The sequence below is a fragment of the Phaseolus vulgaris genome, chromosome 10 (genome assembly GCF_051622355.1).
Source record: "Phaseolus vulgaris cultivar YP4 chromosome 10, ASM5162235v1, whole genome shotgun sequence".
NCBI lineage: Eukaryota > Viridiplantae > Streptophyta > Magnoliopsida > Fabales > Fabaceae > Phaseolus > Phaseolus vulgaris.
Window position 1 is genome coordinate 33485247 of NC_143507.1, and position 60948 is coordinate 33546194.

Genomic DNA, 60948 nt, shown 5'->3' on the forward strand with positions numbered 1-60948 from the left:
CACACTTGATTCAACCATCTCCCCCTATTTGATGAAGACAAATCCTTGGTTGCTTGTGTTGGATTTGAATGAATCTGAAGCAGTTCCTGCAAGACAAAATTTAAGCAAAGCACAATACTTCTGAAAAAGAAACAGTATATCAGAGCAGTATATCAGAGTAGGTTTAAGACCAGCAGAAATATAAGGCTTACTTAAACAATCATAAACCACATAGAGTTTTGCAAAAATTAAAAGATAATAAAAGCAGCAACACACAGCATAAATCTCCCCCTATTTGTCTTCACAAATAGGCAAAAAGAAGAGATAAAGAGATAATTGTTCCAGATCATACAAAAATTTAAAGCAAAAGTAATAAAACTGTTACAAGACCAAAAACAATCGGTTGTTACGTGAAATCAACCGGTTGTTTTCCCTCTAATCTTCCTTTCCATACTGAAGTTCAAAGATTTGATTCTGGACAGCTTCTATTTGTTCATCCAAGGTCATGAACCGTGTATCCATGTTGTTGAACCTATTATCTATGCTCTGAAAGTTGCTTACACATAAATCATTGAGATTTCTTTGATTCTCGGCAAATCCATCAAGCCTATTGACCATGTATCTTTTAAAAGAAGACATGGATCGCATTTCATCTCCTTGATTCCCTGCACTAGTTCCAGCACCTAGATTGGTCTCAGGTTGCTCTTCTTGATGAAAGTCCATTTCAGTAGCTTAATCTTCTTCATCAAACTCAGCAGCAGCACTTGAAGAGGCACCATGATCACCATCTTTGCTCAACCATTTACCACCTATTTCGGTGAATCCCATCTTGCTAAGAAAGCCATTGTTCATCTCTTGAGTTGACTTAACCAACTCGGATGACTCATCTTCCAGATTCACTTCAAAATACAGCAGAAATTTAGAAATCAAAACAGCATAGGGATAGTGATAAACACTTAACCTCATGGCTTTTTCCATGTGCTCTTTGATGATGTGGATCCAATTGATTCTGATCTTCTTCATTATGCAGCAGATGTACACTAGGTCCTCTTCTGTAAGAACAGAATGATTGCTCCCCCTTGGAGTAAGGATCCAAGTTACAATAAGAGCAAGCAATCTCTCATCTAGCTTTAGGCCTCCCACCGAACAAGTTCTTACTTGGGCATTTTGATTCTTCAAGCAGCTCTTGTAGTATTGGACTTTTTTGAAATCCTCCACTACTCCTAGATTTCCCTTGTTGATTCTTAGGCCAGCATACTTCAGACCAGCAACAGCAGTCCACACATCATAGGTGATCTCCATGTCAACCCCTTTCACATGAGAAACAAGGTTGTTTCCCTCAAACTTGAGGTTGGTGTAGAACACCCTAATCAAATCAGGGTAGATGTTCACCTTCATCTCCAAGAACCTTCTTAGAGATTGATCTTTGAGCAGCTTTCTCACATTATCTAGCTTTTGGCTTTTCAGACAATCAAAAGAAACAACTTTGGGGTTGTTTATCACTTTTGTGCTAGTTTCAAACCTATACCTTTCAATAAGCTCATTGTCTCCAGAAAACCAGCCTTCTAATCTCTCTCCACACCTCACTGCTCTGGTTTTGACCCTCTTTGATGTAGGAGGTGTTGATTCCATGACAACAGAAAAAGGGGCAAAGAGAACTCACACAAGGAGAACAAGAGATGTTGCAAGAGATGACTCAATTGGTTGTTCTTGTGAGAGAGAACAGCTGCAACAGATTTTAAAGAAGAAACAGATCCATACTACATTCAATGACGTGAGAGGGTTACTGATTTTCAGAGAGAAAAGACTTGACCAAGACCTGCACAGAAAACGTCAGAAAAAGCAGAAAACCACATGGTCATCACATGTGCTCTTTGACTAGTCATAAAAGCTCTTTGAACCAGCCCCACTCCCTTGTAGGTTAGAGGACCCATCAACGGAAAGGATCCATTGGAAATCATTCGAATTAGGCTCGAAACCTTTGGGGGAGAGCTCTATCATGAAGTTTGCAAACACTTGGACCTAGATTGGTCCTCACGACTCATAGTGTATGTCACATTCAGATAACTTAACCGCCCACCGCACCATCCTTCCTACAATATCGAGTTTCTATAAGACCTTATGAGTGGGTAGGTCGGTCATTACAACTACGGTGAAACTTTGGAAGTAGTGGCGAAGTTGTCGGGCTGTGAATAACACCACCAAAGTCGCCTTTTCTATAGCTTGGTACCGAACCTCTGCCCCTTGGAACAATTTTTTTACAAAGTAAATCGGTTTTTGTGCCTTCTCCTCCTTCTGCAAGATGACCATTTTTTCGGGGTAGGCTTGCTCAGAACGGGAGGATTAGCCAAGTACTCCTTTAACTTGACAAAAGCCTTTTCACAGTCGTCGATCTAGATAAAACGGTCGTTCTTCTTGAGGCATTGGAAATAAGGATACCCCTTATCGCCACTAATTAATAAGAAACGTGATAGGGCAGCCATGCGCCCAGTTAAACGTTGCACCTCTTAAACGTTGGTTGGGCTTCTCATCTCCATGATCGTTGTGCACTTATCAGAGTTTGCTTCTATCCCTCTTTCGGTTAATAGGAAAGCATGGAACTTCCCTGCCTGGACACCGAGAACACATTTATTGGGGTTAAGTTTTAAGTTCTCCCTTGTTATAGTGGCGAACAACTCCTCCAAGTCGGTGACATGTTAATCCGCCTTTACTGAGGGATAGTTTTTGGCTAAGGCAAAGGCTTGGTATTTAAGTAGTCCTTTGTGACTCACCTCCCTTACCTGGAAAACTACCTTCTTTAACTTTCCTAAACTTTCTCAAAGTAAAACACCTATATACACAAAGCTTTAGCCATGTCTTCTTCTTCTCATTCTACAAAGTCTATTGGAAGTGAATTAAAATCTTTAAAAACTCTATTGAAAGAAGTTTCACAAACTGTGCAATCAATTGCATATAGACAATTGGAGAGTGAGACTAAACTTAATGTTTTGACTAAAGCAAAGGATGAGAAGTCTCACATTCTAAAAAAATTACCTTCTCATGCATATATCTCTAAAGATCATGATTCTTTTGGGGAGGGAAGCATTAGAGTAAATGATTATTATCAAGCACCCCCTAGAAGACATAGAAGAGATAGAAAAGAACAAGAAAACCCAAGAGAGGTTAGGGTAGAACAACCCCATTTCCATGGAAAAGAAAATATAGAAGCTTGCCTAGATTGGGAAATGAGGGTAGAAAAATTGTTTGCTTCCCATAAAGAAAGAAAGGAAAGAAAAATACAAAAGAAGAGAGGGGAAGTCGAAAGTGAAGCTAAAGAAAAAGAAGAAAAAGAAAAGCATGAGAAGACCCTTGAAAAACAAAAGGCGTGGGAGAAGAGTGTTCCTTCCCACAAGGTCATTCAACAAGACCAAAGATTTAAAAATACCTTTGAAAATGTGTGTCTTGCTGAACAACCTCAAAGCCTTACCTTTTGTAAAGGAACACTTGCAAGCCTAAGTGAAAAAGAAGAGTCTTTAAAAGAAGCTTGCATAGATAAAAATGAAATAGATTATTTCTCATATGTGCTAGGATATCACCAAGTGAATGTCAAGTTTTTTATAAGCATCTACAAAAACAAATTTTTATGTGAAGTAGGGCCTAAAGAAACTTGTCATGTCTTATTGAGACAACCATTGCAAAGTGTACAAATCCTTATAAACAATGGTTGTCACAACGAGACTATCCTTACACATAAGAGAAAGAGTCTTCATGAAGGAGAACTCATGGGACAAATTAGAGTTGATAAAACTCTAGAGCTTTTAAAAGGAAAACTTTTGTCCCCCATGAGAAAAGAAGTTCAAAGACATTACCTTAGGTACAATTCTTGTTTTCAAACTACACCCAAGGCAATGTCTCATGAACTTTATACTCCTTCACCTTTTGCAAATGATCCTTGGGAAGATATAAATTTCATATTAAAACTCCCTAGGACAACAAAAGGTTGTGATTCAATCTTCATGGAAGTGGATAAACTCTTCTTAAGAAAAATTACAAGCCTCCATGATTTATTTTCAAAAATAAGGGATAGAGCTCCAAAATTTGAAAACATAGCTCTCCCTTCTATGCTTCACGAAATCATGAGGGACACCCACAATTCTTGGGATAAGAATCCTTTTCCTTTTATGCATGCATACAATGGAGTAGTCCACAAGATTACTCATATCTCTCCATTTGAAGTTGTATGTGAACATAGTCCTCTTGCCTTTTTAAAGTTGTCACCATTTCCTAAAGGGATTATGCCTAAGGAAAAAGTAACTACTTTTGGAAATTTTAGAAAACATAAGAGGATTAGAGGGCACCTACAACCATCAAAAGGGAAGCATTGTGAGAAGTTGACCAAAACAAGAGAAAAACAAAGATGGCAACTTCACACAATTAATTGTTCTCCAAATACTCACTCTAACTCCTTTGCTTTGTTTCAAGATTCTCATAGGTTGATATTTGATCCGGGAGGACACACCTTGACGAAGCAAGAGGCTGCTATCCGAGATCAAGTTAGCAAATCTGAGGATAGATCTTTTCCCGAAGGAGGAGATGATGGATACCATCCAGCCACAACAATCCCCCTCAAAAGCAAAAGCTTTGGATTTGAGGACAAATCCTTTCCAAGAGGGAGGGGATGATGGAGGAGGGCCCAAGCTCACCACACGATGAAAGCCAAGCCTCCAAGACTAGACGGTCTAGCCTATGATGAGGAGCGTCTAGACTAAAAAAGGAGCGTCTAGCCCATGAAGAGGAACGTCTAGGCCATGATGAGGAACGGCTACATAAGGAGCGTCTAGGCCATGATGAGGATTCCTTCTAGACCGTCTAGCTTCACATACACATGGGTCAAAGCTACGGTTTTGGGAAGAGAAGACCTTTGTAATTGTTACATAAAGGCCCATTAGGGGTGCTTAGTAATTAGAGTAGTGTAGAAAGCATATTTGTGTGAACATTCTAGAAAGACCATGGAGGGGGGTGAGCATAAAAACTAGACACACCCCTCCCCATGTGCTCATTTGTGCACCCATGTGCCATGTGCACCCATGTGCTTCACATTTACATTTCATTTGGCTAGCATTAGGGTTGCATTATGGTCCTCCTTAGCCTATAAAAGGAGGAGCCTACACCTTGTATTTTCAAGTTTATTGTGAGTAAAGTTATGCTGCTATTTTGTGTCAAGCTTTGCTTCTCCCTAGAATCCTAGGCTCTAAACTTCAATTCCTTCATCTTTTCCCTTGAGCTGGCCGAACCACTCAATACCCATACTTATCATGCACCTACAAGATCAACACCACTCTTAGGAGGATCTTGCTCACTCTCATTCATTGCTTCCGCCCCATACTCTACATTGATTCAAGAAGAACTTCATGAAAATGTCATCACTAACTCCTTGCAAAGCGAGGCGCCAAGCTTGAACCTTTTGCCATTTATCTCCAAATCTCGAACTTCCCCAGTAGGTTCAAGTCACCTTTCGTTGCAGGGGTCGTCTACGGCCATCCATCCTAGTTCTCCCAATTGGATAGTGATTGTGTAAGTTCTCCTGCGATTTTTCAGGCTACTCTCAGAACATTTTCGTGCCATCTTCTGGTCGATGATCATCATGATTATCTTTCCTTTAGTCGAGGGCAAATTTATCTTCATGTGGATGGTAGAGGCCACCGCGCCCAACCTATTCAAGGAAGGTCACCCCAAAAGCAGGTTGTACACAAAAGGTGTATTAACAACAATGTACTTCACAGTGATCATTTTGGTTGTGCTTTCATCAAAGAAGGTCGTCCTCAACTCCACGTATCCTCACACCTCCACCCGATCGCCTGCGAACTCGACAAGACAACGTCGTAAGGCCTCAACTTGTCGAGGGAGATTTGTAAATTTAAAAATTTCTCTCAAAACATCACATCGGTCGAGCTTCCTTGATCGATGAGAACCCTATGCACCTTTCGTCCTATGATGATAACTGATATTACTACATGATCATTTTCATGGGGAAACACGTCCTTCAAATTGGATCCTGTGAAACATAGGGAGGGTTCGGTGAACTTCTCATATTTCTTTACATCTAGGGACATCACTGCTCTGGCATAGTGTATGCGGCTAGAAGCTGAGTTTTCACCTCCAAAAAATCCTCCCGCAATGTTATTCAAGTCACCTAGGATTGGAGTTTCATGTTTTAGTTCTTGGGGTGCGATCTCCCCCTTCAATTCCTCTTGGCCAACCTCAAGGAACTCTATCAAGAATCCCTCTTTGAGTAGCTTCAAAAGTTGATAACCTAGGGCAATGCATTGTTCGACATTGTGCCCTCACGCCCTGTGAAAATCACACCAGTTATCCTTTCATGACCCTAAAAACCAATCTGACTTTTGTGGAAATTTTAGTCTATTGCCACCCTGGCCATGCTCACGAGTTCCTTGTAGGATACTCGGAACCTTGGCCTGGTTATCATCTCCTCGTCGGCTTGAGTGTTCGATTCGTATTTCGCAATGTATGGGACGTACCTTTGGTCTGTTCTCTTACTATGGATGTTTCATCTTTCCTCGATGAACGATCACAACTACTCTCCTTATACCTGGATTATTTTGACCGTGAGCTATCGTTTTTCCTGAGCACATCTTCCTCTGCCTTGATATGAGTTGTAACTTGTTTTCGTACTTCGAATAACGTTTTCGCCTTGTTTTGGATTAACGAGTCACTGAATGGGCTTGTTGTCATCCCTTTAATGAAAGCGGCGACCATCATTTCCTCATTCAGAGTCTTAAGTCTCTCTGAGACGGCGCATAAATGATTTAAGTACTCTTTGAGCAGCTATCCTTCCCTTTGTTTTTTGTCGAACAAATCATGTAACCACAGGGGGTCAACTTTATTAGCTGAGAATTGCTTAACTTAAAGGTCTAGATTTTCTAGACACCTTTGCTCCGGTTTCTAAACTCACCATTTTACGCCTCTTAGTTGCTATTGCAACATCACAAAATTGGACAATGAAACAACTTGATGTAAATAATGTTTTCTTTCATGGTGATCTTCATGAGGAAGTCTATATAACTCTTCCTCCTTGTCTTTCTCTACCATCTCTACATTGTGTATGTAAACTTCAACGCTCTCTTTATGGCCTTTGTCAAGCTGGTCAACAATGGTATGCAAAACTCTCACATTTTCTTTTAAATAATAGATATACCTTGTTTGATCATTCTTTATTTCTTAAATATAATGGCACCAAACTACCTGCAATACTTGCTTATGTTGATGACTTGGTTCTCACGAGTAATGACACTGAGGAAATTATTGTTATTACTGCTTCTCTAGATCACCACTTCAAAGTCAAAAACTTAAGCAACCTTACTTATTTTTTTTTTTGGGCTTTGTAGTATCCCCTGCATCTCAGTCAACACAAGTATACCCTTGATCTTCTGCAAGAAACTGGAATGTTATACTCAACACTTATGCCCTATCCCATGTCACATTCTTCAAAGCTCTCGTATTCTGAAGGCACAAAACTCAACCTTAACGAAACCTCTACATGCAAAAGACTCATTGGGAGACTGATTTACCACTTGCCCCGACATTATCTCTACTCCCACCACATTCCACTAGCAACCTGTCTCCTGCCTTCTTCGTTACTTGAAAGGCAATCCTAGCAATGGCATCTATCTCCTTAGCACAAGTATAATTCAACTCTAGGGATTTAGTGATTCTGACTATGCCACATGTCTTGAGACACGCAAATCAATCACAGGATACTCTATCTTCCTCAGCGACTCTCTCATCTCTTGAAAGTCTAAGAAACAACATACCATCCCTCGAAGCTCCTTTGAGGTAGAATACAGAGCTCTCGCCACCACAACCTATAAATTACAATGGCTCACTTACCTACTCATTGAACTCTGCATTCCATTCATACAACCAGCAACCTTATACTATGGCAACAAGTCTGCTACCCAGATTGTTTCCAATCAAGTCTTTCACGAACGAACCAAACATATTGAAATAAACTACCACCTTATTCGTGAAAAACTTAACGTTGGTCTCCTCAAACTCCTACGAATCATCTCTGCCAAGCAAATTGCAAATATATTGACAAAGTCACTTGCTCCTACACCTTTCAACAACCTTAAATTCAAGTTGGGATTGTGCAACATATACTCTCAACTTGATGAGGGGGGTTAAGGATATTTTTTAAGCTTTTGAGCCACCGTTAGGCCCATTTTACTTTCTATTTATTTGTCAACGGTTTAGGCACTGCTTTTCTATATATACACCTTTTTGTCTACTGTTTGGTACACTGAAACTTTTTACGTTTTACAGAATACCATTTCTTTCTCTTTCTCGTTTTCTTATTCTCTTTTTTCTCTGTTATCTCACATCGCGAATAGGGTTCACTGCTATGTCTACCTCACGCGCTCATTGTAGCTCTATTGGCATTGATTCTTGATATCTTTTTAAACTATAATAGTTCTTATATTAGATGAAGAACATTATTGATTAGATACAACTAATCACATAAATTATATATGTTAACTAATTAAGATATTCATATAAAGATTCATATATTGTCTTCAATTTAGATTTTATAAAACTAAGCATTTTAAAATAAGTTTGTTCATCAACAATATATAGATAAACATATGTGTTCTTACAAAAAGGGACCAAGAACACTCGAACCGAAACGACAAGATGGCCTTTTACACAAATCTTCTGATTTCGGGCTATACTCTCGGTTTCCTATTGGGCTGGATTACTTCTTGGGCTGGACTCTCAACTGGGCTAGACTCTCGGCTGTTCCTCTCGGCTGCTTCTCTCGGCTATTCATCTCGGCTATTCATCTCGGCTGCTCCTCTCGGCTGTTCATCTCGGCTGCACCTCTCGGCTGCACCTCTCAGCTACTCCTTTCGGTTGGTATTCCTCACAGGTGGGGGGATGTACCTGCAAGTCGCTCCGATGCCAAAGTCAGAAACAATGTAATGGTTTTTCAGATAAAATCACTCTTACCTTTTTCTTGTGCTGACCTCCTATTTATAGGGTTTCGTTGATGGGCCTTCTACAGTACTTTTGGACTTTCTTCTCACACCTTTTTATTACTTTTACACCCCCTTGTGCAAGTTCCTTATTTAAATTGGGCTTTATTATGATTTCTATTATCCTTTCAGGTTTCGGTCCAGACCTTTCAGTTTTAATTTATCACTTTGATTATTGAACATGTAGTTCTCGGCCTATACCTCTCGGTTTTAGGCTACCAGTACACTGGCCCCCGAGACAAAAATAATTTATTTATATTGAAAGTATTTGTGTCTTAATATAATATAATAGTTTTGAGTTTTGATTTGATTTGGTATTTAATGCCTTGGTTTTCGTAATTCACTTTTCTGAAAGTACATGATTTGACATGAAATGTCTATTTTAACCGTTAGATCATATATATTTTAGAAATAATTTTGTGTGATCATAACGTTTCAAATTCTAGGGTTCACGTGGGTTATAAATAGGTTCCTTTTTTAGCCTTTTTATGATTGTGAAACTTATCGCTATTAAACAAGAAGCTCATTTTCCATCTTCAGTTGATTCTGGCAAAGGTAATGTCTCTTTCAAGCTTTTCTGCTAGTGATGATTGTTCGAGCACGGGTGGTGAATCAACTGGGCGAGTGGTTCGGGAAGAGGATCATCCAGACTCAAAGTCTTCATCTGCTACCCCTTCTTGCATGAATGACTCTAATGGAGCCCCTACTATTGATGTTCCTCAAGAAGTCGATTTTATGTTGCCTCGGAAAAACCTTCGTCCAGGTTATCAGTGGGTTAACCCTAGAGTTCGGGAATATTTTTCGAAGTATCGTTCTGCTACTGAACTTCGTAGTTTTCTTTCTCATTCTCAGATTTATTATTCTGATATTGAAAACGATATTATTTCTTTTCGGCGTGTTGGAGATGTTGATAACGTTTGCCATGGCCGAGAAGATGATAGCTATGAGTTTTTCTATTTTTATGCTTGCTTTTTTAGAGACCTTCATATTCGATTGCCTTTGAACAACTTTCAAATAGGCGTTCTTAATTTTCTTAATGTTGCCCCTACTGAGCTTCACCCTAATGGGTGGGCTGCCATGCAAGCTTTTAGTATTTTGTGTAAATTACTGTCGCTTTCTCCTAGTCCTGCTTCGTTCCTGTATTATTATAGTTCTCGGCCTGGTAAACGACCAGGATGGCTTTCTCTTATTAGTAAATCCAACGTTTGCTTCCTTAAACCTTTTACATCATCATATAAGGATTTTAAGGGAGGTTTTTTCAAAATTCTAATAGAGCCGATAGGGAAAGAGTATTTTTTCAATGGAGAGTCTCCAAAATTTCCTCTTTACTGGACAAGAGATCCCGTGAAGTTTAATTCAATATCTTTTCACTCAATGGGGGCGGCCGATCGTCATGTTATTGAAGTTTTCAGTCACCTCTCGTACCAAGTTCCCACTCGCGCCTTGCTACAATTGTATACTTCGTCCCATCCACGAGAAGATCTTACTGGTAGGTGGTTGTTCTTCATTTTCTTGTTTTATAGGATGTGTTTTTTAACTTTGCTAAGTTTTTTATTGATTTTCAGCTTTGATGGCAAGCACAAATCCGAAAGCTCGGTCTTATTTTTCGAAGCTGCTAAACAAAGTAGGTGATGTAACTCCTCGGCGTGAAAATGTGGTGAATCCTGTTGTTGAAACGGAAGAAGCGGAGCGTGTTGCGCCTGTTGAAGTGGTTGAAGTTGCACACAATGTTGATGTTGTCGGGCCTTCGAAAAAATCAAAGAAGCGAGATAGAAGCAGCAAGAGATCGCACTCTTCTTCTCGGCGTCATCGTCGCGTTGAGAATGTGTCGTCTGAACCGCTTTCTGAAACCATTTTTTGTGCATCAACTAAGTATGCAAAGTTTGTCCAAACTTCTTTTAACGAATCGTCTTATAATATGTTGAAAAATATGGATGCTGCTTCATTAGCTGATTCCATTATTGAATTGTCGAGTAGAAGTTTGTTGATTGGAAAAATGATGAAGGAGAAAAATGGAAATTGTGTGTCTTTATCTGAATTTGAAAAATTGAGGACTGACCTTGCTGAATATAAGGAGAAAACGAGCTCTTTGTTCGAGCAACTAGAAGAGATGAAGAAACAAAAAGGTGAACAAGAAGTTGCAAAGGAAGAGTTTAAAAAAGAAATTGTTGAATTGAAGAATGAAAGCTTGAGGTCTAGTGAAGAAAACGCTCAACTCCGTAAAGAGAATCAACTGCTGAATGAGAAGGTGTTAGCGTTATTGTCTACGAATGAAGCCGACAAGAACGCCATCAAACTTATGGATGAAGAGATAAATCAGCTGAGGACCAACGTTTTTGAAGCCGAAAGCTTTATATTTGAACAACATCAACTTGGTTTTGAAAAAGCGCTTCAGCAAGCAAAATATTTTTACAAGATTCCACTTGATGAAGGCAACTTTGATGTTAAAAAGGGTTTTTACAAGGGTGAATTGGTGCCGGCTAACGAGATCCCAGACACTGATGCTGAAGATGTCAATATTGAGAGCTAGAGGGGCGTAGGTTTACCTGCCGAAAGTAGATTTATTTTGAACTAGGAATCCATGTATGGATGCTTTTTGATATGCTAATCCATGTGGGGGGATTCGTTTTGCTAAATGTAATGTCTTTTTGAGAACCTTAATACATATAAAGTTTGTTGGATTATCAACTGTTATATGATTTTGCATTATTGATCGTATACTACGTAATTGTCACCTACTGATTTAATTGTAATATTTTTAATGCGATGACGTTTTGTTCACACGCCGAGTATCTGTCGGTTTTTATCCGAAAGTTGTTTCGAAATAGCGGATTCTTTGCGGATTTTGTAAAATATCATAATGGGTTATTGATTCATAGTTTATTAGTGACTTATCCAATTTATTATCAACATAAGTATGGTGTGCGAGTGAATTTTTTATTGGAAATGGGAGCGTCCGAGATCACTAGTTTTTATGAATGTACGAATTTTTGGGTGGGTTTTCACTTAGAGTGAAATCATCCAAATCCGAAAGTTTTATGTATAGATGTTTTTTCGGGTGGGTTTTCACTTGGAGTGAAATCATCCAAAGCCGAAAGTTTTATGAACACATTTCTTTTCGGGTGGGTTTTCACTTAGAGTGAAATCATCCAAGACCGAAAGTTTTATGAATACATTTCTTTTCGGGTGGGTTTTCACTTAGAGTGAAATCATCCAAGACCGAAAGTTTTATGAATACATTTCTTTTCGGGTGGGTTTTCACTTAGAGTGAAATCATCCAAGACCGAAAGTTTTATGAATACATTTCTTTTCGGGTGGGTTTTCACTTAGAGTGAAATCATCCAAGACCGAAAGTTTGATGAATACATTTCTTTTCGGGTGGGTTTTCACTTAGAGTGAAATCATCCAAGACCGAAAGTTATGTAAATGAACGACACATTGTTAATGGATAATGCTTCTTCATTGATGGATAGATATATATACAGAGTCTTCTTTGTACATCTTCAAATTCAACTAAAATAAAACTTTAAATGACTTGTATTCCATGTTCTTGGTACTATTTTTTCTTCTAAAGTTTCCAATCTGTATGCTCCATTTTGCAAATTTTCGAGTATTCTGAATGGACCTTCCCAGTTAGACGCCAATTTTCCATGTCGCGGATCTTTTCGTGCATCAGTTCGCATTCTCCATACTAAATCCCCCTCCTTAAAATCTCTGAATTTTACTTTCGCATTGAACCTTTTCATTGCTCTTCTTTTTACTGCTGCCTCTTTTATTTTTGCTCGTTCTCTAAGTTCTTCAATGAGATCAAGGTCGGTTCTCAAGCATTCATTGTTAATATTCCAGTCTTCTATCTGCCTTCGTAACGTTGGTTCATTCACTTCTACAGGTAACATTGCATCCATCCCATATGTGAGGTTGAATGGTGTTTCACCAGTTGAAGTTTGTGGTGTGCATCTATATGCCCATAAGATCTCTGGTAACTTCTCTGCCCACAAACCTTTGGCATTTCCTAACCTCTTCTTCAATTGTCCCAAAATAACTTTGTTTGCAGCCTCCGCTTGTCCATTCGTCTGCGGATGTTCAACTGAAGTGCTTGTTGACTTGATTCCCAAATCTGCATAAAATTCCATAAGTTTTTTTGTCAATGAATTGTCGGCCATTGTCAATTATTATGGTGTGTGGGATTCCGAATCGACATATTATATTTTTCCATATAAATGTTTGAACTTGCTGAGCTGTTATCTTAGTCAGTGCTTCTGCTTCTATCCATTTTGTAAAGTAATCTACAGCGACTATCATGAATTTAGTTTGTCCTCGGCCGAGTGGAAATGGACCGAGTATATCAATTCCCCATTTTGCAAATGGCCATGGAGAAGTAATTCCTTGTAACGCCTGTGCTGGTATATGGTTCAAACTTCCAAACTCTTGACACTTCTTGCATGTTTTAACATAAATTTCACAATCTTCTCGGAGTGTTGGCCAATAATATCCAGCTCTGCAAACTTTTGTTGCCATTGTTCGAGCTCCACAATGTAAGCCACATATTCCTTCGTGAAGTTCTTTCACTACATATTGAGCTTGCTCTTTTGAGAGACATTTCAACAAAGATATTGAATATCCGCGTTTGTAGAGTTCATCTCCAATTAACACAAAACTAGCTATTTTTTTTTGTCATTTTTGTATCCAATTGAACACCTTGCTCTTGATTCTTTATAGCTTCCATATATGTTTCTATCCATTCATCTTTTGTTGTGGTGACGTTGCAACATTCCTCGAAACCGATTGTCGGGTAACTGAGGGTTTGTTGTATAACCGAATTGTGTTGGAGTTGCCGCTGTTGACTTGCCAATTTGGATAATGAATCTGCTTTCATGTTTAGTTCTCTCGGAATATATTTTATTTCAGCTTGTTTGAAACATTGCATGACATTTAATACCTTATGATAATATTGCATCAATAATGGATCTTTTACCTGATAATCTCCTCGTACCTGTCCCACTGAGAGCTGAGAATCACTTTTGCAAATGACGTTTTCAACTCCCATGTCTCTCGCCAGTAGTAGTCCTGCAATAAGAGCTTCATATTCGGCCTGGTTGTTGGATGTTCTGAACTCGAATCTCAATGCCATCTCTATTTGGAAGTTGTCTGGTCCTTCAAGTACTATCCCTGCTCCGCTTCCTTTTTTGCTTGACGCGCCATCTACATACAATATCCACTGCTCCTGCTGTGCTGTTGTCGGCATCTAGATGATGAAATCTGCAAGGGATTGAGCTTTGATTGGTCCTCTTGGTTCATACTTGATTCCATATTCGGAAAGCTCCATTGACCATGTCACCATCCTACCTGCAAGTTCTGGTTTTCTCAAAATTTTTGATATTGGATAATCTGTCCTCACAATTATCTGATGATTCTGAAAGTATGGCCGAAGACGTCTTGCAGCGTACACCAAGGTCAAGGCAACTTTTTCTACTTTGGGATATCTGGTTTCAGCATTTTGAAGGGATCTACTTACAAAGTATATTGGTTTCTGGTCCGGATTCTCTTGGATTAACGCTGCTCCTATGGCTTCATTGGAAGTTGCTAAGTAAACTATGATGGGTTGGGTCAACTCAGGTTTGATTAGGATCGGTGGTTCAGCTACCATGCTTTTGATTTGAGAGAAGGCTTGCTCACATTTTTCATTCCACTCAAAGGTTTCAGATTTTTTTAACAAGCTTATTATCGGTTTAGTTTTTTCAGCTAAGATTGGTAAAAACCTTGACAATGAATTTAGTTTTCCCACTAACCTCTGCACCTCTTTCAGGTTTTTCGGGTTCCCCATCTTCATAATTGCTTCACATTTATCAGGATTAGCCTCAATCCCTCTGTTGGTTAACATAAAACCTAGAAATTTTCCACCTTTGACGCCAAACACACATTTTTCTGCGTTGAGACGTATATTGTACTCTCTTATGCGTGAAAACACCTCCTCAAGATCTCCCAAATGTTTCTCCACTTCCTCTGACTTCACAACCATATCGTCCACATATACTTCCATGTTTCTTCCAATTTGATCTTTGAACACTTTATCCATCAATCTCTAATACGTTGCTCCGACATTTTTTAAGCCGAAAGGCATGACTTTGTAACAATAATTTGCCGTATCTGTGGTAAAAGCTGTTTTGGGCACATCTGGCTCATACATCTGTATTTGGTTATACCCTGAATAAGCATCGAGAAAACTCATCATTTCTTGTCCAGACGCCCCATCTACCAATCGGTCAATGTTGGGCAATGGATATGTATCTTTCGGACAAGCCTTATTTAAGTCCGTATAATCTGTACACATTCTCCACTTTCCATTCGGTTTTTTGACAAGCACTACATTGGACAACCATGTCGTATATTGAGCTTCCTTAATGAAACCGGCTTGCATTAACTTCTCAGTTTCTTCCATTGCTGCCTTTCTTCTCTCTTCACCCAACTTTCTTCGTTTCTGAGATATCGGTCTCGCTTCTCGGCATACCGACAACTTATGACAAATTACCTTTGGATCGATTCCAGGTATATCAGACGGTGTCCAAGCGAACAAGTCTTTGTTGTCGCGTAACAATGTGACAAGTTTGTTTAACAATTCTTCGAGCAAACTTCCACTTATATAAGTGCATTGCTTCTCGTCTCGGCCTAATACCACGGCTGTAGTCTCTTCTTTCGGTTCCAACCTTTCATCATTTAATCTTGGGTCCAAATCCGCCATTGCCACCATTCTTTCGGTATCTTTGTGTGTTTTTAAATTCATCTTCAGACCGGCTGCATAACATTCTCGAGCATCTCTTTGATTAACATAGACTGTTGCTATCTCCCCCTTTTCTGTTGGAAATTTCATTGCTAGATGTGGTGTTGAAACTATTGCTCCCAACTTATTCAAAGAAGAACGTCCTAACAACACATTATATGATGTAGAAGCATCCACCACCAAATATCTGATTTTAATCTTTTTAGTCTTACTCCCTCTTCCGAACGTAGTCATCAAATCCACATATCCTTTCGTGCTGACTCTCTCCCCTGAAAAACCAATGATTTGTTCTCGGAAAGGTACAATGTCTTCTTCTTTTAGATGCAATCTTTTGAAAGTATCCCAAAACAGAATATCAACTGAGCTTCCTTGATCAACCAAGGTTTTCATGACGGCATATTCGGCTATTTCTACTGTTATCACCATAGGATCGTCGTGATCGGGATCAATTTCTTGAAAATCTTCATCTGTAAAAAGCATTGGTGGCAAAGTTCTTCTTTTAAAAATGTGGTTAATGGTCCTTATACTTCTCCAATGTTGTTTCCTTGCTGATGATGATTCTTTTCCAGAGAAACCACCTGAAATAGTGTTTATAAACCCCCTGACGGGTCTCCCCAAACTTCGTTCCCTACTTCTCCTTACTGATTGTGTGTTTTGGTAAACCCTGTCATTTCTTCCTTCTGATCTTCCACCTCTTCTATCATCTCTTTTTTCTATTCTTTTTTCTCTTTCAAATCTGTCTGCCCTTCTTCCCCCTGTTTCGATTCCTTTCAATCTTCTCTCCGGACTTGACCTCAGTCTAACATTTCCTCCTTGAACAAAACGCTTCAACTGCCCAGCCTGAATCAATTCTTCTATTCTATCTTTTAACCCGACACACTCCTCTGTATGATGGCCATGATTTTTATGATATTCACAATGTTTGGTGTGGTCGGCCCTTTCCGGTGTTCGCGCTTTTCTAGTTGGTGGTATTATCTCTGCCGCCATGGCTTCTTGTAAGACTCTTGTTCTGTTTGTATTTAAGGGTGTGTATTGCTGGAACTTTCGGCTTCTGAATTCTTCCCTGGCTCTTCTAGCCATAGGTCCACTTTCTTTTTCTATCACCCTTTTTTCACCTCCATCCATCCTTGCCTGATTCCGGAACTCTCTCAGTTCTTCCATTTGCATGAACTTCGACGCTCGTTGTCTTAGCTCATCTAAACTAGTCGCGGGTTTCTTGCAAAGACTATCAGCAAATGGCCCTGGCTTTAGTGCTGTTATCATATGATGCATGATAACCTCTGGGCTGAGGTTTCGAATTCCCAGGGCAACCTTCCCAAAGCGTTCCATGAACATTCTTAACGACTCTCCCTTTTCTTGTCTTATATTCACCAAAGCAATCGAGGTGATGGGGACGACTAGTTGCGAACTGAGCTCCAAACTTTTCCATCAATGTATCAAAACAATCTATGCTCAAGGGCGGAAGGCGTGTGAACCAACTTAACACTGTCCCTTTAACGTTGTAGGGAACACTCTGCACATAATAGCATCGTTCCATGTATATAGACTGATCTGCGTGGTATATACCGCAACATGTTCATCAAGGTCCGTGCTTCCGTCATACTTGTCAATAGTTAAACTTCTCCAATTGTCAGGCAATGGAGTATCAACTATAACATCATAGAAGGGATGTTTTCTTGAAGATGCTCCTGCAAAAACTTCAGAATCTCCAAGGAATCTTCTTTTCGTTTGGGAACATTCATTATGATAAATCCTCTCATTGACTTGTGCTCTTGGCTGAACAGTTTCAAATGATGCATTCAAAACTGTCTCCTCATGTAGTTTTCTCCTCATGCGTGCATTTTCGGCTCTTAACATACTCAGCTCTTCTTCATTACTCTTTTTTAACGTCTCGAACTCTTTCTGCAGCTGCACCAACATTGTCATTGGCATACTGACATTATCTACTTGCTCTCCTTGTCCTTCTCTCTGATCCATCTTGTCTTCTACCTTTCTTTCTAACTAGTTCTCGGCCCCACGGTGGGCGCCAAAATGTTCTTACAAAAAGGGACCAAGAACACTCGAACCGAAACGACAAGATGGCCTTTTACACAAATCTTCTGATTTCGGGCTATACTCTCGGTTTCCTATTGGGCTGGATTACTTCTTGGGCTGGACTCTCAACTGGGCTAGACTCTCGGCTGTTCCTCTCGGCTGCTTCTCTCGGCTATTCATCTCGGCTATTCATCTCGGTTGCTCCTCTCGGCTGTTCATCTCGGCTGCACCTCTCGGCTACTCCTTTCGGTTGGTATTCCTCACAGGTGGGGGGATGTACCTGCAAGTCGCTCTGATGCCAAAGTCAGAAACAATGTAATGGTTTTTCAGATAAAATCACTCTTACCTTTTTCTTGTGGTGACCTCCTATTTATAGGGTTTTGGGCCTTCTACAGTACTTTTGGACTTTCTTCTCACACCTTTTTATTACTTTTACACCCCCTTGTGCAAGTTCCTTATTTAAATTGGGCTTTATTATGATTTCTATTATCCTTTCAGGTTTCGGTCCAGACCTTTCAGTTTTAATTTATCACTTTGATTATTGAACATGTAGTTCTCGGCCTATACCTCTCGGTTTTAGGCTACCAGTACAATATGTAACATAGTGTATTAGATTCGTATAAAAAAATGTTTTCTGTACTTACAACAACATCTTCGGCTAGTGAATTAGAAAAACTGTTTTATAATTTTTTATTAATAATAGAAGTTATTTTAAATATTAATAATTTTTTCTCTAAAATATTAGTTAATATAATATGATAATTAATTTTTTTTATTCCAAATTTGATTTTTATTTAATAATTTTTTTAATAAAATAACTAATTTAAAAACATTGATTACAATATTAATTAAATTAAATACTATTTTATAAATTAAAAAAAATATTAATATTTAAAATAAATTTTATTAATAAAAATTATTAAAAAAATTATAAATTAATATCTAACATAAATATTAATTTTTTCTACTACTTACATGCTTTACAGAATTAATCACAAGACAAATTTAAAATTCGAGTAATTAATAACTAAAATCTTAAAAGTTAATATTTATATTAATAACATAATAATTTTTTAATTTATAAAATAATATTTAACTTCATTAATATAATAATTAATTTTTTATCTTTAAAATTAATTATTATTTAATAAAAAAATTCTAGAATTATTTGATTAAATGAGAAGATTAGTGATCGAAAAGAAAGGAGAATGGAATACCTTTACATTTGTCCTATCATATATAATTTTATAAAGCATTTCCTTAAACATAAAAAAGATAGTTTGTTAATCTCAAGTACTTTTGTAAGCGAATCCATATTGAAATAATATTATTATTGATAAGAAATCCTTATAAAAAATAATTGTTCAATGGTTTACAAGAAACTTTTTTTAGAACATATTAACTCGACCTGAAGTGAATATTTAATCGGAGACCCTAAATCTAAATAAAAATATATTTTCTTAATATAATAAGAAATGAATTTTGTAAATTATAAAAATTGAAGAATAAAAAAAAAATACAAGGTATCCACCTAGTTAAGATTTATATTTTACTTTCTATAAAAATATAAAAAAAACATATAAATTGATTATTCATGTCATTGCATATGATCTTCTCAAAAGTTATATCCCCAAAATGTTTCAACTACTTTCATATAAAACTAGTTTAAAAGTTTATTTAACCTTATTAAAAAGTAATTACAAATAAATTTTCTTAGTAATTTATAGTATTTTTTAAAATATATTTAAAAAAATTATCCTTAAATTACTTGTTAATATTTTTAATTATTTTCTTATGATTCACTTTCTTTTAACATAAGGTAAAACTCTCTTGACTTTAATGTTTTACTAAATAACATATTAACAAGTAAATTTATTTTACTTTTTTATTATGTAATACTTTTATATTATATTATTTACTTTAAACATTATATTAATTACAATATTTTTTATTACTTTAGGATTATAAATCAAGACATTGATATGAATAGATAAGAACTATTTTTTTTTATATTACACTACAAGAAAATGTTTTGATAGTAACCAATTTAGAAACCAAAAAATAATAGTTTCTATAGTAACTAATTTTGATACTATTTTATAAACTAAAAATTATTGGTTACTAAAAAGGTATCTATTATTAATAAATTTTTTAATATAATTAGATACTACAATTTTGGTAACTAATAATAAGAAAAATAAATAAATAAATTTAGAGACATTTTTTCAGTCTCTTGTTAAGATGTAATTAGAAACCAATTTTTTAAGTCATTTTAGAAACTAATTTTTGGTTTATAAAAATAATAAAATTAAAAACTAATTTTTTAGTTTCTAATCATCATTTAATTAGTTACTTAAATTTTTAGTCACTATTATTTTTTAATTTAGATACCAATTTTAAATTTAGATACTAATTTTGAAGTAATTAATTGTATTTATTTCTTTGTCTGTCATTTTTTCCTTACTTTGTTTTTTCTTTCTTAAACCCTAAATTTCCTTTCCCTCCTTCTCTTCTCAGAATCCCTAATCCTAACTCTCCCACCGCACCACCGCATTGCACCATCGTACCGCTCCACCGCACTGCACCATCGTACTGCACCTCATCTCCATCTCTATCTACCGCTACCACTCTGGTGGCGCCATCACAGTTCCCGCAGACTCTGGCTGGGCTCCGGGCGCGGTTGCAGGAGGAATCACTGTCGTTGTTGGACTTCATCTCGCTGAGATCGAAGATCACGTATTCGGTAGAGGTCGAGACGAAGAAGAAGCTGCTTCCGAAGTAAAAATGGATGAAGGAGGTCGTTCCCGACAGTGAGAAGTATGTGCAGATCAAGAAGAAGCTCCGCGAATTGAAGTTTCACACTGTTTGCGAGGAGGCTCGATGCCCTAAATTGGAGGAGTGCTAGTCCGGCGGTGAGACCGACACTACTACAAGAACTATCATGATTCTCGGTGACACTTGTACTCAAGGTTGTAGGTTATAATCCAATTGTTTCACCTTCTTTTCTCTGTTTAATTATATGTTTATTTGGTGATTGGAATATTATAATTATATGTAAAAATAATTTTTATATTTTCGTAGAACTTGATTGGAGTCAAAGGTCGATAAGATCTATAAGGCTGCTGAGAAGATTATGGTAAGATATCATAGCATATGAAATTTAAGTTTTCCAATATACTATTTTAGCTTTTCATAATTTGACCTTTCTTGCTATGCAGAGTTTTGGATATATTATTGGAAGTGACTTGCATTTTAAAGTGTTTACTGTTTTTGGAATTGATTCCATTTCTTAGTATATTATAATTATAATTACATAGAATCGAAGGCCTCTTCTTAGAATAAGGTGACAGGGAGATCCACATTGTGAAGTGAAGTTTATGGTGACGACACAAGGCTATACTTGTGAAGAACACCTGGTATCTACTGTGTTTACATTTGTTTCTGTTTCTGGTCAAAATTCAACAAAATTTAGAGTAATGTTTTAGGTGACAACACAAGATGATTATATTCTTAACTTGCAAGAATTAGAGTGGGAGAATTAAGGGGGCCACCTGCTCTTCTACAACATGGGCTTTACATGGTTACTAAAACTTTCATAAGCAACTATATGTCATCGATTTTGTTGTTGATGTTGGCAATTAATGTGATGTTGTGGTTGCAGGATAGCATAACATGGTTATTACTACCTTCAAAGCAGTCTCTTGCATTTCTTTTGGCGGATAATGGGTTTGATGTTTGGGTTGTTAACACACGTGGAACCAAATATAGCAGACAACATACAACTTTACCACCTAATAGCTTGGTTAGTTTTGTCTACTAAAATGTTAATGCATTTCTATGGTCAACAATTTTGTTTGGTTCTATTGATTATATCAGATTTAGATTGGAACTGGTCATGGGATGAACTAGTTGCACATGATCTTCCAGTCACATTCAAGTATGTGCATGATCTAACTGGACAAAAACTACACTATGTTGGTCACGCACAGGTGAATTTTACATTCTACGCTTCCCATTCTTGTTTTTGACTTCTTCAATGTGATGCTCACTGCAGAGTTCTGAATTCCTTTGTAGGGAACTTTGATTGCATTGGCTGATTTTTCCCAAGACCAATTATTTAACATATTGAGATCAACTGTCTTGCTTAGCCCCATTGCTTATCAGATGACTTCACCCCTAGCTAAAAATGCAGCTGAAAACATCATTTTTGAGGTATTAGTTATAAAAATGCTTTGATTGTTTGTCAAAAGAAAAAATTCCTTTTAAAATTAAAAAGATTAACATTGAAAATCTGTGTTTTCCTTTTTACAGTCGCCATACAATTTTGGATCTTTGAATTTAATATGAGAGGGTAAGTAAATCATTATCTATATCATTCATTGTCATTCGTTTCTTTGCTCTGTGGCTAGGAATAAGAAGGCTGCAATGTTCCTTCCTCATAGTGTAGCCTCTTTCTTGTCCCATTACTGATGTTTATCGAATGGAATAAACAAATAAAAAGAATAAAGTGTAGCCTCTTTCTTTGTTTTTTATCTTTTTTATTCCTTGAATGTACTACTTACAGTTAAAATTTCTTAAAAAGTTTGAAATCATGAATGAATACCATTAAACAAGATGTGTGACTCAAAATTTTGTGATTTACAACATTTTTCTACCAGTAACGAAAAATGTGTTCAAAGAATTGTTTTAGAAAATGTGTTGCTAACCTTTCACGTAGAAATAATATTATCTGGAAATGGGAGATACTTTATTATCTTCAATTCAACTCTAGTATTGCTTTTAGGCTTCTGGTAAGTGAGTATTAAATTTTAATCTTTAGTTTGTCTTCCGCTTGATTTGGTTTTGAAATGTTAACACTAATGGTTTAATGCTATTGTGTATTGGAGTGTGTTGAAGATCCTTGCTTTTAGTTTTATTCTCAAGTATACTCTTTAGCACTATTATGTGGGTTACTTTTTTATATGAACAATCTTTAAAATTTCAATGTTGCTAATAAATTTTATTTTATATTTTTTGACAGGTAGATGGTTATTGTTATAGGTAGCATCAAAAGCTCCCAAGAATGGCTCTTCTTGGAATAAAGTTAAAAAAAAATGATAGATCAAGCTTTTTACTTAATTGTTGACTTTGTAGGGTTTGATAGACCAATAATTGTTGTTTTCTTTTACTTATTGTCTTTTCTAAAATTATATAAAAGAAGAAAGGTATAAAGTTTATCTATTGTTGTTTATTTCTTTTTTCTCTACCTCATTGTAATTCTTGATATTCTTTTGTCCATGATATCTCGTGACACATCTAAACTATTTTGATTTCCATTTAAACAGTAATAGTGTAATAGTCACACTAGAAAGAATGCAAAAGTCATGTAGAGAAAATGGTCTATGAATTGAAGAATATTAAATCTTTTCAATAACTCACTTATTATTATATTTTTCTATTTCTAATAAGCATAAGTAATAGTTGGTGGCACTAAGCATAAGCTATAAATAAATATAAAAGATTTAAGTTGACGAATTTTATAAAATTATTTTAAAATTAATGAATTTAAATATATAAATAAATATAAAATATTAAAGAGTAAGTAAGTAAATAAAATAATATTTTATAATAAAATTAAATTATTTAGAGACCAATATAGTGACCATTTTTTTGGTATTTATATATTTGGTTACTAAATGAGTTTCTATATATTTTTGTCACTAAATTAGTTTCAATAAAATTGGTTGTTAATTTGGTTTCTATATAATTGGTCACTAAATTAGTTTCTATATATTTGGTCACTAAATTGGTTTCTAAATTAGAATCTAAATTGGTATCTAAAATTAGCGACCATGATTTTAGCCACTTAAGACTATTAGTTTCTAAATTAGTTTCTAATTAAGTTAGTGACTAATTTATCATTTTAGAAACCAAAAATTTAGTTTCTAAAAACACTTTTTCTTGTAGTGTTAATATTACATTTATTTTTATTTTAATGTTATTACATTTTGTATCTGAACTATGACACTAGAATTGTTTTAAGATATTTTAACCATGATAAAAATGTTATATCTATATAAAAATATATTATTTTTGTTTTAATTTATATTAAATAGGAGAAGATTATTTGCCATTTCCCAAGGAAAAGGTCCCATTTACGCTGTAGGGATATCGTATTTGGAAGCGTGATAATTTCAACAAAAGATGTAAAAAAAATGAAAATGAGTATGTGAAAAATTCTTTTAAATAAAGGTAAAAAAACCTCGTCGAACCAAAATTTTCACTATAATGATACTGGGAGTACAATGAATTCTTTTCTGACTAATAAATAAATAGTCCCAAAATAAATTCTCTCTATACGGGTTAAACACTTATACCTAAGAGAAGAAATAAAAAGTATATGAAAAAAAGAGAGGAAGCAAATGTATGTTGTTTGTTGTGTTACATTGCTTGAAGAAAGCCACTATATATATACTGGTTCTAAGAGACAACAATAATAAAAATAAATTAATGGTAAGTAACCTCCCTTTAATACAATTAAAGGTGATAAGTGATGGCATTTCATGAAGGTCTTCTTGAATCATGTAAGAAAAAGTGGTGCGGAAGCTATGAAGGTGTGTGAGCAAGATCCTCCTAAGAGTGGTGTTGATCTTGAAGGTGCGTGATGTGTATGAAGCTAGGGAGGTTCGACCAACCCAAGGAGAGGTGAAGGAGATGAAGTTTAGAGCCTAGAATTCTAGGGAAAAGCAAAACTTGGCACAAAATGGCAGCATAACTTTACTCACAATAAACTTGCAAATACAAGGTGTAGAATGATGGCATTTTCATGTGTTCTTCTTGAATCAAAGTAGAAAATAAGGTGCGGAAGCAATGGGTGAGATGATCAAGACCCTCCTAGGAGTTGTGTTGGCCTTGTAGGTGCATGATGAGTATGGTGTTTGAGTGGTTCGGCCAGCTCAAGGGAGAAGGTGAAAGGATTGAAGTTTAGAGCCTAGATTTCTAGGAGAAGTAAAACTTGTGCACAAAAATGGCAGCATAACCTTACTCAATTAAACTTGAAAATACAAGGTGTAGGCTCCTCCTTTTATAGGCTAAGGAGGACCATAATGCAACCCTAATGCTAGCCAAATGAAATGTAAATGTGAAGCACATGGGTGCACAAATGAGCACATGGGGAGGAGTGTGTCTAGTTTTTATGCTCACCGCCTCCATGGGCTTTCTAGACCGGCCTTGGTAAATTTAGAGGTTTTTTTAGAAACTCTAAGTTTACCTAGGTTGGTGTTTTAGGTGCCAAAATTAATTCTAAGAAAGTTACAAATAAAGTTCCTATGCTAATTTTGACAAGAAATTAAAGTCTACTCTACACTAGAGTTTATGGCATTTGAACATGTAAAAGAACGTCTTCTTGGATCCTCTTGGCCATAACTCTATGGTTGGCCCAAATCTACCCTTTGGTGGGCTTGCATGTGGGCTTGTGCTTGGGCCTCTTCCATCAGTAGGCCTCCCTATTTATAAGCTAATTGGCCGTAAGTTTTAAGCTAATGCCTAATGAAATGAAAATCAAATTAAATGCAATTCACAAAGCCATGTGCCATGTGTTCATGACCGGCCACACCTAGAGAGTTTCTAGAATGTTTCACTCAAATATGCTTTCTACACTACTCTAATTACTAAGCACCCCTAATGGGCCTTTATGCAACATGTACAAAGCTTTCTCTCTTCCATCCGTGGCTTCATTCAATTGGGCTTGAATATGCTTAGTCATTGACCTTGTGATAGGTCCTATACGGTCTAGGTCTCCTCCTAGACGCTCCATGGGTAGCCTTTCCTCTTCACGTCCTAGACGCTCCATCCTTCTAGCTAGACGTTCATCATTGTCTAGACGCTCTTCATGGTCTAGTGTTGGGCTTTGGCTTCCATGGTTAGATGTGCTTGGCCCTCTTCCATCATCCCCTCCCTCTTGGAAAGGATTTGTCCTCAAATCGAGCTCGTCATCGTCATTGGTACCTACAAATGGAGAAAGGTCAATTACATTAAAAGTGTCATGTACTCCATATTCAAGAGGTAGGTCCAATTTATATGCATTGTTATTGACTCGCTTGAGGACTTGAAAGGGTCTATCACCTCGGGGACTTAGTTTGGACTTCCTTTGAGTTGGAAATCTATCTTTGCGAAGGTGAAACCAAACTAAGTCTCCTTCTTCAAAAATTATTTCTCTCTTCCCTTTATTGTTGTATTTTGTGTACTTCTCATTTTGGTGTTGTATTTGGAGTTTAATCTTCTCATGCATTTTCTTTACAAAGTCAGCTTTGATTACTCCTTCCTTATGCACAAAATCTTGTGGATTAGGAAGAGGTATCAAATCCATGGGTGTGAGAGGATTAAAACCATATATTACTTCAAAAGGAGAAGCATTAGTAGTCTTATGAACCACTCGATTGTAAGCAAATTCAATGTGGGGAAGATACTCATCCCAAGATTTGTGGCTGCCCTTCATGATAGCTCTAAGCATAGTTCCAAGAGATCTATTGACTACCTCGGTTTGCCCATCCGTTTAAGGATGACAAGAAGTTGAAAATTGTAGTCTTGTTCCAAGTTTACCCCAAAGAGTTTTCCAAAAGTGGCTTATAAACTTGGGATCTCTATCGACACTATACTTCTAGGGAGTCCATGGAGTCTCACCACTTCTCTAAAGAAGAGTTTAGAAATATTTTGAGCATCATCTACTTTGTGGCATGGAATAAAATGGGACATTTTGCTAAAACGGTCCACTACCACAAAGATAGACTCATGGCCTCTTGCAGTCCTAGGAAGTCCTAAAATGAAATCCATGCTAATGTCTTCCCAAGGAGCATTTGCAATCGGCAAAGGGGTGTAGAGTCCATGCGACATTGTTCTAGACTTTGCTTTTAAACATGAGATGCATCTAGAACAATGTCGTTGGACATCTTTCCTCATGCGTGGCAAACAAAATTTTGCTTTTAAAAGATCTAGAATCTTATCAACTCCAAAATGGCCCATGAGTCCCCGCTCATGTGATTCTTTGACAAGGAGTTTCCTATGTGTTCCTTGGAGAATGCAAAGTTTTCCCTCTTTAAAAAGATATTCCTCAGACACATAGTAACCTCCTTGCGCTAGACATTGGACATAGATGGATGAGAGTTCTTGATCTTCTTGGTAAAGTTCTCTTATGTGGTCAAATCCAAGAATTTGAGCACCCAATTTTGAAAAGAGTGTATGCCGTCTTGAAAGAGCATCGGCCAAGAATTTGAGCACCCAATTTTGAAAAGAGTGTATGCCGTCTTGAAAGAGCATCGGCCACTATATTGGTGCTTCCTTTCTTGTATTTGATTACATAAGGAAATTGTTCAAGAAATTCTATCCATTTAGCATGTCTCTTGTTGAGCTTGTGTTGGCCCTTTAAATATTTTAAAGACTCGTGATCACTATAGATAACAAATTCTTTGGACACAAGGTAGTGTTCCCAAGTCTTTAGAGCTCACACAAGAGCATAGAGCTCTTTGTCATAGGTGGGGTAGTTGAGGGTGGCACCATGGAGTTTTTCACTAAAATAAGCAATGGGGTGTCCACCTTGCTACAAAACCGCACCTATGCCTACCCCCGATGCATCACACTCTATCTCAAAAAATTTTGGAAAAATTTGGGAGAGATAGAATGGATACATTGGTGAGTTGAGCTTTTAGCCTTTCAAAGGCTTGCTCATGCTTTTCATTCCAACAAAATGCAACATCTTTTTTAACAAGTTCATTCAAAGGAGAAGCTAGACTAGAAAAATTAGGCACAAACCTTCTATAGAAGTTAGCTAACCCATGAAAACTTCTTACATCACTTACATTTTGTGGAGTTGGCCACTCGCGGATGGCTTTGATTTTCTCGCGATCTACATGCACCCCCTTTTTGTTTACTATGAAGCCTAAGAAAACTACACTATCTACACAAAAGGTACACTTATCCGACTATTTTTCCTAAGCACTAGAAGAACTTCCCTAAGGTGACTTAGATGGTCTTCTAGGGTTTTACTATATACTAAGATATCATCAAAATAAACTACTACATATTTATCTATACAATCCCTCAAGGTGTGATTCATAAGCCTCATGAATGTACTTGGGGCATTAGTAAGCCCAAAGGGCATCACCAACCACTCATATAATCCAAATTTGGTCTTAAAAGCGGTTTTCCACTCATCACCCTCCTTGATTCGAATTTGGTGATATCCACTTTTAAGGTCAATTTTGAAGAATAGAATTGACCCATGCAATTCATCAAGCATATCGTCAAGCCTTGGGATTGGATGCCTATAGGTGATGTTGTTGATTGCTCGACAATCACAACTCATGCGCCATTTTCCATCCTTTTTGGGCACCAACAAGACAGGTACAGCACAAGGGCTTAGACTCTTTTGAACCCAACCCTTCTCCAACAAGTCTTGAACTTGTGACTCTATCTCCTTTGTTTCCTCGGGGTTGGTTCTATAAGCCGACCTATTTGGTAGGCTTGCCCCCGGAATGAAGTCAATTTGATGTTCTATCCCCCTAAGAGGAGGAAGCCCAATGGGCCCCTCATGGGAGAATAGATCTTCAAAATCACTTAAAAGATTTTCTATTTGAGGAGGTAAATTCATAAATTCACTACTTGTGGCAGTGCATGTAAGTGCTCCTTTACATAAGATAAGGCTTGGTTGTTCAACAAGAAGCAAGTTTTCAAAACGTTTTCAAGAGGCTTTTCTTGTTGTAGGAAGGAACACTCTTCTCCCACGCCTTCCTATCCCTAAGGATTTTCTCTTTTTCTAGCGCTCTTTTTTTTTTGTTTTCCTCATCCCTCTTTTGCTTCATTTGTATTTGGTCTTTTACCACTTGAGAATTGGTAAAAGACTAAGTACAAACTTTTTATACTTGTGGGTGAAGGAAATTTCGTTAGTGAGACCATCATGCAAGGTTTTCTTATCAAATTGCCATGGTCTCCCTAATAAAATATGACAAGCTTCCATAGGTACTACATCACATAAAACCTTATCTTTGTAATTCCCTATGGAAAACTTGATTTCCACTTGCTTGTCTACATGTAGTTCATTAAACCATTGAAGTTTATAAGGTTTTGGGTGAGGAACTACTTGTAGCTTAAGCTTCTCCACCATCCTAACACTACAACAATTGCAACTAGATCCACTATCCACAATGAGAGAGCATATGTTTTCTAAGACATTGCATCTTGTGTTCCAATCAACAATGGGTAGATCTATAGGACAGACACGAACACATACTTCACAAGCAATGCATTTATCAAATTCAAAATGTATTCGACCGCGAAAACGTATGAAATATATGTTCTCTCTTTGTGTTTCAATGGATGTGCTATTCAATGGATGTGCTAGGGTGATTGTTGAGGGTTCTCCTAATCATAAGCAATTCTCCCTCTAGTGGAGCTACCCTCTCATCCTCTCCCCCCTCTTCTCTCTCACTAGGCTCATCCTCGCCACTAGTGTACTCGTCTACACCCTTAAGAAACAAAGTCCTTTGGTTTGGACATTGTGCTTGCACATGCCCTCTACCATAGCACTTGAAACACTTGACATCTCGAGCTCGGATGGGTTGGGTAGCACTTGAAACACTTGACATCTCGAGCTCGGATGGGTTGGGTGGAGGTTTGGTAAAAGGTTTGGTAGGTTCTTTTGGTTTTTCTTTTGATGTACTACCCTCCCTTCTAAACTCTTTCTTGGGATAAAAGTTAGAGTAAGGGCTCACCTTTTGACTTGATGTTTTGCGTAAAATTTGTTGCTCAACTTTAATGCAAAGTTGAACCAAATCATTCAAGTCTTGGTAAGGTAAGAGCTCCACTCTATCTCTTATCTCAAGTGATAGGCCACTAAGGAACCTAGCTATTGTGGTATCCTCCTCTTCTCTAATGGAGGCTCTCATGTAGAGCTCCATTTTTTGTCTATACTCTTCCACACTCATGTTTTTTTGTTGGAGTCTTTGGAGCTTGTCCATCAACTCCCTATGGTAGTAGGAAGGTATGTGTTGGCGTCTTAGGCTCCCCTAAGATCATTCCAATATGTAATGGGAGGTTCCCTGTGAAGACGTCTTTCTCTTTCGAGAGAGGTCCACCAATACATGGCGTTCCCTTGGAAGCTAAGGGCGGCTAAGGGTACTTTACGTTCCTCACTTACCCTATAGCAAGCAAAGAGTTGTTCTACCTTCATCTCCCAATCTAGATAGATTTCTACATTTTCCTTGCCATGAAAATGAGGTAGGTCTACTCTAGTTTCCCTTGGCACCTCTTGCTCCCTTTGCCTATTCCTTCTAGGGGGTGGTTGGTAGTAGTCATTAATTCTAAGGCTTCCCTTCCCTAGAGACTCATTACTCCTAGATGCATGAGTATGAGTTTTTTTTTATTTTTGTGCTGTGATTTCTCTTCTTGAGCTTTAGCCATTTCATTGATTTTGTTCTCATTCTCCAATTGTCTAAAAGAAATCAATTGTACCGCTTGTGATACTTCTTTCAAAAGAGTTTTCAAATATTTAACTTCACTTTCAATAGACTTTGGAGAGTGAGAAGAAGAAGACATGGCTAAAACTTTGTGTATATAGGTGTTTGACCTTGAGAAAGTTTAGGAAAGTTAAAGAAGGTAGTTTTCCAGGTAAGGGAGGTGAGTCACAAAGGACTACTTAAGTACCAAGCCTTTTCCTTGCCAAAAACTATCCCCTCAATGCCTTTACACAAAACTTTCTCTTAGTAAAGCACTTAGAACACAAGTAAGTTGAGAAAACAAATGCAAAAAGAAAACAAATGTATGCTACTAATTTAACAAAGCTAGTCGGTTTACACAAAAAATAAGCATGCAAAGCATCACTACTAAGCAAAAAGAGAGACAATTACAAACAATTAACAATTGCTAATTAAGAATTCTATACTAGTCGGCCCTAGGTGAGGCTTCTTGGACACTTTGAGCCCTTGAAGACACACTCACCGTCTAAAACGTAATTAAAAGGTAATTAACACAAATTAAGTTGTAAGGAAGTTAAGAAAAACTCCCTCTGTTGATCCTCTTTTTGCTAAGTGCACTTCCTTGTTGTCTTTGCTTGTTGATCCTTCAAGTGTTTGTAGTGTTTTTCAAGAATGCTTGTTTCGGCCTTGGCTTTGTTTCCCCTTAGAATCAAGGTTTTAATTCTCCAATTCCAGCACCTATCAAAATACTAGACCTTACCCAAGTCAAGTTTCCACTTCCTTGTTGTCTTTGCTTGTTGATCCTCCAAGTGTTTGTAGTGTTTTTCAAGAATGCTTGTTTCGGCCTTGGCTTTGTTTCCCCTTAGAATCAAGGTTTTAATTCTCTAATTCCAGCACCTATCAAAATACTAGACCTTACCCAAGTCAAGTTTCCATTCAATTAAGCACCAAAGGAGAAATAAATTCCAGCACCAAATTAGAGGTCAAAGAACAAAAGCAAGAAACAATTTAATTGAAAAAAAACAGTACCACCAATAGGAGTTAGATTATGACAACTAGAAAGAGGTCCAAGAAATATTAAGCAAGCAAATAAAAGGTACCAAAATAAAGGTAGGCACACAAAAGAATCCTAAGAATGGCACTAGAATTAGATGACCAAATAAAAAAAACAGCACCACTGGAAAATGTTGTGGGCCAGAAACGTGTTTTCCCCAATTTATGTTGAGTTGTGTTTTTAAGATATGATTCTGAAATTTGATATGCAAGATATTCAAGATCTTAGCTAAATTCTGACTTTGGAATCACTCAAAACGCATGTACCAATTTTTTTTAATAAATTTTGCAATTTTGGTGTTCAGTTACGCCAGCTGTAGCGTCTCAGATTTGCACACAGATTTTAAAAGATTTATCATTTTTTTTTGTTGATTCTTTTGGACTAATTCTTTTTTTGTCCTTTCTATAACACTTAAAACTTGCAAATTCCAGAGAATCAAAATTTTCCTATGAGTGAAAATATTTTTCTGGATCAAAACAGTCAGCACAGAAAATCTGAAACAGAGGATTCTGGAAACTGGAAACAAAAACAGCAAGATACCAAAGTTTAGACACAATGGAAATTTGTGAAATAGAATTGTGTAGGATCTAAACACAATATGAACTCAAACTAAAATTAAAAAGGCACCAAAAGATCAAAGAATAGCATATTCAAAGCAATTAAAGATACCCAAAATCAAGAAACAATCAAGCCAAATAAAGGACTACTAAGAATTGTTGACATTGTGGATGAACATGACTTGACAAAACATATAAGATTCAAAAATTAAAGACTCATAATATGAACCAAATAAGAAAGCAATAAAGACTCAAAAGCCTAAAACAAAATAGCAACTCAAAGGTGTATGGAATCCTATCACAATTTGCACAAGAACTTGTTCAAGATCAATTGAACAAAAGTGCTTCGGTTGGATCTTCCACAAAGCACACCAAAACAATTAAAATGTAAAAAACAGCAAGACAATTATGGAAAATAAGATGAACAACATGAAAGTAAAGAAGAACTAAAAATGAAAGACCTAAAGCAACTCATCTTGAAGAACCATAGCTCTGATACCAAATGATGGCATTTCATGAAGGTCTTCTTGAATCATGTAAGAAAAAGTGGTGCGGAAGCTATGAAGGTGTGTGAGCAAGATCCTCCTAAGAGTGGTGTTGATCTTGAAGGTGCATGATGTGTATGAAGCTAGGGAGGTTCGGCCAACCCAAGGAGAGGTGAAGGAGATGAAGTTTAGAGCCTAGAATTCTAGGGAGAAGCAAAGCTTGGCACAAAATGGCAGCATAACTTTACTCACAATAAACTTGCAAATACAAGGTGTAGGCCTCCCTATTTATAAACTAATTGGCCGTAAGTTTTAAGCTAATGTCTAATGAAATGAAAACCAAATTAAATGCAATTCACAAAGCCATGTGCCATGTGCTCATGACCGGCCACACCTTGAGAGTTTCTAGAATGTTTCACTCAAATATGCTTTCTACACTACTCTAATTACTAAGCACCCCTAATGGGTCTTTATGCAACATGTACAAAGCTTTCTCTCTTCCATCCGTGACTTCATTCAATTGGGCTTGAATATGCTTAGCCATTGACCTTGTGATAGGTCCTAGACGGTCTAGGTCTCCTCCTAGACGCTCCATGGGCAACCTTTCCTCTTCACGTCCTAGACGCTCCATCCTTCTAGCTAGACGCTCATCATGGTCTAGACGCTCTTCATGGTCTAGTGTTAGGCTTTGGCTTCCATGGTTAGATGTGCTTGGCCCTCTTCTATCAATAAGTAACCTCTCAATCATCTCTCAATTATGCCAAGATAACGAAAAAGATGAGAAGATGAGTAATAACCCACGTACTCATGCGGGTCTTAAATTAACCATTATTTTACATTGTTTATATGGTGATACAAAAAAAATGCATGCTTAATGTATTATTTTAATATGTTTAACATGTAATCTCAATATTGACAAATGGTTACAATTTATTATTACACGAGAAGGTTGAATACCAAACAAAGTAACAAAGTTACAATGCTCTTAATCAAGACTAAAGCACACCTCAATTCTGTGTTACAAACAGAATGGGAAGCAAAATCCACTACCAAATCCTACCATTCACTCAATATTGATTCTAACAATTTTCTTTGTTCTTCCCCCTGAATTGTTTCCTGCCTCATAGTTTGATGGAAACTCTCTCTCTCTTCTTGATGGCTCCAAATAAGCTTGTGGCCAAGCCTGGTTTCTGTTCTGATTGCCATTGCTAGAATCTACAACATCATCATGCTCTAATATTCAGACACTTTCTATTTACATAAATCATGTTGGAAATCAGTTGTCTTGTGATGAAACAATGATTCTATACATGTAGAAAAAAGATTAATATTATCTGTAATCAATAAGTATAAGTCACATAAGCACACCCCATTTATAGTCATGCAAAAGAATAGTAGCATAGTTAAATGTGGAATTGATCAAAACATAAAGCACACAACTTGTTCAGATTAGCATGCTTTAACATGAACTTCGTCCTCAAATATGTAGTCTGGTTATAAAACATGATATATCATTAACATTGTAATGTCTTGATGCTCTTGATTGCCCAAATTGTTGAAAAATTTAAGAATATTTTTGTGGCAAACAACTAGTGCAATATACGTCTGCAAACTATGAAAACAGCAGTCACAAGAACAATCCATAAATATTTTGGCTCAAAAGGGGTATATGTGGAATACTAAGGTTGTTGGTTTGTTGCCATGTTATCTAGAAATCATGAGTTCAAATATAGGAAACATCCTCGTTACTTGAGGAGGTCAGGCTTCAAGTTATTATTACCTTAAAGATCCCACAAAGTAGGAGACCAAATATTTTCATAGTTGTGGGAGAGATCACATAAAACCGTACCAAAACAAGTAAAAAAAATGGAAAATTTTACTTCACCAAAACATTAACTCACCAAAATAAACTAGATAGAGCATAGATCAAGCAGAATATTTAGGAAACAAATGAAATCTTACCCCCTCTCCTATGTACATCAAATCCAGGCAATTGTGCCATGTTATTTCCTTTCCATGCTTCTTCAAATCCTACAAGCTCATCTGAGGAATCAAAGAGATACATCAATATTGAAAGGAAGAAAAACAATCTACAACTTTCGATATTGCAAACTAATAATCACATAAAAACCATGAACAAACCTTCATTAAGATTGTGCATTGTCTGGGTTGTATCAACCTTACCATCTGAGTCAAGCTTCCTTAAAACTGAATGACCCTACATGTACATAGAGGATAAACAAGCTTAACAATAAATTCTACATTTCCTTCCATATTAAAACGGAAGTTAAAGAAGTGAACAAAGACCAAACTATAATAACATTCTCTTTTCTGAAGGGAGATTTTGTTTTCCTCTTGATAGAAGAAAAGGCAATATAACAATTATGAGTCTCCTTCAAGTTCACTTCACACATAATATGTTTTACTACCTATTTGTCTACCTTAACATTGACATTAGTTGCAATTTACACAAGAGGAGCATTCTTACATCAATCACATATATGCACACACCTTGTCATGGATTCCTCTGCTAACCCTATGTGTTGCTTGGCCTGTTGTTGAATCCGCTTCTTTGTTCTCCTCCATTACCACCTGATTCACAAAGATAGCATCAAAGTAAATAAAACTACCAATGGTAATAATAGTCCTAACAAGTGAACAGAAAATCCCATACCCCATTAGCCCCCATCCTTCTGGTTCTAGTAGAGGTATAATATGCACCATTTATTCCACCATATGTTACTCTGCTAGTCTGAAAAGAAAATTTTTGAGCCTTCGAAGGTTCAGCCATGTAATGGTCATTCTTGTATGTTACATCACTGTTCTTCCTCTCTGCAAGGAATCAAGCAAAACGGTAATATATGAGAAAAGCAAATAAAAAAATGTTTGTCAAAAACAACAACAGTCTTATCCTGCTGATAAGAACTATATGAATTACTAACCATACTTGATTCAGTCAAAAATCAAATTTTAAATACATTGATGAATTTTTACTTGAGACATTGAAAACATAACCCTCCTCCTTTACCTTGTGATAGGACCAGGTATGAAACAACAAGCTGAGTTAATGAAAATATCCAAAGCTTTAAAAAGCTGTTCACAACCACAATTTCAGTGCAAAATCAAGGTTTTGTGACAAACAACACAGTCATATTTGTGGTCATATTGATCAAAATGTGGACTATTTTTCACGATGTCATATAAAATATAGCACCAACTTTCACAATATTTGAACCTTAAAACACCTAACATTAATAAAATAAAATATGACAAGAATACAAAGAGAACATACCACTAACATCATCCTCTGGATGCTCAACCGATGGTTCCAGGGTTGATCTAGATTTCTTCTTATCAAAATCTTTGTCTCCTTGTTGAGGGCAATTATCAGCTACCTCATCATCATCAGAGTCTAACTCTTCTATAACTATTCCTTTTTCTCTGTTTGGCTTCTGCATTGCTCTTGATGCAGAATTTGAACCAAACAAGCTATCAAACGGGTCACTGAAGAAGGGATCATCAAATGGATCCCTACCTCCAAAAAGACTTGGCATCATTTTTCCCTGAAATCCAAAGCCACCAAAATCTCCAAACCCTCCTGGTTCAAAAATATCATCTCGAACTTCTCTACCCTTCTGCATCTTCTGTATCTAATCTAATCTTCACAAAAGAAAAATCCAAAACAAAAATCACATACAATGAGCAATCAAAAAGTTCATCCAATAACTTGGACAATAACATTACACCTATAGTACCATACAGTGTTCATATCTCCTCAACAAGATTGAAAAAACATGAATTTAAAAAGCAATCAAAATAAATTTGCAAGTCTCATAATTTAAGATGATGAAATCGTTGTCACCTATAGAGAAGAAGAAATGTGGGTTCATAAAGAATAAACAAAAGGGATATCAAAACTTCAAGTTATTGCAGTGAAAACATTGAATGCACAAAAAGAATAAAACATAATGAGATGTGGTTACCTGAGGAATATGATGAGAATTGAATAGAGGGTGAGAAGAAGAAGAAGGAGGAAGAACAAAACATCCTATGACATCAAACTTTGTAATAAAGGGTCCAATTTATATGGTATAGACGCCACACTCAGAGAAGGGCACGTGGATTTTCAAACTAGAACCTTCTGGCTCCCTCTCTCTCTTTCTCTACGGTGATGCAATTTTTCGTAATATATTTATTTTTAAGCGCTATTTTCTAGATGATCAAATAAACCAAATTGGGATAACTTTAAATTAGGATTTTTTTTGTTCATTTTATTTTTTTATCTATAAATTATGTATTGACGAAAGAAAAAAGAAAATTCTGTTATGGGAATGAGAAAAAGTAAATAGATTTAAATAAGGCCAATTGTTTCCGCAGTCTCAACTTGCACCCTATCATCTGAATCTGAAATGATTAAAATGTTTTTTTTTTAATTTTTAAATAGAAATGGAGTCTAAGTCAAATGTATTTTGGATTTTGATTTTTTGGAATACATTTTTTATTTAGATTTCTGAATTACTTTTTCAGATTAGACTTTTTAGAAAATTGTTCTGAATAATGAATTTTTTTTTTTCTAGAATTCTATTACTATAATATTTTTGGATTTTTTTTTTGGAATATATTATTTGTATTTTAAATTTGTCTCTTTATAATGAGATTTTGATTTTTTAATTTAATTTAATTTTTGAAACACTCAAAAATCTATTATAGATTTTTATTTTTAAATTATATTTTTTAATTCTGGAATTTTAAAAATTGAGTGCATGTTCAAAATAATTGGATAAAAGGAGCAATTTGCCTTAAATAAGTCTTATGTATAGGAGTACTGTTTACGATTCTGAAATTTTTTAATAATTTATGAATACTATATTTAAATAACTATTATCATACTTTTTTTTATATTAAGCCAGTCTTATTTAGGATATTTTCAGTCACTTTTTTCATTGATGAGGATAAAGAAGAGATGATTATGATTTTTTTAAAATAAGAAATTGTATAATCAAACTTGCAATAGACTTGTTGTCCTTCCTAATCCATAATTGCAGTGGACTAACTTGGCGCATACACAACCAAAATATTTTTCTAACATTCATTGGATACTTCTTTCTAAATTGAATAATTTAGAAATAAAAACTTAGTATGAACTAATTCAAAAGTTACATGTTCACTCATTCTCTATGTAGCGCAGACACGGACACTGATATGATACGGACACGGAGATACGTAAAATCTCTAAAATATAGAATACGGGGACACAAATCTATATATTATATAATTATGAATTATATAAATTGACAATAAAGATTTATGTACACAAGTATGTTCCAGATTATTTTTTGGAACAGAAAGATTTTTTCATGACTGGTTCACAAAGATTTGTTTCTTATTCTTATAATCATAATAACAATTTATACAATAAAATTTGAATTTTAGAAAATTAATGTATTTTCTCTTTTTAAAATTGTGTTAGAACTGTGCTAGAATTGTCATAAATCTAACAACTACTTTTTGAATTGGACACTTCACGGATACGTGTCCTATAGGTGTCATACAAGTGTTGGTGTCTGATACGAGTATCGAACACCAACACGCCATTTAAGAGGAGTGTCCAAAAATATCAAAGAAATATTCTACATCTAATTAAATAGAGTTGAAGTTGTACCTATCAAATGGAGAAAGTAAAAAAAAAATAATAGAGAATCATAATCAATTTTAATTACCATCACATTAATCCTTAACTTATTTCAAACCTTAAGTTTCCATAAATGCCCATTGGCCAACTTAGAAGATTGAATAATAAATTACTATGAATATTGTAGATTAGGTTAAAAAAGAAGGTTCTCTTTTTTGCTGCCATGCGAGACGTGAGAAATTGTTTAATATTATTTTTTTTCCCATTTGAGAAGCTTAAGCCATGCAAAAATTGTTATCCATATTCAATTTCCTGTCACATTTTATATTTACAATGTATTTTTGAATTATTAATTTGAAAATTTATTTCATGTGTTATTCAAGATAACAACACCCAATTTTAACTTTCAAATTGTATAATTAAAAAAAACTTATATCACTCAATCCAAAATTTAGCCTATTATTTTGTGGTTGTTTCTTCCTGCACCTCATAAATTTTCCTAACATCCTATAGGTAAAACCATTTTATCCTTAAAAAATATATTACAGATTTTACAATCTGAAAAAGTATTTTTTTTTTCTATTTATACCTCCCGAAGTATAGAATCTATACTGTATTTTTTATTTTACTATTCATAATATTTTTTGTTTAAAAAAATATTTTCTGATTCTATAATCTAAAAATACCTTTTAAATTCTGTAATATAAAAATACTTTCTAGATTCTATAATTTAGAATATATTGTTTTAAAAAAAAAATCCTTTATGGATTAAAGAATCCAAAGTTTTTCCAGATGATCCATTCCAAAATGAAAAAGAATAAAAGTATTTAGGAAGAAACATCCTTACTTTGTACATGGTCATGTTTTCTTCCTACACCTTTGTTAATAAAGAGAAAAATCAAAGTTATTGGGCCCATTCTGACAAGCCTATTTATACCTTAAATATTTGTTCTTCCTGCACCCCATAATTGTTCATTGCACCTCCATAATTTTTATGCTTTGTTTGGATTAGGGGTTTTGGGTGAGTGGAAAGTTGAGGGTGTGAGTGAGCGGAAGTGTGAAGAAAGTGTAGAGAAAGTTGAGGGTGTTTGGATTGAGGGATGTGTGTGAAGAAAGTTTATTGGAAAGTGTGAATGATGTGATAGTTGTGAGAGTATTTTAATATATTTTGAATAGTGTAAATGGTAAGATTACAAAATTACCCTTATATATAAATAAATAAATGAAATATTAATTAGTTTAAAGGAAATTTAAGTTAATTAAAATAATTAGTATTATATTATTTAATTTCTATTACATTATGTTATATATAATAATAAAGTACACTTTTGTCCATGTGTGTAAAAAAATAAAAATAAAATGATTATTAATTTTGTACATAATTTTGATAATTAAAATAATTGTAAGTTTCAATTATAACTTAAAAAATAATATAAAATTGAAATTAATTAAAAAATAGAATATAGAAATGAAATATGATTTCTTCATTTTTAATTTTATTAATTGAAAAAATTTGTATTAGTTAAATTTTTGTTTGTTGATAAATTTAATATTATTAAATTCATTACATTTGATGTAGAGAGAGATAAATACATCTTAATTTGAAATTATACAAAACTTAAAAACATAATAATGTTAATTAGAAAAAGAAAAAACATCCCCAGTAATAACATTTTAACATTTCTTGTGGAAACCTTCAAACGTGTTTCTAGAAGGCATATCTTATTCTGTTGAAGGTGAAAAATAACAAAAACAACAAAAATATCAATAATAATGTTCAACATGAAAAATAGAATTAAAATAAATCACAATAACATAATGCCAAAAGACAATCAATGGCCTTGATGACGATGAATCTGATTCAGAGTATCCTCCATTCTGTCCATCCTTTGATCATTCCGCTTCATCCTTTCATCAAGCCTGTCAAAACGAATGTTAACGTTCCTCATGCTTTCTTTCATGTCTTGCATCCCCGTCCAAATTTGGGTTAACATTTCAGTTTGACTGGGGATTGCGGGTTGAGGTTGAGCACCTTGAAGCTGTTGTTCCGGCAATTGATCCTCTTCATCATCTCCTTCGTCCTCCACTTGAGGCCTACCAAGTTGTCATACACCATTGACCTGGAATATATTTAATTTGGTCATACTCTTTTTGGCGAAATAATGATTTCATCCAAGCATTACCGCTTGTTCATTTTCCAAGTCGAAGCCATACACCTGCAAGATGCGTGTTATCAAAATTGCATAGGGCAGCGACATGTTGTTATCCCGACATTTCATCATGTGTTGCATGATGTAATGTGGCCAATTAATCATTATGTTATTTTTTATGCACCAGAGCATGAAAATATCTTCATTTAATACTTGTGCGAAGTTGCTTCCACAAGGGCACAACATATGCACTCATGTGTAATGTAGTAGTCGGTCATTCATTGTTAGACTACTGACATTTCTGCCATTTTGTCCCTGAACATCTTCACAAAGCATGGACGATAATGATAAGGCTCGATCAAAATTACAGTCCTCTGGGATCGTCCTAAGTGTTAACTTAACACCGCCATACCTCAAATCAGCAATATTCATCCAATCCATTTCATTGATGTGTATCCGCTTGCCACAAATCTCAATGGCAAGTTCACCACGAGGTGTGATCTTCAGATTTGTATAAAACACTCGCACCAATTCCTCATAATAGGGAAGTTTCATTCCAAGGAAAGTTTGTAAGTGCTGGAAGTTTAGAAGCTTTTGAAATTCAAACCCTGGTGCAGCAAAAAAAAGGAGAATGCATTGCTTTCGGAGTTATGACTGGTCTTCCATGAAACATATTTTCAAACACCATCATTTGCCATTTTGAAGTAAAGTATCTTGAATAATCAAATATTTCTTCAATCCTCGTTGCTGGTGGAGGATTAACGGCATGACCTTCTACTGGCTCTTTACCCTTACGGGTTTTGTGGCGTTTCTGGGATGCCATCTATAATGCAAATAGTTCACAACATTATGGTATGTCTAGGTAAAATGAAAAAAAATTATAAATATAACATTCAAAATTTGTATTTTCATTCTATAAAAATAATAATTTTCAAATAAATATTTTTTATGTAAACTATGACAAATAAATTATATGTATTTTATGGTATGTGTATGTAAAATATCCAAAAATATAAAATATAGCATTCAAAATTTCTATTTCCATTAAGTAAAAATAATCATTTCAAATAAATAAATATATTTCTTTATAAAGAATTAAATGTTCAAAAAATAGTAACTATATACACATATTATTACAAATTCTAATTTATTATGTAATTTTTTTCTGTTTTTTTAATTAATACAATATTTGTTTTAAAAAATAACATTAAAATTTATATTTACATTCTGTAAAAATAATAATTTCAAATAAATAAATGATTTTTTTATAAAACATTAAATGTTAAAAAAATATTAAATATCTACATATATTATTAAAAATCGAATTTATTATGTAATCTTTTTCTGTTCTTTTTAATTACTACAATATTTGTTTTAATTTTTTCATAATAACATTAACAATTTAGGTAAACTATGACAAATAAATTATATGTATTTTATGGTATGTATATGTAAAATGTCCAAAATTATAAAATATAGCATTCAAAATTTCTATTTCCATTAAGTAAAAATAATCATTTCAAATAAATAAATATTTTTTTTATAAATAATTAAATGTTTAAAAAATAGTAACTATGTACACATATTATTACAAATTCTAATTTATTATGTAATCTTTTTCTGTTTTTTTTATTAATACAATATTTGTTTTAAAAAATAACATTAAAAAGTTATATTTACATTCTGTAAAAATAATAATTTCTAAAAAATAATCTATTATGTAAATTTAAATAAAAAAATTTATTTCTTAACAGGTTCAAAGTTAAAAAAAATAAAATTAATATGTATACATTCATAAATTTATTTATTAACATTGTTAAATGTTAAAAAAATCTTCTGTATATTTAGTTTTTCCGTTTTTAAATTACTTCAACAATTTTTGTAATCTTTTTAATAAAGGCATTTTAAAATAATAAATCTCTAATTTCAATCTATAATAAATTCAATTCAATTCATATCACAAAAATAACATATTCAAATTTCAGCAAATTTTTACATTAATAGTATACAATTTTAGATAATCAAGTTTCCTAAACATTCACATCTAAAATTATAAACTAATTAACAAGTACTTTAAAATAATTAAAACAAATTAAATTCAAAATAAAACTAAACATCCAAACACAATTAAAAAAAAAACACACATACCTCAAGAAAGCAGAACAAAACCACAACACAATGCAATGCAACTAAGATTTATCCAAGTGTGCTTGAAAAAAAAATCATTCAAAAATTAGTTCAAAAAATAGAAATCCAAAAATCTGGAAAATTAAGAAACATAATCGATTATCACCTTTGTGTAAATTACCACATAATCGATTATCCACAAGTTTATACCACATAATCGATTATGCTTTAAGTTCAAAAAACACCATAACCGATTATCCCACCAATTTTTTTTACAGATAATTGATTATGTCATGAGCATAATCGATTATCAACTATTTTTTCCCACATAATCGATTATGGCAGACGTTCATTTTCACTCATAATCGGTTAAGAACGAAACTAAATTCACTGAAACTCACCTCAGGTCACAAACCGAGAACCAACCGCACTCTCCTACCACTATCCTTACTCACGACCCTCCAAGCTCTCTAGGTCTGTGCTTTGTGAACAAGTGAATTGTCTCTGCTTTGTGAGGTTGGTTAGGACATATATATTGTTGTTGAAGCTTTTATTACGCTCATCCACTCTCTCACCAACTTACCATGCATTCATTGAGCTTTGAACTTGGTCAAAGAGATTCCTGAACAATGGTGAGGAATCTCATGTGCTTGTTGCTGATGTGCATGCATGCTTTTGCTGAAAAGCTTCAAACAAAATACTTCCTCATGCATGGCCAGATACGTCCAAGTGAAGGGCACACATGACTTTTCTCTTATCCTACGTGGCACTCACTCCCTCACCCTCTCCTTTCTTTTCACTTCTGAAAGCTCTCTCATTTGGCCCAACTTTCAACTCACCCTCACCCACACCCTCCACAATGACTGGATCCAAACGGGGGTGGCACCCTACATCCGTCTGCGGCTACAGTGCCACCCCCCAATCCAAACAGGGGCTTACCCATCTTTTATTTGAAAGTTGGTTCCTCCTTTGTTAAGGGTATGTTTGCTTTTGGGGGAGATGGAGGTTGAGGGTGGAGGTGAATGGGTGTCACCCTTATTTGCTTCTATGAGAGGGGGATATTGAGGGAGAGAGTGAGTGGAAAGTTGAGGATATTTAGGATCTTCTCATAATTGAAGAGAAAGAAGAGTGAAATGAGATGAAAAGACCATAGTGCCCTTCATACAATAATATTAATAATAATTTTGTATATAACATAACATAATTTAAAGAATCATAAATAATATTAAAATTATCTAAATAAATTAACTTAAGTAACAAAATTAATTTAAATTAATAAAGTGAAAAATAATAAAATTATACTTACATTTAAAATTATATTTAATTATTTCTTTGAATTTTATATTTTTTTTTCTTTTATTTATAAATGAAACTTTAAATTATTTTAATTAATTAAAATATGCACAAAATTAATAATTATTTATTCTTTTTTTATATATAAGGGTAAATTTGTAATCTTACAATTTACACTATTCAAAATAATATAAAATACCCTTACAACCATCACATCAATCACGTATCTCAATCAACTTTCTTCACACATCCACTCTAACATACCCACTTTTTTCACACTTTCTTCTCACACTCTCACTCTCCCATTGGATTAGAGGGTGAGGGGGGAGTGGAAGTGTGACGAAAGTTGAGGTTGTTTGGATTGGGGTATGTTAGAACAGATGTATGAGAAAAGTTTATTGAAATTTGTGGGTGATGTGATGGTTGTAAGAATATTATAAATTATTTTGAATAGTAAATTTTTTGTAAGATTACAAATTTACCCTTGTATATAAAAGAAGAATAAATAATGATGAATCATTTTTCATATTTTAGTTAATTAAAATAATTTTAAGCTTCATTTATAAATAAAAAAATGTAAAATTGAAAGAAATCATGAATTATTAAATTTAAGTATAATTTGATTATTTAACATTTATTTATTTTTATTTTATTTTTTACTTAATTGAATTTATTTACATAATTTTAATATTATATATGAATTTTTAAATTATGTTATGTTATATATATACAAATATATATCAAATTAATTTTAATAATGATTTTCATTATTATGAATAGCAAAATGAATATATTTTAAAAAGAAAATAGATATTTAGAATATAACATGAATATTAAGTAGTTGTCAAAATATATAATATAAAAGTCATTACATTTAATCCGGAAAGAGATATAAAAACATGCTAATTTGTTTGTAATTTTGAAATTATGTAAAAATGAAGAACATAATAATATTAATTAGAAAAAGAAAAGACATCCCCAGTAATAACATTTTAATCCTTCTTGTGGAGATCTTCAAACGGTTTTCTAGAAGACATATCTTATTCCGTTGTATGATAATAATTGCATCTTTTTCATCGGCAACGTCTTCAATGCACCATTTGAAAAAATTACAACCTAGAACCATGCCACTTCTAATTTGTTTTCAAGAAAACAATAAAATTGAACAATGAATAAGTATAAAATAGCATTCTTAAGTTTGTATCAAACCTAATTGAATAAATTTTACCTTGTAGTTGGGACAACCCCAAAAAAATTTTCCAACATTTTTTTCTGTTGTCGTTATTCTCAAAACAAAAAACTGTCCACAATCACAAATAGGAGCAACGAAGGCACTTATGCTCCCAGTAGCATGGGTAAAAGTACCACGTATTTGCACACTACAACCAGTACAACTAGATGACGACGTGTTCTGATACGCAGACATTGAATGGCACTTAACCAATGTTGTCGAAGTTTCGTATTAGGGTTTAGGAACACAAATAGGATTTATGCATAATAGAAATAAAATGGTAAAAAAGTTGCATTCAAAACAATATGATTATGTAAATAAGTAGCATGAAAAGTAGCATAAAACCTTAATATTAAATAACAATTTGTCAATGGTCAACGTAAAAAATAACAATAACAATTCATTAATGTTCAACATGAAAATTAGAAATAAAAATAACAATGACAATAACATAATGATAACACGATCAATGGCCTTGATGACGTCGAATGTCATTCAGAGTATCCTTAACTCGGTCTATCCTTTGATCAACCCTGTCAATGCGGGTATTCATGTTTCGTATCCCGGACAAAATTTGGGTTAACAATTCGGTTTGATTGGGGATTGCCGCCTCAAGTTGACCACCTTCAACATCTTGTGCTGGCAATTCATCCTCTTCATCATCTTCTTCGTGTGCATGGTGAGGCCTACCAAGTTTCCTTACGCCATTGACCTGGAATATATTTAATTTTGTCATACTTTTTTTTCCCAAAGTAATGATTCCAGCCTAGCATTATTGTTTGTTCATTCAACAAGTCGAAGCCATACACTTGCAAGATCCTCGTTATCAAATTTGCATATGGGAGAGGCATCTTGTTATCCCGACATTTGATGATGTGTTGCATGATGTAATGAGGCCAATTAATGAGTACATTATTTTTTATTAACCACAACATGATAATATCTTCATTCAGTAGTTGTGCAAAGTTGCTTCCACGAGGGCACAAGATATGCACTCGGTCATTCATTTTTAGACTCTGAGATTTTCACCTTCAACATCTTTACGAATCATGGACGATAATGTCAGTGCTTGATCAAAATTCAGTTCCTCAGGGATTGTCCCAGGGGTTAACCTAAGACCGTCATACTGTAGATGAGCAATGGTCATCCAATACATTTCTTTAATGTGTATCATCCTTCCGCAAATCTCAATGGCAAGGTGACCAACAGGTGTGATTTTTACATTTGTATAAAATACTCTTACCAAGTCCTCATAATACGGAAGATTAATTCCAAAGAAAGGTTGTAAACCTTGCCAATTCAGAACATTTTGGAATTCAAATCCTGGAGCAGCAAACAATGGAGTATGCATAACTTTTGGTGGTAATACAGGTCTTGCGTGAAACTTTTTTTCAAACACCACCATTTGACGTCTTGTACTAAAGTATCTTGAATAATCAAGAACTTGTTCAATCCTCGTTGCTGGCTGAGGAGGAACGACAACATCTTATGCTGAAGATTTACCCTTATGGGTTCTGTTACGTTTCTGGGATGATGATGTCATGTATAATGCAATTACTACAGTAAATAACTAAACAGAAGTTAACATAATATCATAAACATAATGGTAGGTCTTTTCATATCCAATAGTACAAGTTCACAAAGCAAAATATTACATGTCCAAAAATAAACAAACACAGTCAAATATTACATATCCAATAATTAAAGGTAACGCTTACGTAGAGATATGAAATCAACGCCTAGTCATAAATCCAAACAACTTTGTTATGTGACGCTCATATGGCATCCCAAATAGTTGCTTAACTCTTCCGGGATGGTCACATAAAAACTTGTAGCATTGATCCATGAGTTGTTCATCTTGAATGTTAAGCTCCACGAGCATTGCCCAAATATCAGACTCTGAGTACTGGTATGTGGCATGGCGTCGATGGTGGTGTACATGCTCAACATATAGGTCGTTTCTTCGTCTAATTTCGGCAGCTATATCTTGAGTTGTCGTTGCCTGTGCACGAGCAATATTCACCAACTGAGAGGCATTTTCATTTCCATCCTTCATTGATGACACGCATTGTTGAAGATTAGTATTCAACATTGCAAAATGTTCATCAATGTCGTCCATAGTAGGGCCTTTTCTCTTTGATCCTCGAGATGAGGATGTGCCCGCAGAGCCAACAGATGACATAGAAGGAGTGTTTGACGGTGTGTCTGAAGGACTGTCACTAGATTGGAATTGAGGAGCAGGTGATTGTGGGACGTAGTCATCTGCCTCCTCATAGTTCGGTTGCTCGGGAATATAATCCATATTATTGTCCCCAAGGTTGACACTGAAATTGCTCATGTCAGGAGGTGAATTGATGTCACGGGCTGTCCTGACCCGACTTCCCGTGGCTCTATCATTAGACCACAACTCCTCCATGAGGTCATAATGGCGAATGGGATTCACACGCCATTTCGCTGCAAATGGTTTAACCTACAAAGATGTCACATATTAGTATTTTATGCCAAATATGAAGTCAAATGTATTTGTTAAATAAAAAATACTTATCATTGTACCTTAATCAGCTCACTCCAAACTTCGTCCTCGGCTTCAAAAAATTTGGTGGTCTGGTTCCATGCGAAACCACTCAATCCACCAAACAAATCATGGACTTCCCTCCACCTGTCCTTGAGGCTTTTCTGGAGGTTCTTCACATGATTTTTCTTAATACCCGATAAACCAGCCTCATTTAAAGCCATAACTATGTTGGTGTATCCTTGAGTGGTCAAGCTACCATCAATTGTACACCATTTTCGTACCTCATCAATCATTGCATTGAGCAAAATTAGGTCCATCTCCGCCGTCCACTTCGTGAACTCTCGATAAGAACCTGATGAATTTGAAGCAACATTTTTCCCGTGATCCATCTAATTAACTTAAATAAAGTTAGGATGACAAACATTGAAAAATAGGACAAAGTATATTATTTCATGAAATTAATTGTTTACATAATCTTGCCACATTTTGTTTGCTATAGTGTCCCTAATATGACACCCTAGCCTATAGTCATGTTCTGGGTGGTGCTTGGTTGGACATCTTCTTGTAACAATTCATTATCTACCTCTTCAAGCAGAGACTCATCATTGCCGACCCCGCGTAGAAAGTTATGTAGAATACAACAAGCTAAAACAATTTGTGTCATATTATCCACATCATAATGTGGCTCAGTCCCACTGGCTATAATTGGAAAACGTTTTTTGAGCACCCCAAAAGTTTTCTCAATTACATTTCTAAGTGACGAATGTCGATGATTAAACAACTCTTTTGCATTTTGTGGCCCCTTCGCGAATATTTTTTCAAATGGTATCTCACCCCACGATAAGGTGTTATTATATTTCGTTTTAACAAAAAACCTACATCACCAAGATAGTATTTTCCTACAAAGATTGTGGAAAGTTGGGTTAGTATATAGTACTACAACCTTTTAATTCTTCTGCACACCCAATCCCCTATAACTAACCTTCTGGAATAACCAAAGGATCGTCTCGTACCAAAGCATCTTTCAATATCCTTGAATCGGAGGCAGTTCCTTCCCAACCGGCTAGGACATATGTGAACTTCATGTCAAAGTCAGAACCTACGAATATGTTTTGGGTTGGCCAATCTTTTCTCCCTCGAAAACAAGGTGCATCAGAATGTGCAACCTTAACACGTACATGACTCCCATCTATGGCCCCTAAACAATCCTAATGTAAACAAAATTTCATAACTTTAATTGAACACAAAATAAATAAGACATTAGACATAATTTCAAGTAATGTTATCATCAACAAACCTTAAAGTAGGGGGAAAATCGATTGTTCTGAAGGATGTGTGGTTCTACAACCGTTCCATTTGGTTGAATTAAGAATTCCCCCTCCAACCTTAAAATTGCAGTCAAAACATTATGAAAGTGACGGGAAATTGTTTCTCCAGACCGATGGAAAAAGAATGACACACTTCGATTCTTCACATTATGCCCAATAATGTGCAGAGCTCCTTGTTCTTACACGGTTGATCGATATGCATCTTTAACAAGTCCAGTTGCCCGTATTCGTTCACATAATTTAATGAAAACTTCCGGTCCCATGCGAATAATATCACGAGATTGTTCACTGTGAACCAAGTACTCCATCAATTCTTGTTTGCGACGCTCTTTTTGTGGTTGGGACTCACTCATACAGTTGCTTCTAGTAGGCACCGTGCGTAACAAATTCAATCCAAAAGCAATCATACAAAGGATCATGACTAATGCACCTTCATTATTATTTTTTATTTGTTCTTCGATTTGTGAAATTAAATTCATGTTCGCCGCAACAAGATCGTCATAAATTGTACCTGTTTCATCAAAGTGTACCATCTCTGCCTCGTCATAATGTCTTTCTAAATTCATACCGAACACGGTTACCGTTTCGGTGTAAAAGTACACCAATACAGTGACCCTAAAACGTATTTTTAATTAATTTTAATGAAAATTTTATTATAAATTACTATATCATTTAATTTTTATAATATAACAAAAATTATATAAATATATACATATATTATATTTTTCAATCACATAATTTAATCAAACTAATATAAACAAACAAAATAAACAATAACCTAAAATTAATGAACTATCATAACAAATATAACTATATATTCAAATTTAAGATATTTATGTCAAATTTATAAAAAAAACCTAAAAATTTAAAAATTCTATTTCATTTATGTCTAAATTTTTACTATTTATTTTAATTACTATATCATTGTATAATGTTTTTAATTATAACATTAACCATTTATGTCAAATAAAATTAAAAAAACCCTAAACATTAGAAATTATTTTTTCCATTCTGTCAAAATTTTATTTATAAATAAAAAATTCATTTTTTAAAAAGAATTCAAATTTAAAAAAATAAAAGTCAAAATCATATTTTTACTCTAAACTTTTACTGCTTTTCTTAATTACTACAACATTTTTATAATGTTTTTAATTAAAACATTAATAAATTATGTTAAATCTACAAAAATGAAACCCTAAACATTATAAATTTTGAATTCCATTCTGTCAAAAATAATTTTTTTTAAATATTTTTTTATAAACAATTCAATTTTAAATAAATAATTACTTTCTACATTTATTATTAAAATATCAGATTTCTTCTCAAAAGTTTTACTGATTTTTTTTAATTAATACAACATTTTTTATAAAGTTTTTAATTATAACATTAACAATTTATGTCACATAAAAAAAACCCTATAAATTACAAATTTCTATTTTCACTTGTCATTTTAAATAAATAAATTTTTTTCTTATAACAAAAATTATTAAAACATTCTTTTTTAATGTTTTTAATGATAACATTAATAATTTATGTCAAATCTAAAAAAATATTAACTAAACATTATCAAATTTTATTTCCATTCTGTAAAACTATTATTTACAAATAAAAAACTATTTCTTATAAACAATTTAATTTTTAAAAACTAATAATTATCTACATTTATTATTACAAATTCAAATTTCTTCTCTAAACTTTTTCTGCCTTTTTAAATTACTATAACAATTTTTATAACATTTAATTCTAACATCAATAATTTATGTAAAATAAAAAATAACCCTACAAAATACAAATATTCATTTTAAATAAATTTATTCTCTTATAAACAATTAAATGTTAAAAAAAATAACTATGTACATTTATTATTAAAAATATAAACAATATTTATCTAAACTTTTTCAGTTTTCTTTAATTACTACAACATTTTTTTAATTGTTTTAATTATAACATTAATAATTTATGTTAAATATAAAAAAACCTAAACTTTACAAATTTCTATTTCCATTCTGTAAATCATTAATTTTATACAAATAAATATTTTTCTTAAATGTTAAAAAAATAATAACTATCTACAAATATTAAAAAAAATCAAATAAAGAAATTAGAAACAACATTAATTTACTAACTCATTAACCTAATTAACTAAACTAAACCCTAAACAAATTATATTACAAAACAATAATCATCCAAACATAAATATAAAACAAAAATTAAAAACAAAAAGTTAACACGAAAAATTAAAAAAGCACTAAAGAACAACACAATAGAGAGAACAATAGGGATGAAGAACACACCAGAAGAGTGCCTAAAAATTAAGCAAATTAAGCAATCCAGAAAATTTCACAAAGCTCACAAAAAATTAGAACACAATCGATTATCCCATTAGTTACAAACAAAAGATAATCGATTATCCAAAAAAATCAAGCATAACCGATTATTGAACCAGGCAAAAAACAGGCTTAATCGATTATCAAAAGCCATAATCGATTATCACCATTTATGAATGCTTCAGATAATCGATTATGTCTTGAGTTTTAACACATAATCAATTATGTGGCCAGTGCTTTTTCAGCCATAATCGATTAAGCATCATTGAAGCAAAGCCATATGCTCATCTGAGATCACCCAAGCACCTGAGATGAACCAAACACAACGTTAGTGAACCCCTACCACACACTCTGATGTCTTATTAATCTCTCCAACCCTAGTAGAACTCAATACATATGAGGACAAGCTTCGGTTTCTTTGATCAGTGAAACAGCCATGCATGGTCTTATATACTGAACAACCAACTTAATGCACACCTACTCCTCACCCACTGCATTCACAACCTTCAATGGTCAAACGATTCCTGAGCCAAGTCAGGAATCTCACGCTTTGATGTGGCATGCATGCAAGGGACAGTGGTTTGTCCTGGAATGGAGAGGAGAAAAGCAAGGGCATAAGGGTAACTTCCTAGCTGTGATGTGCCACTCGCTCTGATGATCCCTACTTTCTCTTCATCTTGGAGAAGAGCCTAAACCCACTCCACTTTCTCTGCACTTCCTCCCTCACCTGCATTGAACGCTAGAAGCAAACGGGGTGGTACTGAGACTTCCGTCGTCGACAACAATATCACCCCCAAAACCAAACAAGGCCTAAGAGTTTTGTTATGTTGTTTTCTCCATTGTGGTTCTAAGTATAAACCCTTGTGAGCTTTGGTGATGGTGGTGAGTTGAATAGCTTTGAGCACATGGAAATGGTGTAAATAGGTATGATTGGATTTTTCATTTATTTTAATGGTTGAATCAACGTTTTCCAGATCATTAATTCCGAAACAGAAGCTTTTGAAACACATAATTGAGAAGAAAAATTGCTTTTCAGATAGAAGGTTTTTTATACTTTCAGAAAATACATTCTCAAATAGTAATATTAATGTTTCAGAATGACAATTTCAGAAACTTTTTAAGAACAACCTTTTTCGAAATACATGTAGATTATTCTATTTTGTTAGGTTCTGGAACAGAGAAGATCCATTTTTTCCCTCTTTTTATCAATGTTTGTTGAGGAAAACAGATACCCTTAATCTTTGAGCCTGAATTTGTATCATTGAGTAATTAATAATTTTTTATTAATATTGATTAATTATTACAAATGCAAGTAATGAATAATAGTGTTCTAAATAAAAAGTTTAATTTTGTTAAACAATTTATTTTATTTTTCAATTAATAACAGACATTTAAACACTAAACCCAACACTTAGGTGTTTTGTGCCTGGTAATGAACAATAGTTTCAGAAAGCTGCTTCCCATACCTAAAAGTTTCTTCTCACACCAACCAGAATATTTTTTTAACATTTCATCCCAGTCAATCTGAAAGGTAAAAAATTGTTAAAGGTGAAAGAAACAACTACCTTAGTTTCATGAACCATAGTTCTTTTTAGAAACTTGTTTGGTTTTGCAATAAAAAATAGATGAAAAACAATGTAAGAGCCTCTTTCAACAGTTCTTTTCAGAAACTATTATGAACAATTTTTATTGAACTTCAAAATTTTAGTTCAGAAACTAGTCTGCAACTAGAGAGTAAATTCCAGCACAAAAGAGGATTGCTATTTCACTCAACCTGAATAAAAAGGAAAGGTAAGAAGAATATTGCATTGCTTGGGAAAAAAGTTCCTATCATTATGGGAACATAAACACATTAGCCCCAGAAACCTGCATCACACCACCTTTGCCCCCATTGCTTCCTTCATTTCAACATGACACAAGCACCTTTAAGAAACAATTTAAAAAAACAAAAAACAAAACAAACCATCATAGGTGTCTGTGTAGATGAATCGTGAGGGGGCCACATTTACTTACACGCTACATTGTGTTAGAGAGTGGAAGTAGAGGATTGTGGAGTCTCTCCATGTCTTTTGTTACATGAAGTGAATATATATATATATATATATATATATATATATATATATATATATATATATTAGCTTTCAGAACTATTGGGAATCAAAGTCAGGTTTTGAAGGATAGTCAAGACCTTGTAGAGCTGGCATCTTTCGGATATCCTCATCTGAATAAGCAGGGATGAACCAGTACTTCTTATCCATTCCAAAAACCTGATATCCAAACATCAATCATAATGTAACCACATGTATTAGTAAATAATAATACCAGAATAGGAGCACCACAGCATCCATTTTATAATCACAAACTCACATGATCTACTAGCACATTTGTCATGTACCAACTATCCCAAAAAAGATTGGATTGCTCTCCAGATATTAAGTGTGTTTGATTTTATGTTAAAACACCCATAATCACGTTGAAATACCAACTTAAATAATTTTATGTAAATGTTCATATGTTTAGTCCATTGGTAAAAAATTGGTACTAGATCTAAAACTGATTGAGTTTAAACAGCTTCAGGTAACTTTTATGTTAGATCAGAAATTTTATACAGTTAAATTGATGACTTGCTTTTAGAATAAAAACACTCAAACATAAATCACACATCACTTCAAAATCAATTCTATTCAGAATCATTTTTGCAAACACTCACCTAAACGCACTAAATAACAAGATACGGTCATTTTAGAAAGAGGCATACAACTTTTCTCAGGTAACCTGTTATAGGGTCTACCATTTATACTTTTATATCTCTAATAAGCCCCCCTCACGCCAGAGCCTATTTGGCTTGAACTGTAGACAATGTACCCCCACCTTATCTTTAACAGAAATGTAACTTTTTATTTAAAAATGGAGACAGCAAGAATCAAACTCAAGACCATTTCATTTCATGAACAAATATTTCAAAAGCTTAACAAATTAATCTTAGAGATATATTTAAGATACAAACACAATTCCTGCACAAGAATCAGTATTTAAACATTAGTCATTCCAAGCACATGTACTGAAGTGAAAATATTAAAACAGACATTAAGGTGGTGCTAGCCAATTTTTAAAAGTGTTTCTTCTCATCTGTTTCATTTCATGTTAAACTAGTTCAAAATAAATAACAATGTAAAGCTGGTTTTGTAGTATTCCATATGAAGCACACATGGATACCAGACATTGCAACACTTATAATCTCTAAAATATAGGACACGGCAACACTAATATAATATATTGAAAAAAGTAAGTTAAATGTAGCAATCTGAACATATTGTTGCGGAATTTAAAATGAATATAATCCATATCCAAAGTCCAAAAAGCAAAGAGAGGATCTAATTCATTCAAGACATTTTACCCCATCATCATTGAAAAAGATATTAGTTAAGATCCATCTAAAGACAAATTAACAACTTTAAAGAATTTCACATTATATAAAGATATGATACGAGAATAAATAAAAACATTCCTAATAATACATATATAATCTAGATATTCTTGATTATATAAAATTTGCTCCTTATTTCTGTAATTATAATAGAAGCTTACAAAAAAGTTTCTGAGAACTTCTAAAAAAAATCCTACTCTCTGCTCTCATTAATGTTGTTAGAACCATGTTGGAGACACTAAAGGACTTTTTCTTAAATTTAACTCTTCAGCAGAGTGTCTGAGCTTCATAAATTATGAATAGTTTTTTTTTAATATTATCCCTTTAACTTTTTCTTAAGATTTAAATCTTGTCTATGTTCTATTTCTCTCTAAATATTTAAATTAGTAAATAAATTTGAATTACACTGTTCTAAGACAAATTTCAACTAAACTAAGAATAAAGGAAAACTAGTTAAGAAAATTACGAAAAACCAACTAGTTTTTACCTTTAAACAATTCTAAACCAATTTGGAGGGTTATCAAGCTGTCCCTCAATTTTCAAGAACTAGTATTATTCATTGTAGACACAATGTGACCTATAACAGTACAATAGTTGAAGAAATAACAACAATTAAAGGATACAACAGTGTCTATACTTCCTAGGCAACAAGACTAGAATTACATTATATTTCTCAGAAAATAATAAAAGAGTTGTTCTTTCATGTGAATATCAACAAAATGGCAATAATATATAGTTTAAGTCATTGCTTAAAGCACTCTATTTTGAAAGAGCTAGGCCTATGAATATGAATGAAATTCTGTTTCCAACATTAGTTTCAATGATACGGCATAGTCCCTCCAAAGTTTCAATAATTCAAAGTGGTACGGTCATGTATTGGATACTTTGAAAACTAAATTAGGTTTCAAATTTATAAATGCAAACTGACATCTTGAACAGCAATTGAGTGTGTTTAGATCTGTGTAAGTTTTAAACACACGCTCAGTCATTTGTCATAACTCGATGATAATTTTCCCTTGTTCTTTAGTGCTTAGATTGTTTAGGGTTAACAGGTTTTATTCAAGTGAGACCATTTATCAAACATTACTTTTGCAGCCAATATCAAATTCAACCATAAAGGAACAATTGAAACAATTGAGTATATAATCCCACACACAGACCTGCTCAAAATTTTTTCGACGACCAAGGTCATAACGCCATTTTGGAGTAGTTTTCTTCTCATAAGCCTGTTCACAAGAAAATAAATTTGATCAGTTCCTACTCAACATTAGCTATACCACAAGGAAAAGCACATGAAAGTATCAAGCAGAACAATTTTCTTAAGCTAAAACTAAGAAAAAGTATTCAGGATCTACTACAGAGAAGCGAGACAGGTAACAAAATTTTCTCTAGCTTATTTTTAGACAAAAGTTTACCTCAATAGTGGTAGTATTAGCAGCCACCAAAGATATGTGCATGATGAGAAATCCCAGGACACTTAGTGCAAAGGCCAGGTTTAAAACTGCAGGCAATCCAACACTGTTATAGAAATTCAAAGATGGAACCAACAGCTTGAACCATGTTCTGAGACCCTACCGAAAGCAAGAAAAGTTGTAGCAAGAGAGCCAGGTGTTCCAGGGATTTCTCCATCACTAAAGAATGCTATAAAATGTGGCAGTAAGGATGCAGTCACCAGAGTCGTCTCAAGAAAAGTGTAGAACTGCACTAAGATTCAATCAAATCATATTAACAAAGGTGGGTGTTTTGTATAAGCTGCAATTTATATAAGACGAATAAACTTTCAAATAGTAACAGGAAAAATATGAAGACTTCTGTATGTCTAATCATATACTTCATATTAATGTGATATTTGTTATAGTGTAAACACAATCAAAGCTATATAACATCTTTTAAAAGTATAAATTCCATAAAAAAGGTTACTGATTAATTAGCCTTAACACAGGTCACTTGGAAAACACCAAACAAATAATTCTAGGACCTACAATGAATTCATATTAATATGTCCACAGGGATTACAATTACATAGTATCAGTTCTTTGCTTCTTTAGACAGAAGAAGCCAGCTTTATCATCCATTATGCCACCCAAGGTGACAAATCTAAAGCAATGAAACAAGTATCATAATTAGGGTTACATAATACATCAGGTCCTAAAAAAAAGCTCCTTGTGGCTCAATTATATTAATAATAGTATAGCTTAGCCCACGCATGAAACGTGACAATAGTCAACAATAATCACTTTTTAAGCTTACTCACTCAGTGTTGTCATAAATAAGTTCCCCTTAAATCCAAATCTACTAGTATAACACCATTAGGATAGTCCAAATTCAGAGCTCCCATCGAATTCAAAATTTGAAAAGAAATAAGTTTAATCTGCAATTCAAAATTCAGTAGCATGGCTAATGGCAATATTTAAGCACACTGCACAATACAGAAGAGGAAATTTTAAACCAGGTTAGAAGTAATTTAGTATGTGCGTGATTTTACTTTCCAACTTAAAAATATCTGAACCCAGTGCGTAAAAAAAATAGTTTACTTCACAAAATTATTAGCAAAGTCTTCAGCGAATCAGAGACATCAAAACAAATCATTGTAAGTCAGAAATAATACAATTCACACAAGTATTAACTAGATAATTAAACAATAACTACAGCTAAGGCATCCATACCAAGAAGAGAAGGAAATACTTGTAATTTAGAGCCCCAACACAGTTGACTACCCACACACAATGGTGGTCCATCTTCAAAACACAGCGCCCACCTGGTATAAAGCCCAAAAAACATCAAAATTTTGCTGACTTATCTTAACGTGGCAATACAAAAAATGGAAACTTTTGCCATCAGTAAAACTCACAAACTGAGCAATGGTGGCATCGAGGTGGCTTGAGCTGATTGCACTTCCGACAGTACCGAATCCGTTGATTAGGATCAGTCTGCACGTTACTAAACTCCGTCCCAACCAACGGATCAGCCTCTCCTCTTTCCTCATCAATTGTAGGCCTCCAGTTCGGAGGAACGCTCCCAGGATCAGTAAAAACAACAGAAAAGTAACTCCACAACAGCATAACCAACTGCTCAACCAAATGAAAATTTCCAAATTATAATGTCATGCCTTAAAAAACCAAACTTCATCAACCCTCAAAACTAACTATAACTTTAAATCGCATTCCAGCATCCGACAAAAGGCCAAAGTCAAAATGAATTCCCACGTACACATTTCAAACATCATGCTCAATTGCTTCTAAAAAATCTCACTCTTTTAGTATCATCGTTAAAGCAACAAACTCTTGTTCATCATATAAACCAAATAAAGGATCACAATCCTAACTATTAACTAACAACTATTTGCAGCTATAACAAGCTAAGGTCTAACAAATTGACAAACATCTCTCATACTTCCACTAAATTTCCCATAAAACAAATCAAAAAATTGAAAAACCTAAGATCACAAAATTCAAAAACAAAAAACGGCTCTAGAAGCTTACCAAGCTATGAAACAAGATCAACACTAGCAAGGCAACAAGAGAATCAAGTCCTCCAGCAGACAAAGCAGGGCCATAATTGGTCAAAACAACAGCATAATAAGTGACACCAACGACCCCAAGAACCAACAGAATCATGATCGAGCCCAATCCTCGAAGAGCAGTGCAGAACTTGAACACGTTCCACGCCATCGTAGCTCCAGATCTATGCATACTCGACACACCCACCACGATTCAGCCCCAAAGCTCGCTACTTTTCCTCCTTCACGTTGATCCCACAAACGAAACAAGACCTTATGTTCTGCAAAATCTTCAATTTCCTGGAAGGAAACACATGGCGATGCCCCCACGCGACAACCTCGGAGCGGGAAAACTCTGTTTTGAGTCTCTGGGTTCCTTCTTTGTCGGTGGATTCGGTGAATCTAGGGTTTATGGAGAAAATTGGGTTGAAAAGGGGAGATTTTGATTTTTGGGTGCAGAAGAAAAAGAAGAAGGAAGTGAACACAGCACCGAGAGGAATCAAAATACTGGTTTTGTTTTTTATTTCTAATTTTAGTTTCTGTTTTATCTTATGTTTGCCTTGTTTCTTTTTCTTCAATACAATAATATTTCACTCTTTTTTAAAAAGAATCTATTACAAGAATTGAGACAAGGTTTTTGAAAAGTGCTAAGGTGTGATTTTAGCTAATAGGGTTGTGATTGTAGTATCTGCTGGAGATTTTTTTGGATAAATTATTGCTAATTTTTTTTTAATAATTACTATTAATACCAAATTAAACTGTGGATTCATTAATTAGTTGTTAATTGATACTATTATCAGTAATTAATAAATAAATGGGTGATAGAATATCTAACAGCTACATTGTTTTGGTCAAATATCTAGAAGGTGAGACAGGACTTAAAAGATTCATATTATCACTGAATTATTCAAGCAGAATGGATAAGATGGTTCTTGGAAGGTGACTTTATAATTAGTTTATGAATTATTGTTGGTAAAATTAATAAATTATGTGTTAAGTATCAATTTTTTTTAACTAGTGAAAGTGAAATTAAATTGAATACACAGTTTATACACTTTTTTTGAGGTACATGGCATGTCATACATTTAAGTCAAGCATAAATTACTTGAAATATTCAGTTTTATAAAAAAAAATATAAAATATGTTCTTAAATGCAGATAAAACTAACTTACACTTAGTTTTCAAACTCGATTATGTTAACTTAATAGTTAATTTGGCATAGAAAATAAACATTAAGTAATTTCTTAAAGTATTGAGTACTTTGGATAAAAAAAACATTAATTGAGCACCTATTGAATATTTTTATCATGTAATTACTTATATAGAAGTAATTTCTTTAATCAAAGAAAAAATAGAACTAAGTTATTTTCATATAAAATATTCAGAAGTTAATATAAAGGGTTAGTTGAAGACAGTTAAAAACCACTTATAGATACATTGAAGAAAAAAAGTGTAAGTTATCTAGAAAATTAGGGTTTTCACAAACTTAGGTATGAAACCTAGAAATTCATACATGAATAGGCTTCCCTTTAAAGCTTCACCCATATTGAATTTGGGGCAACCTATAGAAGGAAATTTAAAAGAAAATAAAAATAAAAACTTTTATTATAGGAGTCAATGATAGCGATGGTTTGACAAATTATTTTTCAAGTTCTTCCCCATTCCTCCAATGTTAAACATACCATTAAGTTTTCTTGAAAAGGAATCCACTCTTTGTAATTTTAGCCTATTTATAGCACTAAGATCAAATCTCTTCAAAATGGGTATGAACATGATTTTGAAGAAATTAAAATTAAATCAATCCATCAATATGATTAATTTTAAAAAGAAAATTGTATTTTTTCGATATATTAATTTGGAGTGATTGATTTAAAGTCAGATTTATATTAAAAAATTAATTTAAAATTCAATTTAAAAGGTCATGAAAAACAATTCAAGAACACATTTTCTGGAAGTTTGTGAAAATCACCTATGTAACAAGTATTCTGAAATTATTCAATGATAGTTTTATAGTATTTGTTGTTAAATTAGTATTGAGAAAGGTATTTATATTCTTCTCGATTGCATTCTCTTGGATGCAATAAAAAAGTGTTTGAATTCCTTATTCCAAAAGTATAAAAAATAATTCCTCTTTATAATATATATTATACTTTTCCTTTCAAACAATTGTACTATACAAGCTTATTTATCTAAATTATTAGACAAAGAAAATATTTTCAACATTTTTGTATGGAGTTGACTATTATGTCAATATAAATTCAATTATAATATTATCAATACGATTTCAGAGTATATAGAGTTGAAATAATTAGTTTCATATATTAATAAAGTTATATATAATTATTTTGAAAGTGTTTTTTTTATATATGATGAGTATGGAGAATGTTTTTAAGTTTGACTTTGTTATTGTCATATTAAAGTTAAATTCATCAAATAACAAATAAAGAATGCATGTTGTTAATATGTGAGATAGACACTCAATATAGGTAATGCAAGAAGGATTTAAAGGAAGTTATTACTAGAACTAGAAAATGTGAGACGAGGAAAATTATTAAATGATGATGAAGGGTGGGTTATTAGTTAACTTGTGGAAATCATAATCACGACTTGAAAGATATATTATTACTAGGTCATGCATGATGGCATTTTCATGTGTTCTTCTTGAATCAAAGTAGAAAAATAAGGTGCGGAAGCAATGGGTGAGATGATCAAGACCCTCCTAGGAGTTGTGTTGGCCTTGTAGGTGCATGATAAGTGTGGGTATTGAGTGGTTCGGCCAGCTCAAGGGAAAAGATGAAGGAATTGAAGTTTAGAGCCTAGGATTCTAGGGAGAAGCAAAGTTGAGCACAAATTGGCAGCATAACTTTACTCACAATAAACTTGAAAATACAAGGTGTAGGCTCCTCCTTTTATAGGCTAAGGAGGACCATAATGCAACCCTAATGCTAGCCAAATGAAATGTAAATGTGAAGCATATGGGTGCACATGGCACATGGGTGCACAAATGAGCACATGGGGAGGGGTGTGTCTAGTTTTTATGCTCACCCCCCTCCA

At 34.1% G+C, this 60948-nt stretch overlaps 4 protein-coding genes across 13 annotated transcripts; 1 reads left to right on the plus strand and 3 right to left on the minus strand.

Moving 5' to 3' along the window:
- Positions 1 to 12520: 12520 nt before the first annotated feature.
- Positions 12521 to 14256, minus strand: LOC150024741 (uncharacterized). Its single transcript, XM_090296133.1, has 3 exons — positions 13710 to 14256; positions 13349 to 13597; positions 12521 to 13128 (listed from the first exon to the last, which is right to left on the minus strand). The coding sequence occupies exons 1-3, from the start codon at positions 14254 to 14256 to the stop codon at positions 12521 to 12523; spliced, it is 1404 nt and encodes a 467-aa protein (XP_090152259.1).
- Positions 14257 to 20285: 6029 nt separating this feature from the next.
- On the plus strand, positions 20286 to 23068 carry LOC137819471 (triacylglycerol lipase 2). 5 transcript variants are annotated; one of them, XM_068623325.2, is made up of 7 exons: positions 20286 to 20792; positions 20905 to 20959; positions 21042 to 21239; positions 21485 to 21812; positions 21898 to 22035; positions 22135 to 22174; positions 22844 to 23068. In XM_068623325.2, exons 4-6 carry the CDS (start codon positions 21546 to 21548, stop codon positions 22168 to 22170), a joined length of 441 nt encoding a protein of 146 aa, XP_068479426.1. In that variant the 5' UTR covers positions 20286 to 20792; positions 20905 to 20959; positions 21042 to 21239; positions 21485 to 21545; the 3' UTR covers positions 22171 to 22174; positions 22844 to 23068. The 5 variants fall into 5 exon arrangements, 4 of the variants coding, with proteins under 4 accessions (XP_068479426.1, XP_068479427.1, XP_068479425.1 ...); XM_068623326.2 differs by having other exon boundaries at positions 21141 to 21239; XR_011082297.2 differs by lacking the exon at positions 21042 to 21239 and having other exon boundaries at positions 20339 to 20792; positions 21485 to 21625; positions 21700 to 21812.
- A 10209-nt stretch (positions 23069 to 33277) lies between these two features.
- LOC137819343 (myeloid leukemia factor) lies at positions 33278 to 36486 on the minus strand. Of its 5 annotated transcripts, none has more exons than XR_016516423.1 (7): positions 36349 to 36486; positions 35658 to 36025; positions 35087 to 35197; positions 34877 to 34957; positions 34508 to 34583; positions 34328 to 34408; positions 33278 to 33580 (listed from the first exon to the last, which is right to left on the minus strand). XR_016516423.1 is itself a non-coding variant. In XM_068623153.2 (7 exons), exons 2-7 carry the CDS (start codon positions 36004 to 36006, stop codon positions 33429 to 33431), a joined length of 897 nt encoding a protein of 298 aa, XP_068479254.1. In that variant the 5' UTR covers positions 36007 to 36025; positions 36349 to 36486; the 3' UTR covers positions 33278 to 33428. The 5 variants fall into 5 exon arrangements, 3 of the variants coding, with proteins under 3 accessions (XP_068479254.1, XP_068479255.1, XP_090152886.1); XR_016516424.1 differs by having other exon boundaries at positions 34854 to 34957; XM_068623153.2 differs by having other exon boundaries at positions 35040 to 35197.
- Positions 36487 to 52747: 16261 nt separating this feature from the next.
- On the minus strand, positions 52748 to 58501 carry LOC137818508 (DHHC-type zinc finger family protein). Of its 2 annotated transcripts, XM_090296298.1 has the most exons (8): positions 57878 to 58440; positions 57247 to 57463; positions 57062 to 57153; positions 55971 to 56094; positions 55811 to 55896; positions 55556 to 55621; positions 53086 to 53235; positions 52923 to 53053 (listed from the first exon to the last, which is right to left on the minus strand). In XM_090296298.1, exons 1-7 carry the CDS (start codon positions 58085 to 58087, stop codon positions 53116 to 53118), a joined length of 915 nt encoding a protein of 304 aa, XP_090152424.1. In that variant the 5' UTR covers positions 58088 to 58440; the 3' UTR covers positions 52923 to 53053; positions 53086 to 53115. The 2 variants fall into 2 exon arrangements, with proteins under 2 accessions (XP_090152425.1, XP_090152424.1); XM_090296299.1 differs by having other exon boundaries at positions 52748 to 53235; positions 57878 to 58501.
- Positions 58502 to 60948: the final 2447 nt, after the last annotated feature.

Excerpts from the sequence above, each read along its gene's own strand:
- LOC150024741 (XM_090296133.1), bottom strand. The coding sequence starts at position 14,256 with ATGCCGACAACAGCACAGCAGGAGCAGTGGATATTGTATGTAGATGGC. Across the intron at positions 13,598-13,709 it reads TATAAAGAATCAAGAGCAAG|AGCAAGCTCAATATGTAGTG; the intron begins GTGTTCAATTGG and ends GTCTCTCAAAAG. Across the intron at positions 13,129-13,348 it reads ATGGGGAATTGATATACTCG|ATTTGGGAATCAAGTCAACA; the intron begins GTCCATTTCCAC and ends AATTTTATGCAG.
- LOC137819471 (XM_068623325.2), top strand. The coding sequence starts at position 21,546 with ATGGGTTTGATGTTTGGGTTGTTAACACACGTGGAACCAAATATAGCA. Across the intron at positions 21,813-21,897 it reads ACTATGTTGGTCACGCACAG|GGAACTTTGATTGCATTGGC; the intron begins GTGAATTTTACA and ends ATTCCTTTGTAG. Across the intron at positions 22,036-22,134 it reads CTGAAAACATCATTTTTGAG|TCGCCATACAATTTTGGATC; the intron begins GTATTAGTTATA and ends TCCTTTTTACAG.
- LOC137819343 (XM_068623153.2), bottom strand. The coding sequence starts at position 36,006 with ATGCAGAAGGGTAGAGAAGTTCGAGATGATATTTTTGAACCAGGAGGG. Across the intron at positions 34,409-34,507 it reads AATGCACAATCTTAATGAAG|ATGAGCTTGTAGGATTTGAA; the intron begins GTTTGTTCATGG and ends TTGATTCCTCAG. Across the intron at positions 33,581-34,327 it reads TGATGTACATAGGAGAGGGG|ATTCTAGCAATGGCAATCAG; the intron begins GTAAGATTTCAT and ends ATGATGTTGTAG.
- LOC137818508 (XM_090296299.1), bottom strand. The coding sequence starts at position 58,087 with ATGCATAGATCTGGAGCTACGATGGCGTGGAACGTGTTCAAGTTCTGC. Across the intron at positions 55,622-55,810 it reads CTAATACTACCACTATTGAG|GCTTATGAGAAGAAAACTAC; the intron begins GTAAACTTTTGT and ends TCTTGTGAACAG. Across the intron at positions 53,236-55,555 it reads GTCGAAAAAATTTTGAGCAG|GTTTTTGGAATGGATAAGAA; the intron begins GTCTGTGTGTGG and ends TTTGGATATCAG.